Below are 60,948 nucleotides of genomic sequence, written 5' to 3'. Positions count from 1 at the left end.
TGTGGTTTTATAGCTGTTGCACCTCTTGCGATTTCCAGATCATATGCGGTTGCGTATGGGTTAATTTTTTATAGTAAATTACCTACCAGCTCAGACTGAGATCTAATGTAAATTTTGAAATTGCTAGTAACAAATGTTTAGCAGGTCAACTTTTCTCCTTGGTGACATCTTTACAACCTAATGCTTCAACACTGTTCTTTAACGAAGTGTAGGTTGCTGTGTAATTGGAAGTTTCTGTTGATGAAATGAAGGGAGGCATCTAGTTTAGTGCCACTTTCCTTAACCCAATGGTGCCAGTGCAGCTGACAAGAGTGGAAAAAGAGAGCATGAAATGTAGCAGACAGGCTTTAAATACCCCCAGGGAAGCAGATTCGGAGAAAAAGGAGCCAGATTGCAATCACTGCAGTACCTGTTAACTTCAAGAGCACCTTGACTACTCCTGGGCTCCACTGGTTTCCCCCCAAAGAGGAGTTTTGCCTCTCATCACAAAAGAAGAAAGGGGAAATACCACTTCGGACCTTGGAACAGTTACGTTGCATAAGAAGGATTGATTGGCATTTTTATTTATTGTGAAATGTTCAAGATATTGTCAAATAATTCCTAGTCACAAGAATAATTACAGCTGGCCTTGCAAAGCGCTGCATCTATTGGTGCTCTGGTTTAATTTTCATTGCAAGGCATCTTGTCCCGTACTGCAGGATACGGCTTCTCTAACGCCGACAAGAGCAGCAGCACTTGTGAGGCTTTGCTGGGGCCTGGGGCTGAGCTGCCGTTCTTGCAGTTGGAGGTATAAGCAGAGAAATAGTTCATCCTGTAAAGCTCCGCTCGGCTCTTACAGCAACCAAGCTTGCTCATCAGCAGAAAGAAATCCCTTCGGAATGCTTTGGTGAAAATCGCGTAGAGAAATGGATTTGCGCAGGAGTTGACAGGGTAAAATAAAACCAGCAAAATCTTGGAGTTTGTCACTGTGATGAGAGGTACTTTAAAGGCAGCGGATATGGCAAAAAAGGAGATGGGGGCCATGCAGGTAAAATCCGTGAAGATCAGTATTGCCATTCTCTTGGCGACCTTGGTATCTTTATTGGCAGCTACAAGCTCTGGGTTCTGAACAGCTATGTAAATCTTAATGTAGCAAGCACAAATGACAATGAAGGCGACAACGTTGAGCACTAAGATCAGCAATATGTAGGCTTGGGAAATACTCGTTTCGATATCCATGGGTAAACAAATGCTGACCTTCATGTAACTGCTGACCCCGAGGAGAGGCAGCGCTGCTATGAAGATGGAGAAGACCCAGCCGCCGAGCATGATTGGCACGGCGTGCCGCAGCCGCAGCTTCCGATCCAGCTGCATGGCGTAGGTGATGGTGTGCCACCTCTCGACAGTGATCACCGTCAGCGTGTACACCGAGAGCTCGCTGGCAAAGACGGTGAAAAAGCCGGCAGTGCTGCAGCCGCTGCCCGTCTGCCAGTCTATGGCGTGGTTGTAGTACTGGCCGCTCGTCTGGGCGTCGACAGAAGCAATGAGCAGCAGGTAAAGTCCCATGCAAAAATCGGCAAAGGAGAGGTTGCACATAAGGAAGCGAGGAACGGTGAGCTTGTAATGGCTCGTTATGAGAACGAGGAGTACGGTGAAATTGCCAGCAATGGCAAGGATGTTGATAAACCAGATCAGGACTCTGAGAAAGCTGTATCCCAGGATGTCTTCGCAAGGATTAAATGCATCTGGTTCTGGAGTGCACGTGAGTATTTTAGGCTGACAAAAGTCATACTCGAAGTCAAAGTCGGTCATTTCACTGTCATCGAAAATGGCTGAGTAGCTATAAGGAGAGGTTTCTTCATCTGTTGCGAATGGGTAAATGCTCTTTTCTGCTGACCACAGCGATGTGTTGTAAGAGTAATCTCTGTAACTATTTAAAAAAACCCCACAAATAGAAGTGAATTATTTGTTACAGGCTGCTCACACTCTTTTGTAAAATACAACAGATAACACTTGTTTTAAAACAGTTACTTCCTACATGTGTTTCTACAGGGTGTTAACATATAATGAAGCTTTGTAAGGATGCTTTTTGTTTGGGTAGCAGCCTTGGAGAGCAGCAGAGGTCATAATCACATCCACAGAAATGCTTTCTTATACAACTTATTTGCAAGTATTTAATCTTGATTGCTTTGGAAGCAAGCCATCTTTCTCATGCTGCTAGTACACTGTTCAAACTGCAGTAACACTCGAATTGATGGATTATAGGCTTGATGTAATATAGGTCTATCGGAAAGTTATAGAAGCCAAACCAAAATAACCTAAGGACTTCAACTGTGCAACCTTACCTCCCCAAGGAAATGAAATTATCAAAGTCCTGAGACTACATATGACTTGGGAAGCGATGAGGAATTTGATATTCACAGTACTATAAAATGAGGAGTAGAAGTGCACAGTTAACTAATGTCAATGGCTAGGATGATCTTTTTAGGCCCCTTCGAATCCCTAGCATTCTGTGATTCTGTGTGAATATATTAAGTTTAGACTGGACCCAATGCCTAATTATAAATATTTCTACATGTTTAAAACAGATCTCTCTAATCTCCAGGTCATCAGTAGTGTGAGGATAAGCCCGACAAAGAAGAAACATTTTAAAAACAAGCACTGTCCCTTCAGATTCCCTGCCATAACGGGTACCTATTTGCAGTACTATCCAGAAATATCCATTCCAGCTGTGTTTGGGCAAACACTCAATCTGCAGTGTGAGACTTGGAAAACATCTCTGTGGAGGACAACTCTTCAGAAAATGGGCAGCTGTGGGATCACTTAAATACATGCTTAAATTTCTGCATCTACTGAAGCATATACATTATACTATTTTTCTGGAGCAGGGTCTCAACTGGCAAATGAAGCTGAGCTGCTTTTCAACTATTCCTGTTGGGCAAATAACTTTGCAGTACTGTTATCCTAACTCTTCTCCCTGTACATGAAAATATGCCCAATGTCTTGCTGCTTCTTGCCTGAGTTAAACTGGTAGAGCAGGGAATATATTTAACTCTATTTACTAATAAAAAATATTTGTGGCTTGCTGTGAGGCCATGCAAACATGCTGCCATGTGCCAGCTGTTTTTTTTTCTTCTAATAAGAGCTCAGGACTGTCAGCCGATTTCTGCTATGCTTCCCAAACTTTGCAACTTACAGCCTTTCAGCCCATGAATCATGACCTTCATTTGCTTAACATAATGTCTGCTTGGAGAATTGCTGGGATGGAGACTTACCAAAGCAAAAAGCTTCAGGAGCCAACAGACTGGGCAGACTATTTAATGCACAGTAGGAGTGCAACAGATGCTAATCCAAAGCAGGCGATTACTCTGGCGTAGGCGCTGGTGATTTGCGTGATCATATTTCTCACATATTTCTTTACACAAGGCCGAATAAAGCTAGACCACAAGTGTAGGACACCTCATGAATCAACCACTAAGATAATGTCCAAGGAAGTCAGCATCCCAGTGAATCAATCACACGTGGCTGTTTTTAGCTGTTGGAATTTTGTGACCACAACCTTTTCTTTCCTAGACACTGCAATGCTCTAACCCCACCTCATGGCTGAAGAGAAGTCCCATGGTCTCCCATTTAGATTTAGAGGGACGGAGAGTTGCAGAGCCTCAAACTTCTCTTTTAAATACTGTCTTAGAGCCTGTGTCATCCAGCATGGCCAACACCAACAATTTTGATTTTAGCCTTTCTCATTGTCCTGCTGAACACCGTCAAACAGAACTGTGATGATATGGAAAGACAGATTTAGAAGAGGTAAACCAATTGCAGGGGGGTCATCAAATTTCTAACTCAGGGGCTCTATTTCTACCATGGAAAACTGCTGACATACAGACTTTTAATTATCCTTTCTATAGGCAAAAAAAAACCCCACAGTAGCAGCTCTTTGAATCACGCAAATAACTGCAATTATCTCAGGGCATGAAAAGCCTCCATGTAGGACATTAACTTTCTTAAATATTTAATCACGGCTTTGAAAGTCTTTCAAGAATTCAGAAGAGAAGCTGGAGCCAGTAAAGCTTATGAAATTGTTTTTTCCCCCTTTGCTTTTTAACATCAAAAATCACAAATCTTGGTTTAATGATCATAAAATTGCCACAGTGCAACTTGTAAGGGTGACTAGGTCGGCAGCAAAAGACTTGCTTTTTTGGAAAAAAACCCACATGAACAGCAGGAGGGCAAGGTCCATATTTGCTACTTCCAGCATCTGTAAGCAGAGAGGTACTTACAATATTTCATTTGTTGGTTTCCTCATGGTGCTTTCGCACACTTTGGAGAAGTTGTCAAAAATAGAAAGCAAGGAACTTTGTCTGAAAGAAGGATGAAAAGAAAGTTGAATTTCAGTCTGGATTTTGGCCAAGTTCTCATCTTCTCTGCAAGTGATCTTCACAGACACATAAGGTAAGCCAGAGGTGGCCTCACAGTAGTGTGAACATTCACGTAGAACTCTAGAAGTGGGGAGGAGAAGGCTTCAAATACTGTGGCAGTAGGCAGTACCTCATGGTGGGATAAAAGGATGGTCTTTCAGCTTGGTTATTGTTTATGATGTATTTTTGTATTGAAATAACTTTAGCTGGGACTAAAAGGTATGTTTTGCCTCGTGAAATATTGTATTGAAGTGGGCCAGGTTCTCTACCGGTATGAATGTTAGCAGTTATGCCTGCTTTTAGAGAAGTGCATGTTAACAATAGCTGGGAAGCTCGCCTGATACTCCCTTTTCAAAAACTGTTTGGGATCTGGAGGTAGACCTTACATGCTGGAAGAAAAGCAATTTGAAAAGTACAAATTGAAAGATGACCTATTTGGGAAAATCTCTGGTTCTGAGGCTTTGAAAGGATGAGCCAGGTACTCTGCCTGGGTGAATGGAAATGGCTTTGTGTGACCTCATTGCAACAGCAGAAAGAGCTGGCAAAACCACTGTGCTCTTTTGTGTACTCCTAAGAGAATCAGACACTTGGAAGCTTATAGAAAGTTTTATATATAATGAGAGAAATAAGGTTTTAAGATGTCAATCTAAGCCCCTATATGATCCTTATAAATAATGGGATGGCAACAGAAATAGGCAGTTTTTTTGTAATTTTTTTGAAGATGTGGTATAACCTGCTTCCCCTGCCCCCTTGCCATCCCTCTCCCATTCAGACCAGTGGAAGAAGGTCCTGGGGACTGAATCCCACATTCCACCTCTCTTACATGGCTCAGGGAATGAGCACACCACAATTGTACCCCAGAAATCTCAAGAGTATTTGGTCTGAGTACTATCATTTCCCTAATGTCTGTGATGCTGACTTAAGTGACCCTGCTTGCCCGGTGAGATACATGCAAGACCTTGTCCCTGTATCTCACTGAGCAGAGTGTGCCACCCATAGGTGCTAAGGAATGAGATATGGGGCAGTAAAGACTATGTGGGAAGACTGTATATAGGGTACAGGGCAACAGAATGGGCTAGGAGACAGAAACAGGCTGCAGCTGGGTGACCATGAGAATACACAACCACACAAAGACTTCCCTGTGTAACCTGGGAAGGTCTTGGGAGGTCTCAGTCTCTATGTCCCTCTGCTATCACCAGTAGATGACAAGGTGTCCTGGTTTTGTTAAAAAACAAGTTTCTCTTTTAGTGAATTTGCCTGTCAGCTAAAGCCTTCATATTAGCTGCATTTTCCTGGAGAACCAGATACATGTTTTGGTAAACATAGCAGTGGAATGCAAGGTTATTGATAATGAATGGATGCACCTCTCGCGAGAGGGACAACGAGAAACAGGTGACCAAGAAACTGACTAATTGTGTATAACATTCCATTCACATGAATACTTCATATAAAAGTTGGAGATCACGAGGATCTTGTCCCTTTTTCCCTTTTGCTTATGGCCGACATTAGGAGAGGACCTTGCTAGTCGTCCCTGTGAACTGAGGCCTAGTGACAGACTGAATCCAGCTCCGGTTGCCTGCAGAGTCCATTTCAGGACTTCGGGTGCCGGCTCTGCAGTTGCTGAGACTTTCAAGATTGGTTTTGTATATTTTGTATTATTTTCTCTATTCTTATTAGTAGCATTAGTAAAACATTGTTAATTTTTCCAACTCTCTTCTCTCTGTCCTTCTTTTCCTCCCGATAGCCTGTCCTTATTGGGAAGGGGGGAGAGGGAGGGGCTAAAGGGGGAAGTGGAGGTGGAGAGGAGGTTAACAATACATCTGCCATGGTTTTATTGTCACCCCACAATCTAAACCCTCGACACAAGGAAAACAGCCAGAGATCTGCCTCTTGTTCCTCTGCAGTAGCTGGTCACATAGAAGATACAGCCCGTGACTCGTACAGGTTTTTCCAGCAGCTGGGGCTGTGCAGATGGGTAACGTGCCAGCACTGCTCTGAATCCTGCTGTGCCCCAGTTAGTTGGGCAGCACAGTTTCCTGATTTGCATTTTTTTTTTTTTCCTACTAAAAAAACAGCCACCAATTATAAGAAAGCGACTAACTCAAGCATCCCTGTTTTTATAGAGTATGATAATGTTGCCAACTCAAGCACCTGAAATTAATATCAGAAAAGTAGTTGTCTTCATCAGAATGAATAAAACTTTTTGGTTTTTTTTTCTGGTCCCAGAGTTGCTTCGGCATTGAATGTGCTCAGAGATTTAATCTGGGACTGAATCAGAGTTTAGTAGCAATGGAAACCCTTGACTGTAGGATCTTCACTCTACTCTTGCTGAACCAGGAACCACTTAGTAAAATGATGTATGCCAAGAAAGCATAGCATCACCCCTAATTTTAATTTTAATTGAAATCTACTCCTGCCTTGGCAATGCAGTGCTGATGTGATGGCATACAAGTTGCACAGATCAGGCTTCCCACAAATGACTGCTCAGTGCATCTTTTCTGTAGCCTTCATTTGAGACAGATGGGAAGCAAGGTATCCTCATAGCCTCAACTAACCTCATTTGGAGTTACTTTGGCTGCCTAAAGCCAACTAAGGGTTGATTTCTTTGAAAAAAAAATGCTGAAAAATTAGTTCCAGTTGTCTGAGATTGACCTCCCCGAATTAGCAGATGCAAAGCTCTCTCTGGGCCATGGTTCCAATAGCGGGGAGACCAATACTGTCTATTGTTACCTGAAATGACAGGGACTAAACCAAATAACCTCTTTCTGCAGGATTCCTAATTTTAGTGAGTAATTGCAAGCCTGCCTTTTCTACTAGGCCATCATATCACCTGCAGTAGATAAGCTACATAGCTAAAGGCTATTGATGGACACTTATCTTCCAAGTAGGATTTTTAATTGAGATACCAAGAAAAATATAAGCTTTAAGCAAACTCAGAATAATGTTCCTGCTGGCAGATCTTGGCACAGGATGGGATCCATTTCTATTCTAAAATAAATGGAGGTAATTTTCCTGGCTTTAGCACAGATCTGTTGTTTTGTGTGAGGCCTCGCTATGTACCACAGCTTCCTTGTAACTGGAATAAGGATAATCAAACCTTGTGAGCTGAATAAAACTGAATTGCCATTTTGGAGCTTCTGAAGTATTGCAATACAATAATGTGCTATTCATACTTACTTCTCTGTCCTTAGATTTCGAAAAGCACAGCAGTGGCTGGGATACGTTAGAACAGCTTCCAGAAGATTGCTGAATTTATCCAGTGGTGGCAGTCTCTTTAACGAGTAAGATGATGTTGCATTTAAGACTTGAACGGCCTCGAGCCCATAACTAGGCAGGGACTCCAGCGCTGTGTAAGAAACATCCCTGTGAAATAAAGGAAGTATTATCTTTTCACATGTATAAAAATACCACTGAAGCGTTGATGGTAGGTAACCGCAACTCATTTTTTGACAAAGGCCTAAATCTGCAAAGCCATTTCAGCACCTGATACCCAGCTCAGAAACACAAGAGCAGTGGGGTAAGAGCATTCCCACGGCCCAGGAGCTCCAGTGAGGCAAGGAGCTCACTTTGTTCTGGGGAAACCAAACCCCATTGTTTCAGGGGATGTCCCTGACTTCTCTGTTTGAAAGTCACTAAGCACGGAGCAAGGGATGGCTCTTAAGGCCAGAGAAAGTGGGTGGACGTGACTCTCCAGCCAGCTAACAAGTAAGATGCCCTCATGGCTCTCTGTTTGGCTCTGAAGGGCTGTTCGAGGTGTTTTAATTGAATGGTTATTAATTAAAACACATAAAATAATCCATCATTCTTGCCAAGACAAACTTAAGCACTTTGGCTTTGAGTAACTTTAGAGGAATGTTTTTCAAGTTGGGTAAGGAAAGGCTATCGACATGACTAAGGATTTTCAGAGTCAGGCTGTTAAACAGGGGAAAAAAAGGCTACAATTGTGAAAGTGATATTAGTAATGCCATGTACTGTAAAGCAGTGGCACGTGCAGCTCATAGTGCTATTTATGGAACCACCTACTGGGTTTTATTGCACAGAGTTACAGCCAGTCCAGCCCTCCAGTAAGTACTTGATTAATAAAGCATGAGGATGATAATAATGTGTTTTATTCAGCACAGGCTAATAGTATGCAATCAGCTAGTTCAGCTTTATGACCAAATTCTAAAATAATATGTTGTAAAAACATACTCATCCTACCAAAGAGAAGTTAGTTTGCAATGTCAGAACGTAAGGCACAGGAATAGAATCAGGAGGATGTGACACAAAGTAAAGGCCAACATATCTAAGAGGCAGAGGTCAATGCCAACACTAAAACTGGTTGATACACATTTGTCATGGTGCAAACTGAGCCTTCCACCCTGTAATTTCATGACATCTCATTGACATATTTCCATTTTACAAGCAGAAGGTAAGAGATTATGTTTTCTTCCAGACTCAAAGCCTGTGTTTGCTGAGATGATGCAGCCCACGTAGCACATCCAGGTTCCCGTGGGACACCTAAAATCCCAGGTAACGGAGCGGTGGGTACTTACAGGACATCTGGCCCTGTGGCCCCTCTCAGGGCGTCGTCATGTATCCACCTGAGGTTCTTATTGTCCTTCAGGATTCTGTGGAATCGAACATTAAGTCTCTTTACATCCATATTTTAAAATAACCCTTTTTTGTTTTCTTCTTTCTGTCTATTTCAGTCCTTTCTCCCACCATAGTGGTTGTTGTTGCAATATCTGGCCTGGGAGCGCTTGAGTTTTTCATGAGACCTTTCCTTCTGCTGATGCCACCAGATCACTGTAATCTATGCTTAATTCTGATAATTTCCAGTTTCTTCTGACTTAAACCAGCAACCAATCTGGTTCCTTCACTCCAGCAGCATATATAAATGCAGCAAAAGTTGTGTCTAAACCAAGAGGCTAGTCCCAGAGCCTGCGAGAGTGATCTAGAAACTGTTGATGTTTCCAGATGTAAAATGTAGGTTTGGGCTATGGTTTCAAGATTTCCACTATTGCTGCTAAGTTTAAGAATGTATTAAATTTTGTTAAAAATTATGAGCTTTTTAAATAAAAAACCTGCAGCATTCTAAGGGATGGTGTTTGAGGAAAAGCAGTAAGCACTGCAGGATTAACAACTGAGTCGCAATGACACTGAAACATGCAGTTTTCTAATAGGTATCAGAAAATGCAAGACACAGTCCGTTAAGCTGAAGGAAGAGCCTCTGACTGTACTTGAACTACTATTTCCTGTTTAAAAAAATATGGAGGAGGTGAAATGTACTCACAATTGATTCAGCTTTGTCCCATTGAAGGCATGGCTGTGGATGTCTTCGAATCCATTTTTATATAATTTCCTGGGGATTAAAAAAAAAACACGCAAGGAAAAAAACATGTGGAAGATATGAGGTTTAAAATTTTAATGCTGCATTCATTTTAATGAAGAGAGGATCTTGCTTATAAAGAACATAAGTAACTATTGCATGATTTACGTTAACTCTAAAATGAAGATAAAATTGCAGCTTAAATTCCCTAAGCACCTTCCTGTTTAGCTGTTGAAGAGAACTTCTGCTTACGTACAGATCCTCCCTGCTCCAAGGAGCTCACCTGTGCCTGCCTTGGGCTGAGATCCAGAAACAAGACATTATTCCAAGCAGGCAGACAACAACCTGGAGGCAGAAGACCTGGACTTTGTGGTCTCAGCACATGCAATGGAAGGCTGCCAGGGCTAGAGAAGTGTCAGGTGGAAAGCAACTCTAAAACAAGAGGGTGCTGGTGGATTGCAGATCCAGCAGCCCAAGAGAGAGCTTTGCAGAGAGGCAGGCATGAGTTGTGCATCATCCAGGGGTCAGGGAGCTACCAGCTCCTCCAAAGCGGGGCTGCTAAGCTGGGTTTGTGCTGCAGAAACCTTGCTGTTCCCTGTGCTGCACCACGGATGCTTGGTGCCACGTTGAGTTCTTCATTCTCCACCCTGGGACCAGATGGCTGGGCTCTGCTGCACCTGAGGTCCAGCTCTCCTTTGTTAGGAGATCTAACCTATGAGTCCCATTTCCCTGAGGAAAATCCATTTCTGATATTAAGTTAATGTTTCCAACAGAATTTCAATATTATCATTTGTATATAGTACTTTTTCTTTAATATTAAGCCCTAATGGAAAATGTGGTGAAGTTTATAAATTACACAAAATCTCTGCTTCTTCACTTGTTTTTGGGAGAGCAGAATCTGGGGCTATGAAACGTGCTCCCAAGAAAAGCTGGAAGTATGGGCTCCAGAGCGCCTGGCTACAATTGATGCGAGAAGGTATCTATCTCAGCACGATGCTGAAATAAGTGCTTTCTTTAAAAAACCATGAGGATATGTAGGATCAATTTCCCCATCCACATGAAACACTTACTGTTTGAAAGACTGAATTAGCTATTTGTAGTGCACAGTATTACTACAGGTTGACTTTACACCTTCATAGATGGATTACTTGTGTTTCACCAGACTGTGCTGCAACAACCAGAATTATTTCAGCTAATTACAGTTAAACACATGGGGTGGAGTTAACATGTAGCTCTACAATTAGGAAGCTGCTGATAAGGTAATTATTTTCTTCTTGTGGTGAGCTCTCTATCAGAAAAGGATGGGAGAAAATTATCATTAGCTGTTTCCAGACTGATTTTGACTCCCATTTAATACACTTTAGGGTTACAGTAAAAATTTTAAGCACCTTTCTCAATCTCTTGCACGTTCATTTTCTTGCACCACTAACAGAATAATAATTTTGCTGAAGTTACTTAGAGAACTTGCTGGTAGGAAAGAGGTGTATAGGATGAAATTATACCCTAAACTAAGCAATTGCTCCTCTTTAACGTTTGGTGGAGTAGTCTTCAGTCACATTTATGCTCAGCTCCTCTAATGGTTGCAGAAGGTATTGGTCAACGCATTTAAAAAAAAGAAATCTCTATTGAAATTACTGTCATGCTGGCAAATCAGCCTGATGTAGTGCCCAATCCAGTCAACTACAGCACTTGCTTGTGTGCACAGCTCATTTGCAGGTGCAAGTATTGATGGAGTTTTGTGTGGGGGTTTTGGTACACTCTTGTCTCAAGGCAAGACTCTCCATCTGGATGTGTGCTGCCTTTTAATACCAGTCTGGTCTGCAAAGGTTGGCTTTACTGGCCTCCAAATGGGTATTTGTATCTATATACACAAAGTAGTTGGCCTGCTGCTGCCATCTGTTGCTCAGCTGGTCCTTCCTCAGGAAACCTCAATTCCAGTCCTGTCCTACGGTGAGGCTCAGTCTGTGATTCTTCTCCTATTTCAGCACTTTATGGAAGTCTTTGTGAAGGCAAGAGTCCTGTGGAATCCACACGTGGTTCTTGCTGTGCTGACAGATGACATCTCACTTTGGCTTTCTGCTGCTTTTTGCATCCCTCGAGTGGGGCATCTCATTTGGCATCAAACCAACCTGTCTCATAGGTGGCTGTGCCAATGAATCCACAGTTTGCTAAAAGGAAAGTCTTGGTGGGGAGAATCAACATAATCCGAGTCAAGTGAAATCAGGGTAAGAACAAACATTGGTACTTTGTACCTCATCTTCGGAGGGAACCTGATCCATAGTATCCACCTGCTTGGTCCCTGCAAACATTTTTTTCAGGAAACCGCATCACTCAGGGAAGGAGAGAGACCCTGGCCTCCAGCACAGCTTTTGGAATTTATGTCCTCTTGATAGTACTTTTAAAAATGGTGTTGCATGGAAGATGAGGATTTGGATTTTTTTCTCATATTTTCTTTCCTATGTAAATTTAGCTTTGGGATAATACCCTGCTCTTCAGCTTGAAGAACACCTCTCTACTTCCTAAGCGTTTCATTTAACTCATAATACAGACATGTATTGTATAGGGCTTAATTTCAAGGTTTTTATACAGTTGAGCTGCTCTCCTCAAGCTGAAGTGTTATCTTCACAGAAGGAACTGCAGCTAGGACTGTTTTACTTACAGTGTCAGCGATTCATTGTTCATCCCCTGGAAAGCATTTTGTGGTATAGTTGTCATACGCAAGTTATCACAGAGCTCCCTTTGGGATTAAAAAAAAAAAAGGCATTTTTGTCAGTGATCCAGGAACAAGATGGAAAGACTCCCAGCTGGGTTAGGTTGGGTCTCTACTTACAAAATAAAATGAGCTTCTAATGAGAAGATCTGTGTCAGGTCTGGAAATAGTCTTAATCCAGTGTTACAAATGCTCCTAGAGAAAAGCATAATTCTTATTTACAGGAAAAAGATTACCAGAGTGGATGCAACAAGAAGCCAACTTGGTAGGTGCAAGTTTAACAATGTATTAAAAGGTGACAAATTTTCAATTTTTGATTAGGCTCCAATTGTGTTTGTAAGACCTATAAAAATTAAGTTTGTAGCATCCTCAAGCAGTGCCCTGGAGAAGCAACCTATGTTACCTCTACATTAAGCACAAAGAAGAGATTTAGTTACCCCTTTTGCATGTTATCTTGTCTATCTGAAAGCTTTATTCTAGAAATAAGCACTTAGCAGAGCTAATTTGCAGACTTGACTACTGGTTTGTCCATTACTACCCAGGCCTGGGCTACTTTATTTTTTTGCCTATTTAAAGACTTTACTACTGGTTAACTGCCCATTAAAGGTACTGTAAATGATGTATGTACTTTTAGTGTACCGTAATGCATGAACAAAGAAAAAAAAGTCAAACAGAAAATAACTTTTTCTTACAGGTATTTTAGCCTTGGAAGGTTTCTGAAAGCTCCGTCCTCGATGTGCAACAGGTTTTTTGTGTTCAGGATTAATCTGTAATGAGGAAAAAGTATTTCAGTATTGTATTCGTTATACGTTTGGGAGGATCCTGAATTTTGCTAGCCATTGGCCTTGTCAGAAAACAGTCAAGTGCAGAACATGACAGAAGGCTCTCCAGCTGCACACAAACTTTCTACAAATACACTGCAAGTCCATTTTGAAGCACTGTTGGTAATTGGTAATAAAAGTGGCTTGTAATTGTTAGGTAGCTGACAGAAGGTGATGGCTCCTGAATTCTCTTTGTTCACTGAGCTGAGACAATTTGGATATCCTCGTCACTGGTGATAATTAGCATTTTGCCATCATCTGGTGGTTCCTTGGTATAGTTTTGTGCCCCTCACTACAGGAAAGACATTGAGGTGCTGGAGAGAGTTCAGAGAAGGGCAATGAAGCTGGTGAGGGGTCTGGAGCACAAGTCTGATGAGGAGCAGCTGAGGGAACTGGGGCTGTTTCAGCCTGGAGAAAAGGAGGCTGAGGGGAGACCTTATGGCTGTCTGCAACTACCTGAAAGGAGGTTGTAGCATGGAGAGTGTTGGGCTCTGGTCCCAAATAGCAAGTGATAGGACAAGACGAAATGGCCTCAAGTTGTGCCAGGGGAGGTTCAGATTGGATATTAGGAAAAAATCTCTTCACGGAAAGAGTGGTCAGGCACTGGAAGACGCTGCCCAGGGAAGTGGTGGAGTCACCATCCCTGGAGGTGTTTATTACAAAAGATCTGTGGATGAGGTTCTTAGGGTTTAGTGCCAGAATTAGGGTAATGGTTGGACTCTGATCTTAAGAGTCTCTTCCAACCAAAATGATTCTATATGTGTTCTGGGTTCACAGCGTGTCTAACACAGTGAGCTTCTGCTTTACTGCAGGAGCTCCGAGGCACAAGCCCACTACCATCACGGTGACGGTGCCTCCAACTGGTGGTCTTGGGGGTGGGGCTGAGCAAGGAGCCTGAGCTCTGCGCATCTGTGTGCATGCCTGGTCCCTGCCCTGCAATCGGATTCCTTTGCATCATCCTGTGTCTCCATCATATTAATGAGGCAGTTCCTCAGATGGTTTAAAATGTTAGACCACCACAGTCTTCATTAGATAGTGGCTAGTAGCACCAGATGCCTGCTTAGATCTGCATGAACTGGGAGATGGAGATAAGTATGTGAGAGGTGGGTGTTGGTCTCTCCTCCCAGGTAACAAGTGACAGGACTAAAGGAAACATCCTGAAGTTACACCAGGGGAGATTTAAATTGGATATTAGGAAAAATTTCTTCACTAAAAGAGTTATCAAGCACTGGAACAGACTGCCCAGGGAAGTGGTGGAGTCACCATCCCTGGAGGTATTTAAAAGATGTGTAGATATGGTGCTTAGGGACATGGTTTAGTGCTGGACTTGGCAGTGTGAGGCTTATGGTTGGACTCGATGGTCTTAAGGGTCTTTCCCAACCTAAATGATTCTGTGATATACTGTTTGCTAGCAGGTGTTCAAAAATGGGACAGACCCTCTCAATCAAGGAGCACTTTCTGTAGCTGTACTATTTGGTAAACCTATCTATTTGCATAAAAGCTCAATAGCCATAACCCAGCTACCTCTTTATGCAGCTTTTACAAAATTCAAAGCTTTTATCATGTGAATTTGCAACAAGAATTCAAATCCAAGAATGCCAATGAACCTGCCTGCCCTGATTATCCATTGAAAGTGGCCTTGAGTGCAGCTTTGGACGTGAAACCCTTGCAATGTGATGCTTGTAGAGCATTCACGGTTCACATAGATTTTCTTGCTAGTTTCCTGTAGCTCTTTAATGATCTTGCTCAGCTTTTTGGTTTTGGCAAATGACAAGCTATCCATAAACTGTAGGTAAATGCATTGGGTCAAATCTTTTATTCTGTCCCTAAACTCACCACTGATTCTACTGGAAGCAGGACCCAGTCTGAGGTGGACAAATCTGTATCTCTTGCTTATGTGAGCAAGTAACTGGCTTCAGTGGAGTACAAGGGGAAAAAAAAAAAAGATGGATTTGTCCTCGCTCAGTTGCACTATTTTTAAGCCACTCACTGATCATGCTGTGTGAAAAAGGCAGTAATGAGATATTGAATCAGATTTATGGTTTCCAATTTCACTAAATATTTCAGAGCATTCTCCCAGTCATTGCTTTAACTCACTCTCTCTCTCAGAGGCCTGTGCTATGCAGGTCAAATTCAAAATGGGTACATGTTCTGTTTGACTGATATTTTAGTGCTCAACAGAAGAGCTATGCATACTAAGCAGATGTATTTAAATACTGTAGGCCTTTAAAAACTGCATCTTCAAAAAGGAAGATTTTTCTCATCTGTTGTCATCTCAAATTACTTCCCCGCTTAGAAGGCTCGACAGTGCCGGCAAAAGTAGACACAGAGCTCCACTCCCATCGTGGAGCTCACTGAAAGCAATGGGATTTCTATGCATGGATGTCTTTGCAAGATTTAGATCTCCAAGGCTAGACCTTACAGAGTGCTCACTATTTTATATGAGACTTTGGAGAGAAATGTTTCTCATTCTAGATCTAATCCAAAGCCAAGCAAAATAACAGAGGAAGATCTGGACCAAGAATGCTTCTCTGGAGACTCTTTACTCTTTGATGATCCTAAATCATGACATAGACACCTTTCTTTAACTGATGCTTACATTTCAGACAAAGTGGGAAGGCTGTCAAATGCACTTGCTTCTATTCTCTCTAGGGAGTCGCTCTGAGAGATTTCACTGTAATGAAAAGGCAGACACAAAGCAATACATTAATGGAAAAGATACCAGAAATCAGCTTTCCACTTCATATTTACTTCTTTTATACACAGTTGTTCACCCGCCCCCCACACCCCCCCCGCCCCAATTCTTGTTTGGCATCAGTGTCTGTTCATGTCTCCTCTCAGGCACAGAACCATAGAATAGTTTGGGCTGGAAGGGACCTTCAAAGCTCATCCAGTCCAACCCCCCTGCAATGAGCAGGGACATCTTCAACTAGATCAGGTTGCTCAGAGCCCCGTCCAGCCTGGCCTGGAATGTCTCCAGGGATGGGGCATCTACCACCTCTCTGGGCAACCTGGACCAGTGTTTCACCACCCTCATTGTAAAACATTTCTTCCTCATGTCTAGCCTGAATCACCCCTCTTTTAGTTTAAAACCATCACCCCTTGTCCTATCGCAACAGGCCCTGCTAAAAAGTCTTTATTATAGGCACCTTTTAGGTACTGAAAGGCTGCGATAAGGTCTCATGAGAGCTGGTGCCAGCAGGGTTTGAGAAGGACCAGCCTTTTGCTGTCTCGGCAAAGAAGTATGCCAGCCCTTTGGAATAAGTATCTCTAACAGCCAATCTCCATTTGCTCACGAAATTGTAGGTAGGGTAGTGGCTCGGGGCCAGAACTAATGTAAAGAGTGAGCCTAAGCCTGTGAGCCTTTTGCTTTTATCATCGGTGTTGCTTAGTGAATTTATTTGCATGGGTAAGGATGTAGATCATGTTCATGGTGCTTCATACACTATTATTAAGTCACGATGATGGTCATCTAATCCACTAATGTAGAAATACATAAATATGCATTCAGTGCACTTTATGAATAATTTTTGGATGTAAATGCCTTTTTTATTCCATACATGCAAATGGAGAGGAAGTGGCTCTTTTTCACCACTACACCAACCAACACGACCGTTTTTGTAGGCACTGTCAGATTTTGATGTACTGATGCTCTTATTCAACACATGTATTAAGAATAATGAATGCTGAGTATAGAGAAAAAGAAAATATACTTATTCGATGACTGTGAAATGCTTGCTAGATTAAGACTTATGGGGCTACACAAAACTGACTGCTGAAAGTAAATATTCATGCATATATAGGGTAAAAGTCTTCCAAACAATGTTTTCTCTTGACAGAATTGACTGGAAGGGCACACAAACTCAACCTAAGATTATACACTGTCAAGAAAAAAAAATGTTTTTTCCAAACAACTGGAATGCATCTACAGAATCAGAGCCAGTCTTATCATAGTCGTGAGAGTTATCTTATTGCAATTGTAATTACAAGAAAATAAGGATATAAAACCCCTTAGACCAGAATGAATTGTTTTTTTATTTGTAGTGGCAAAGGTGGATGCGCACTAGAAATCATATATTAAATACATATGAATTTCTTACAGAAGTATTCATTATTTTTTCCATAATCAGAATTCAGTGAGATTGTTATTTTTGGTATTGCACGAAAGAAAAATGGATGAAGAACAAGTGGTCTGCTGAGTGCCTGATCCTTAAAGACTCATCGGCTGGGAAGGATCAGTGTCTGGTCGCAGAACTTGAAGGCTCTTTCAGGTCTGGGGTCTGAAACATCGTCCTCCGTGTTGCTCACTGGCTCCCCATTTATATGTGTTCGAATGAGTTATGGCAGTGAGAATAATTTATCATCTGATTTGCAGATGGTGCTGAGTTGCCAAATGGATGATTTAGAGATTTATAAATTAAAAATATGCAGTTTTCAAAGTAATACTAAATCTCAATAAGATTATGAAGTGTTCTGTAGATTTACTTCAGACAAATAGATCAATTTCTATGCTGTTAATTTGAAGAGATACATTAAAGGATGCAGGCAAATAAATTAAATTCTCTTTATGGAAGAGAAAATGTCAATGAACAAAACATTCTCTGTGAAGAATAGTATATGCATACAGTTTGGGAAAGTTTAGCCTTAAGTCATACAGGTAGGAGAAACTTTGTAGATTTCAGTTGGTCTCCCATCTGAAAATGATATATTCTCATTAATCATTAAGATGCAAGTGATTGCAATAATACAGTGCCATTGGACTGTACTGTAATACTTCACTGTAGTGGAATACATGCAGCAGGGTTTAGCTTATTTTCTACTTGCTAGAGTTACAGGAACATATAATTTGAACAAAATTGTTTAACCAATTTTCACTAAAAGCTAAACTAATCCAGCTGGGTCTATTCAGGCATTGGCATTACCCTCATCCTTCAAGTCTTTGTCTTCAAAACTGAACCACAAAAGCGTTTTCTACTTTCTCTGTTTCCTTGAAAATAAATTATGTAACATCTAATATATATTTTAATATCTGATGCACTATGTGCTCTTCACAGGTGAAGAGAAGTACAAAAAGTGCACCTTGAAAAGAAAGTGGCGTAGTTTGTGCTGTTTCTTTGGTTCTGGAGGAGGTTATCCCCCTATTCTGCATTGCACTGGTGTGTCATCAACTTTGTGCTTTAGAGATGTACTGATTTGACTGAAAATGAGTTAATTTTCTTCATGCAGTTAGAAACCCTTTTCTTTCATGGCTAGCAGGCTCATTATTTGGACTTAGTTTGAGAACAAGAGATAACACGCCAGCACAAAGTTAATGTTTTAATCGCTCTGGTCTGAGAGCCAAGGATGTTCTGAGTGCTCTGCCCACAGGTGTGAGGCAGCGAGGAAGGGGGCAGAGATGGGGCAGAGCTTGACTGACCACCACACTGATCAATAAGAGAATTCCATCCCATTAGCATCATGCTTCATATTTAAGGAGAGTAGGCATCTTCTGTCTCGCTCTCTCTCAGGCACTTCTCTTTCTTGCTCTCGGGCATTTTTTTTTTTCTCTCATGCATTCTTTCTTAGCTCTTTTTTATCAGAGCCAGGGGAGTTTGGTTTGGGACGTTTAGTTCTGCCTTTTGCCATTTTGCAGAGGCCTCTGGGCTTTTCTGCCTTTTTCCTCTTTTTTCTCTGTTCGGGACCAGGGCGCTGCTTCCTGGGACTGGCTGCTCAGTTGTGGACAGTTTGTGAGGAATTGCCTTGAGTATCTTTTATTTCTATTTTATATGTATATATACACACATATATACACACACATATATATACATATATATATATATAAAACTAGTAGTGTATTGGTATTCTGTTATTTTATTAAACTGTGTTTATCTCAATCCAAATTTCTCCCTTCCCTTTCAATTCTCTCCCCTATTGGGGGGAAGGGGGCGAGTGAGCAGATGTTGCGGTTGTATTGCTAGCTCAGGTTAAACCACGACAAGAAACCACTCAATGCAGACAGAATAAAAAAATAGCAAATAACGGAGACTCAAATGTGCCATCTTTCAGTTAGAACAACGGAAAAAAAGGCAAGAGTGGTCGGACGAGCCTTACAGTGTGAGTTCTTGACATAAAATACGTACAAAATGAAGGGAGGGGAAGCAACACAGACCCAGTGTGCAAAATTACAGCCCTTCTAAACCGAAAGATCCAAGAAAGGGTTCAGTCCTACTGATCCCCTGCCAAGCTTATATTTCAGTGCAAAACACCAAAGAAGTATCTTATTTGCGTACTACATAAATGTATTATCACAGAATGCCACAGCTATCATGGCAAAGATAAAGTGTTATGATAGAAATCAATCTCCTCTGCCAATCAAAAGCACCTGTCATCAGCTATTAAGCTGTATCCAGTTCTCTCCAACACATTTCTTATGTGATCTGTTAAGCAACTCCAGAAAGTCATATCTTTTCAGAAAATCTTTTACATACGGTTTATAAGAAAATAAATGCTATGTTATCTTTCCCCAGTGTCTTTTTCACCAATACTATGTTTTAGCAACACATTTTCACATTATTGTAAAAAGATTTTATTTGGGATGGAGGTTTATGATAGAATTTCTAGTGAGAAATTAAGGAAAAGCCTATGAAAAATTTTGTCAACTTACATGATGAAGGCATCTCTGAGTCCTTCAAATGCATGTGATGGGATTACTTTTACAGGCAGGTGAGTAAATAATCTGAAAAAAGAAGAGAGGGAGGAAGGGATTGTGAGGCACAGGGTTTCCTTGTTTACAGATTGTACCATTATGGTGGGCAGAAAAACAAAAAAGCATAAAGCCATTTTATTTCACCCGCAGTTCTTTGTACCTCTGGAGTCTGATCCACTTACCATTCATCTCAGTTAAATGGAATTCAAAGGATATTGGGTCACTTCCTCAACAGCATAAATTTAAGACTAATCACCATCAAATCAATAATAATCGTAACCTATTAAATAAAATAATAACCTCATGGAAGTGGTCTGCTACATTTACAGTCAAGGGAAGATAAAGGCTTATTTAAAGTTAATTCTGCAGAAAAAGTGGCTTTCATGTAAAGCTTTTTCTCTATAAAACAGTATCTTTGCATTCTCTGGATCGTGTTCTCCTCCCAGCAGTATCCCTGTAACATTGCAGGGTTGCACCCTGAATTCATTGGCAATGCACTGGCTGTGTACAAGTGTAGAAGAGTCAGGCCTGGTGTGGTGAATTTTTTGGGTTTTTTTTTCAATAAATTGCATCAGTGTGGCTAGTTGATTAGAAGCAAGTTTATATTTTCCTTTTTAATTTTTTAGTTACTTTGAATGAGAAGTTAATAACGATGTGGAAGACAGAGCTGCATTTTACCATTCTGCTCCACATCTGCATCAGAATACTTTTACCAGCCAATTTATCTAGCCATGACCACACTCTCCCTGATAAAGGCCATAGGAAAATATTTAACATATTTCAAGACGTTATCTCTGTGCAAACAGATAATTGCTCCATTTTGTTTTATAATTACAAATATCTAGTCAGAGACATTTGTTTCCCATCCTTAAACCCCCCTCAAGGTTTTTTTACTGAAATGTGTCCGTGCTATTCATATAACCTGCTTTTTTAAAATTCGTCGTCATAATTCTTTATCCAAAGACAATTAAAAATGTTTTTCAACTTTTATATATATATATAAAATATATATACTTTTATATAAAAATGTATACTTTATATATATATGCAAATATGTCATGCCCACACAATATAATGGCAGGCTGTCACACATACATATGTCTTGGGGTTACAATTCTAGAGGTACCAAGGAGCCTGGGAGTCAATTCCTAGCTATGTTCCAAATAGTCTGTATGATTTGGGGCAAAGCATTTAGTTTCCTTGCACCTTGACTCCCTGTCAGCAAACTGGGAATAGCAGTTCTTCCCTACCTAAGAGGGACATTTTTGATGCTGCTGTGATTGGGTCATACCTGTCTCGAGATGGATGCTGGCTCGTCGTATTGCGTGTGAGGTTTGGTTAAATCAGAAATGAAATTGAATCATGTGTTTTGAAAAAAATGTATTTGCCCCTGAAGGGACAGAAGGGTAGAGATAATTCTGTAGTAGGGTTCAATACTCTGAGCCAAAAAGAAAACAACTTCAAGAAGTAATAAAAAGTAGAAGCTGAGAAATTCCTGCTCTATAACCCTGGCAGCAGGAACCTCCTCATAACTGCACCATCGGCTGGGTCTGCTTCCAGAATAAACCATGCCTTTTGTGAAACTGTTTGCAAAAAGTATTATTATTTAAAAAAAAAAAAAAAAAGAATGTTTCTGAAAGTGCAAAAAAGTAAAGCCAGGTCTTGGCTTTTAATGACATCAGAATCTTCCACCCAAGAACCTCCTATCTCCTACCCCCCTGTGATGTGCCGGTGAGCAGTGTGGTAGTTGTAAATTCCCGTAATTCATGGCTCAGACTGACCTGCTGAAAGCCCTTGGCAACAGTGCTCTGAGCTGAGACACCTCAGCTGGGCGATTAAATTTAAGTGGGATGACCCAGCACTTTTAACACGTACTGTAGTTAAACTGCACGACAGCAGTTAATCCATTCTGTATTTCAACTTCATTGGTTTTTGTTTTTTAATTCTCATGAGTTCACCTTGATAGCTGGAACTGTGAACTCATCTGCATTGACATTACCTCGTCCCATTAAGCATCTCACCAAACAGCAAGAACAAAGGAAAAAGGCAATGCATAATCAGCCTTCCCTCTTAATCCTCAAAATACTGGTGTAGCATTCATAGACACTTCCACATTGACAGAAACATTTGAATTCACCAAAGAGGTAAATGTTCCCATCCCTGTTCCTGCCCACTTTATCTTTGTGGTTTGTACCTGAAACCTTGCCTGTTTTAAAGGGAAACGTGTTCATTCAGATGTCTCTATACTTACAACATTTTGAAGAAGATCCTTTAGCTTGCTGAGCACAATCCAGCCTCTGTATATAAGCATTTAGGTTAATAGAGTTTTGAACTGCTTGTTGCAGGATTAATTTTTTCCAAAGCACCGAGTAAAGCGAGGTCTTATCTCATGTGTTGAAGTCTGTGCTATTGAACATGACTGATGTCTTTGATAGCACACAATGAAACTCAAGCAGGTACTGGCAGGAATTAAATATTGATTTCTTTCTGAGAGCACTCAGATTGTGACCAGTTATTCATCTCTTAGAGTTGAGGAAGCTCTTGTCAAAAAAAAGAAAGAACAAACTGGGTTTTACAAAGCTACAAAGTCTTTATACATCTAACCTGCCCATGCTACTAGCCAGATTTCTGTAGCTCACGAAAGGACAGATGCATCCATCTTTAATACACATTACCAACACCGTTTTGAAAGAGTGTTGTTAGTTAAAGCCTGAACTTTTGCACTTTTAATAAAAACTGTAATGTTTCTTTCATAGTTAATACATCACAACTTGTATTCTTGTACCCCCTCCTGCCATTCAGCAGCTGACAATACTGCAGCTCCAGGTAACTGCAGAGCTTTTCATCCTTGGAGAAGGGATGGACAGAAAGGAGTGGGGAGCCAGCCAGGCTTGTTGGCATTCACCAGCCCTTAGTGTTTCTGTAAATCACCCTAGGTTTTCAACGTACATAATTCTAGGCAGTAAGGTTTGAAATGGCTAGGCTAAATATCTGTAAGGCTATCCAAGAACATTAGGAGAGGCAGGACCAGTGCATAGATTGATCAAATCCTATCCTTGCTTGGTAGCTGAAATAATGTCCTCTCTTCAGCTAGCATTTGTTCCCTGTATTTTTGTTTTGAAATCATACAGTGGATTTTTGACAGGGATGATTGTCTTCCTTTTATTAGGAATACTGGGGCCTGTAGGGACCACAAGAGCAAACCACCTTCCGCTTCCTCTGCTGTGAATATATGGATGGAGCAATAAGAGCTCTTTAGAAAATGTTCATGGGCAGTCTGTCTCAAGGATGCAGTGGCATAAAACCACTACCATATTTTTATTTTTTTTTTTTTAATTCTGGCATATAGCAGAGGCAACTTGACACAATTTGACAACAGTTTATATCTGCTAAAAGATAAGCTTCTGCTCCTGCACTACCACACAGACTCCAGCTTCAAGAGAAGCTTTTGAGAGATCTGGAGACCAGAAGACCGCAGGACCACTGGCAGACCTGTTCATGAGGAATCAAAACACAAGCCCACTCACACTACTGGAGAAAATCTCTGTATCACAGAACCGGCCTTTTTCAAAATGTGATTAGTTCAACTGATAAATAATAATAATAAACTAAAAAAAAACAGCAATAGGTATGTCCTTATAGCAATAGGTATGAATGTGTTACTGTAGCTGGGTTGCCTGTTATATATTAGTATCTCTATTTTATAGGATTACTCATATTTCTAATGCCCTGAAGGTGAATTCTTGCTGGGAGTGGAAAACATCTTATTCTGTGGTGTCCTTGGCCTTAAATCAGAAGGACTGGGAATATTGATTCAAACTAAGACTGAAAGCACAGCATTTTCCTATAGTTTTTACCAGCTTCTGGGGGCAGCGTAAAGAGTTGGCATTGAGTTCTAAAGCCCTGTATATCAGGCATTATCTTCCTGAAATGTGAACTATGGTGCTGGATATGTCACATGAACAGCCAAGGAGTACTTTCTGCTAGGTGGGGATGGGTGAATATCCCAAAGATGCAAATATGCCCGCGGTGGTAGAAATGTCTACTTGTTCAGTCTTTTGCCACAAAGCTTTGGACCTGGTGCCTGAAATTAATCGTGAGCCACTCACACTACTGCAGAAACCCTTCCCCACCCCCTCCCCGAAATTATTAGTGCGCTTGCAAGCACTACACTGCCATTCCCCTGGTGCACACAAGTACTGATGTGACTATGAAGGCACAAAAGAAACTTTGTCTTGCTTTGTCTCTCTTATAAGGAGCTGTGCAGGGGAAGAAGACGGCTAAAAAGATATTGGTAAAGTATGGAAGGACAGGAAGTCAGTAAAATGACAAAGCTGGAAAAACAGCATGAGGTAGACAGTAAGAGGGGGGGAGAAAAAGAGGTGAAAGCAAATAAACTTGAAAAAGAACTAAAATACAGTAAGAATACACATACACCTGTAGGCTTGGAGACTACATTCATTAGTATAGCTTTGTAATTGTCTGATGAATGTAAGTTTTCCATTAAAAACAAAGAAACACCACAAAACCCCAAAGTACAAAGAAACTGAAATTTAATAGTATAGTTCCAGATTCACTATAAATCAGGTTGGATGTGGCCTGGAAGCAGGAGCTGGACATATCTGTGTAAATGCAGACTGAAAAACAGAGAGATTTTTTTGACAACTGAGTGTAAATATTTTCTCTGCAGTATTGTGCAGAATCTTGGTTGAATTATTTTCTGACTGTAAAGTTGGTTTCTACAGCCAGCCTAATAGCTGGACTTTGTACCTAACTGTATAGTTTAAATGTTATATTAAAGGTTGAAAGGGAAAAAAATCTTCCCTTATTTTTGCCCGTAATCTAGTCTTGTTGATTTGAGTGAAACGTAACTGGCAGCAGCCATAAGCCCATTATCTGTCTTAACCTCATCACTGAAGTTGGGATGTGATTTCTGCTTAGAGTGACAGATTGAAAAAGGAAAAATAAAAGTGTAAACCAAAAAAGAAAGAAAATAATCACGTAAGTTTAGAAACATGCTTGTTGCAATAACTCTGGAGAGTCCCTCCAGCATCCACAGGCTCTGCTTTCTCTGACACTAAGGTAAAATGGAAATGGGGAGGAAATAAACCTCAGGATAGAGATGTTTCTAAAAACTGACTTTGGAGGAAGGATTCACATGGCTCTAGACTACTACAAACTAGTATTTCTTGCTTCTATCAATTCTTGAGCTAGGGAGAAAGGAAAGAGGAGACCAGGGATAGTATCATCTCTGGGGAATTTCAAGAGCATATTAAATTTACAAACAAAGTTGCTGAAAATTAAAAACACTGGCTTTGTTAACAAAAGGGGCACAATAAGAAAACCTCAGCTCAATTCTTCCACAGATAACCAAAGGATCCTAGAAACAACAACTGTGCTATCTGTTGGTCGTCTAATCCCATATTTTGACGCCATGATTGTTTAGATCAGTGTTGTGATAGAGCCCTTAAACAACACAACAACACTTGAATACCTACATATATCAACTATATCTACTAGATCATGAGTTTGGAATATGGTGTGGAAGTGGGGTAAAGGAATAAGCCTGTGATTCCCTGTTATTACAATTTAATCCTAATTCCAGAAGAGCATTAGGCAGAAGGATATGATGAACCACCCCACAGAGATCTGAACAGCTGTGAAAACTCACAGCAGCTTTTTTACTGCCAGAGAGGGAAAAAAGATAAGCCACTAACTTGTCACTGAGTTGGACCCTGAAAAGAGGCAACGAGCACTGCTAGGAGGATTCTGATGCTTTAATATGGGGGGCTTTAAATTGCATAAGCTTTGGGAGAAGATGCTGGGAAAAGTCAGATTTGTGAAAGTAAAAACAAACAAACTCCAGAACTGACAGAGGTTTTATGAACAAATATCGACCTTTTAATCAGGTTTCTTTAAAGTTACCTAGGCCACTACAAGGCACTGTTTTTAGAATAGGAAAGGCAGCTTTTGCGTCCTGTCACGGCAGGAGAATGAAGTTCAGATAACCGAACCACTTCCGTCACCGAGGCTGGTGGCGTACAGCAGGAGCTTTTGAGAGTGCAACACCTTGCCCATTGAGAAAACGTCCCGAAAGGACGGGCATCGTCTTCCTGAGGAGAAAACCGCTGCCTCCGAGCTCCCGCCGGACTCCCCACGGTCAGGCAGCGGCACGTCAGGCTGCGAAACCCGCGTACAACTTCAGCCCCGACTACACCACATCTTCTCCCCTCAGCGGGATGGGCGACTCCCCAAAACTGCCGCCGCGCCGGCAGAGCGCACGGCCGGGGCGCCGGGAAAGGCAGCGCTGCTCCGCGGTGCGCGTACTGCCCCCGACCCGCGGAGCGGACGCGGAGCAGCAGGTCCCCGGCACCCCGCCCGCTCCCCCGGGCACGTAAGAGCATGTCCCCCCCCGCCCCAACTCTGGCCAATGCGCCCCGCGGTACTTACGCGCGGGCGGGCGCGGGGAGCGCCCCGTGCGGGGGCGGCGGGCAGCGCAGGGCGCCCTGGCTGCAGGCGCAGCGGTGCGGGCAGTGTCCGCCCGCCGCGGGCAGCAGCGGCGGCAGCAGCAGGAGGGCCAGCAGCGCGGGGACCATGGCCGGCGCGGAGCAGCTCGCCGCTCGCCCCTCGCCTCTGCCCGCCCGCAGCCCGCGGAGCACGGCCGGCGCCCCCAGCTCCTCCCGCCCCCGCCCCGGGGCGGGCTTGCAGCCCTCCTTGGCGGGGGAGCCGCGCCCGCACCCCGGCCCCCTGGGCTTTCCGGAGGAACCGCCTCCCCGAGCGTGCCGGTACTGATAAAGTTGCCTGCAAAGCCCACAGGTGGCAAGTGGAAACTTTGCGTCGATTTTCATGGGCTCTGCAAACAGCTCAGTCCCCACGCTTCCCTCTCCAGGAGGGTCAGGAGCACAAGTGATGGCTCTCCATTCCTAGAAGTGTTACTTGGCCAGTGGGATCAGTGCAAAGCACGTACCCAACTCTGCATCAGACTGCATTGTGTGCAGGCCAACAAGAGGATGAGACCATGGAGGTGTGGGCCCTAGAAACTCCCATTTGTCTGGCTATTAACTGCGTTGAGAGCTTGTATCTGGGGGAAAACAGGTTGCAGTTCTCTTAACATGGTAAATGCTTATTGTGCTGATACAGCAGCCTTGTTAGTGGATGGGAATGGTTGGGATACAAATGTCCCTGTCAAACACTCTCTTATGGCTCCACACACAGTTGCTGTATTGCTGATGAAGGATTATAATTTGTCTGCTGGGTGATCAAAGAGAGGCATTTAAGGGTGCATGACTTATTACTTTATGATCAATTATACCCTTTGCGTGAAAGAAGTAATCATGTTTTCAGGACTACTTATCTTCACAAAAGTCCATTCATATTGTAAGGGGCTGTTTTCCACGTAACTATCATTATCGCTATTGTTATTAGTATTTATTACTGCAGCTATAGCTTCTAGAAAATATACTTAGAAATCAGGACCCTGTTTATGACGCGTGATGGAGTAAACCAGCAAAAAAGATAATCGCTCCCCAGAGTATGATTTGCAAAATAAGTGAAAGAGTATGTCATCAAAAGCTACCTCTCTCTTCAAATGTATCCAGGAAAAAGTCCAGGAGTAAAGGAGGGGATGGCCAAGCACAACATGGGTTTTGCCTGAGACGATTCTTCCAATTGTAGCTTTAAAATAATGGAATTAAATAATAAAGCATTTTACCGGTTTCAGTGTTTAGGACTAAAATACGAGACAGGAGTGAGGTGTGTGAGATGTGTGGAGTCCAGGTGCATCCCTGTGTTCTCAGTGAGGGGTTGGAGACAGAGGTAGCAAGCACTAAGCAACTCCCATGCTCTGACATCAACAGCATGACCTGTGTCCATCCGGATCGGGAATGAGAACCAAATCTTGCACAGGAGGATAGGGTGGCAAAGCCCTGCTTTGTTGTCCCTCTCAAGAGCACTACCATCCATTCAGCCTCCTTCTTTCAGCATCCTACCCTCCACTTTAACTGATAGTGATGTTAGCTTTTATTCTGACCTTGCAATGGTGATGAGGTGCACTCCATCACTTTATTCTGCTATGCTTGGCATACTCTTTTTCTCCACCACTACAGCAGGGTTATTCTGATGGATGTTCTACCTAATTCCAGCTAGCATGTGCCTTTATATTGATCTGCCCTCCTCCTCCCCACCTTCCCATCACCTTTGTAGCCAAGGAAATTGGTGGGGTTATAAAAGAGAGGGACTGACTGAATCCTGCCAGCTGACAAACGTAGGATAACATTCAGTCCTTGCGAGGACCTGCTCGTGTGAAGTGCAGTTTCCTTGAGGTCTGTCCGTATGCTACTGCTGACCCTTTCACAACACCCAGCTTCCAGCACTGTGTCTGGGGTCCTGCAGCTTTGTTTCCTACAGGAGGAGCAATCAGTGAGGAAAAATCTGGGTATATTCTTGTGTTATTTGCACGTGCTCATATACATTGATTTGGGAAGGAGATGGCCAGAAGGCAAGCAAGAAAGTCCCTTCTTGGACTCTACCTGCCAAGTGAAGGTTCCTGAGGAGCAGTTCAGTTCCTGAATCAGCTGCATGCAGACTTTATGTCAGGAAGCAAACTACCTGCTGCCATATGGCTTGTCTGTCCACAAAGCTGCCTATACTGCCAAAGTCAGGCAAAAGAGTGCATCTTGTAAAAAACCACTTGTTTGACAACCCATCTTGGAAGAGCACTGCTGAGTGACACCTGCTGTCACTCTTTGCCTGGCAGGTGCTGTGACTTGCCCTCATTATCTGCAGCATGTGGTGGTTTGTAGGATTTTGCTGATGCTCACGTGTCTTCAGGGATATTATTAACAAGGGTGCTAGAGCAGCATGTGGTGTTTGAGGTTATTACTCTTTTCAGTGCTGTGTCTCCCAGGGGCACTGCAGTGGTGGCACTTCCATGCCTGTGTCACACACAAGTGGTGGGTCATGCCTGGGGGTATGTGGGTCGCTGCTGCAGTTGTCGTACAGGAGCTGGCGGGCCTGAAGCTGGTTTGGGTACAAGCTGCAGTTACATCTTTGGCAGGAATGTCAATATACTACAGGCTGTAGGGGCAATTCTCTTTCCTTGCCTTCCGTATTTTGTCCTCAAAGTAAAGTGCCAATAGCTGTGAGGGCTAGATTTGTGCTGACCACAGGACATATCAGATCTCTGAGCCTTCTCTTCCCCCTTTCAGCAAGTTTGTCAGAGGACAGGAGGGCATCGCACTTAGCCATGTAATTATAAAGCAGTTTGTTATTTATGCATCTTTATGCCCATGTGTGTACAGAGCACAGATCTGGTGATCAACTGCAAAACCCATTTAATAATCTGTGACAATCATACAGCCTTAATTGCATTCAGCCCACTGATCTGCATTCAGCCCACTGATTCACCTAACAAGTCACAGGGAATCTTGTACACGTTGTAGGGAAAAGCAAATTTACACCCCCTCCCAAGTGTAGCTATCCCTGAAACTCCTTCCTCAGAAAGTATCTTTAAGAAATGTTAGCTATATATATACAAAGGTTTTGATCGCGTACTATTTTTAATATACCTAAATTAGAATTGCAAGCAAAAAGCTTTATTTCTGATGGAAACACATGGTCATTAGGAAGTCTTGAACATCTGGGCTTGATTTAATATCTATCCAAAATGAAACAGTAATTATGCTTAAGTATAGCATAGATGCATATGGTGTTAACCTAAATTTACATATGCAGGAATAACAGCTGTTCATATATGGATGAGCCTCACACGGTTCTGTAACTACATGTACAAGTAGTTTTACACCTAGGTTCATACATGGCTACGTAGTAATGAGTGCCACTACATGTATTTTACAATTCATGGAACCATCTTTATTCTGGTAGTACTTAAGCGGGAGTTTAACTTTGATGTGTTGAAGTTTAACTGAAGTTGCAGGGAATTAAAGATATGCCTGATGCTATTCTTCTGCTCAAGCTCTAGCATACGCAGGGATTGCTTTACACATGTTGGAGTGCTTTCCTGAATCCTTGCCTCAAGGCTGCTTTGCAGAAGTGTATGTGAGCCCTTCTGCAGGCAGAAGCTGCAGGAGCGATAACAGCCGTGAGGGCTGCAGCTGTAGGTTGTAGGTTTGTTCTGCACGGGCAAACAATGTAAACAGGAAAACCCAGAAGTCCTTCCTCCATCAGATCCCCCACTGCTCTGAAATGTGGGGTTGATGGAGCAAGGACTGAGCGATTTGGCTCTCAGGAGCTGGTACAAGGTTTCTCACCTTGACATTTAACAGCAGGGCTGGAACCTGCTGGCCTGCTCTGCTCTGGAGCAGCCCCTAACTTGCACTCACGGCAGACCCCGTTTAGGCCAGTTGTTCTAGTTTACTATCTTTCCCTTTCTTTCTCCATTTGTTAACCTTAACATGCCTTTTTACAGTTCCTCGGAGAAGTATTGTCAATGGAATACTCATGTGGAGAAAAAATTGCTTTTCAGACACAGAACACAGCTAATTACAGCGTTACAATTAGCTGAATGCCCTTAACAGGGTCCAAGGGGGGAAATCATAGTGCAGCATCTGCTATACCATATGCTTTTCTAGTTTTCAGAAGATAACAGTGGGCATATATGCTGCCATGGATTGCGCTTTCTGCTTGAAGAGCAGAGCAGCCTGCAGATGCTCCAGTATTTCTTCCACCCAAACTCTGTTAGAAATATCTGATGCTGCATACATCTGTCATGATGAATTATGCTTTCTTGGCTTCAGACTCCTCCATGCAGACAGACTTATAATGATCCAATGGTAGTTCATATCCTATCGTTCCTTCATCCTAAGGGCAGGTGCTGTACCAGGAACAGTGTGGAGACAACAGGCAGTGTGACATTGCATCAGTTTGTGCTCAGCTCTGAGGTGCTCCTCATTGTTCACTGAATTACCATATAAAAAGGATGAACTGCTGCTTTCTGCATGGGTTTTTCATTGTGGTGTTGGAAAGCTGAAGTTGTCTTCTGTGTATTGTTTAGTGAACTAAACCTAACATGGCTCACTATTTTTTAGCTGATAGATTAACTTTGCCTTGTCCAAAACATCCCAGAATAGTTGTAGTCCTGCTAATAGACTGTTCAATGTGTTGAACTATGTTAATTACAGTTGAATTAGAGCTGACAGTGACTGAGCCAGCTTAGTAAAATACTGCTTCAAATTTAACACAAACCTTCTACTTATTTCTATTATTTTATTTTTTTAATCACATTTTTAACATTTCACTGTCTTCTGCTTTAACCAAGCCCAGAACTCCAAAAAGAAATGCATTTGTAAAGACATTATTAAAAAGTATGTCACCATAGTCGCAAAGCAGCAAGTAGTAACTAGCTTTGGATCACATCCATTCTCCTAAGTACTGATTAATAGGAGTTTGTTTGTAGAAAATGGGCCTCTGTTATCTAGCCAATTACTTAATTATCCAGTCTCTCTTCCCAGTTTGTTTGGCAATCTTGTGCTGTGATTTGTGGCAGCTTCTAACAACAGCAAAAATATTATTAAATTTTTGGAAGGGCTTGGGCCGGGGCACATAAACCTGTGATTTACCTCCAGTAAAGCCTGAAGGATGCTGAGAGATAAAGAAGCCCATGGCTCCTCCAGAAGTAGTTGGGAACATAGTCTAGCTCTGGCTGTGTGTTTGTATGACTGTAACTCTGTCCAGTGTTTTACTGTGAACGCTTTCACCATGGTGCTAGAGCTGTTGCTTTTTCATTAATACCATATCATATGGTTAGTACATGCGTATTTATGAATTAGAGGACCATGACTACCTTGTGAGTGTTCTGCGTCCTTAGGTGGAGGCTGAGAGTGTGATGGGACAATAACCCTGGGGTCTGAGCAGTGGGACCAGAGCTGCCAGAGAAAGTAAAAGTAAATCAGGGAGTCTAGGAAGTTGGGATTTTTCTCACTTGGGCCATAGTATTAGTTCTTGACTGGTGTATCAGTCAAGTTTTACTTATTTCTAACTGTACGTCAGCATACACTTGCAGCTGTTAAATGAGGCAGGTGTTGCTCCTTGTTTGCAAGAACATCTGAGTGCCTGAAAGAGGCACTGAGCTGAAAAGGCAGCCCGTGAATTTGTATATGCACGCGTTATACAGCTAAAACCTAACAGCTGGGTACGGTTTGAAGCAGGATGAATTGTAAGCTTTAATAGACAGCAAAAATGGTGGTCTTTCATCCAGTAATCCATATGTCAGTCGGATCATAAATCCAATAATTATGTACAGTGTAGTTTTCCAGTCCCTCTTCTGAAGACTTTCTTTCACATTGTAATTTTTCTTTTGCCTGTTGTCTCAAAATTTCAAAAAAGGGTGGTACAGCCGTTTGCAATCAGGTCTGAGCCTGGTTCCTCTGCCACTTTTAGCATGTATTATGCACTGATTTAGAAACTATTTTAAAATACATTAAAACCGTAATGAGAAATGAAGGAAGCCCTGAGCTTCCGAGTGTGTGTTTGATGCTTACCTCGTTGAATTCCGGAAGAAAGGATTATTAAAGACATAAAAGTTGTCTCTTCATCAGGAGCTTAAAAACACTCCAAGGGAAACAAAAACTGTTGTGCTTATCTGCTGTAATTTAAGACCCAAATTCTGCTCTTGTTTATAATGGCATAAATTTGAATTTGATTGAACTCTGGGTTAACAGTACTGCAAATGAGATGAAAATGTGACTTCAGAAGTTCTTAAGGTAAGAAGCAGTTTTGAACCCGACCTTGTTCATTTTATCTGTGTGTATGCTCTTACTGACTCTGTGCTTTGGTACATCACCCTGGAAAAATATTTATGGTACATTTGATCTCTTTTTAATGATCTTAGTCAGAATGAGTATTTTTGATTTAATGCTAAATGTGGCCAGCTTGGTGAAATTCCACTGGGGTTTCTACACTTTGCCATTCCCATGATATTTAAATACTGCATGAAAAAATAAAGGCATGCTGCCTAGATCCCGAGATTTAGTTAAAGAATTTCATGGAGTTTGAGGTTCAAAAAGGCTGCAATTATAATACAGTGAGTTTCACTTGCTACCTAACACCGGCCAGCTTATGTGATTCTGACAATGCACAGATGGATAGGAGTCAAAAAAGACTGCAGTAATTTCAATAATTCAATATTGGTTTAATAGTTAATAGAAGTTCATTATATAAAAGGAAAGTTCACAATCTGTTGATAAAAAATCAGAACTTCCCATACTATATTGATTTTAAAATATTAATTTTTTCTGGTAAACATGATGAAGTGGTTTGGAAAGTAGTTAATACATTTTTTCTGGGAGTTCTTGAATTAGACAATATATGTAGACTTATAAGGGAAAGTAATTCCAAATCTTAGTGTTCCTTTCAAAAAGGAATAGTGTTAACCATCCTCAGCTTATTCACTTTCTTACCTCTGCCACTGACAACCAGTAGGGTTACATTATTTCAAGGTCAGTATTTCCAAGGGTGCTTCTCTCCAAGGGTGCAGGACGTAGTGTAATTGGCCATCAGACAGAAAATGCTTTAATACTGATAAAGTGTGTAGGAATGTTTTCTGCTTGTCCTTATATGACTTACAAAGTATACAGCTATTTTTTTTTCCCCAAACTCAATGTCAAATTAATGGAGTTTGTCAGCTGTTTAGGTAATGAGTTAGAGCAGACATTATGTTTTTGGAGGAGATGTATGTGTGTAGCATTGCGAGGCCAAAATCCAGAAAGACGAATGTTTTCAACCATCTTGACAACCAGACTATCTCCCTGAATGTACAGTGCCTAGTAGCCTTAAAGAAAGATTATTTTGTAAAACCTTTTAATGATTACTGGCAGAAATACAAGATCAGTGAAAGACATTTTGATTTACACCAACATGAAGTGAGATAGGAATTGAGTTCTAAATGACAGGCACTTTCAGTTTATTTGCGATCCACATAGTGAAGCATGCAGTGCTTTACTAGTGTGGTTAAGGATGTAGAGTAATGCTTGGGAACAGGCCCAGGTGGTGACTAACCCCAATTCTTCCATATCTTACCTGGGTTTAGCTGTGACGTGTTTTTTGCAAAAGCCAATAGTATCAGCTGAGGTTGAAGAGCTGGAGCTGGTACCAAACTTCTCTGCTGATCTTCTACCTACCCGACCACTGCAGCAGTATCTGTCTCCATAGTTTGGTCTGTAACCTTCTTGTAAAGCTCGCAGAAGGAATTAAACACATCCAAAAAAGCAATCCCAAATTATGCAAGCAGTATAAAGAGCCATCCAGCACAAGCCAGGGAGCTCTGGGCAGAGGCATGAGTGTGAAGCTCAGCTTACATCAGTGTGTGTCATCTGGGAGGAAGAAACCCTTGCAAACTTGTTCTAGTCTTCTAAAGTGTTTCCTCAGGGGAAAGAAATGCTGCTGCATATGGGGAAGGGAACCTGTATTTGTCCCTTTTCCTGCTCTAAGGGGATTTTTGGATTTGTGCCTCCCATGTTCCAGGTGAGTGACGCAGCTCTTAGTTGAGGCTTGAGCACCTGTAAGCTGCTGCCTTGCAGAAAGGAAGGTGAGTGATCATTTTTCTTCTGTGGTTTAGGCTGCTATAACTTTTGCCTGATCTTATTTTTCTCTGTAATTTCTGATTAGTTGGGCAGTCTTTACTGATGCAGTGTTATTGCTGTTCCCTGTATTCTGCCGGTTATCTCTTGAACAATTCTCTGCAAGTTTTTTTGTGTGGCTGAAAGGGGAATTCCAGGTGTTTATTGATTTAAGGATGAAAAGTCTTTCGTGTAAACCTCTGCACTCCCTTCTCCAACTGACTTCACTGTTTCCTTTAGTTTCTCTGTATGCATACTTGGAAGTCAGGACTACTGGTATGGACCTTCTTTCCTTCCTCTGGGTTAGCACCAAATGAGAGTTTGATCACTTGCTCCAGGGCTATGTTCTGTGAATGACCCTCACATAATTGCCTCCTCTAATTAGCAGAGAGATAGTGTGCTGGGTAGGTGCTGTGTGCACATCCAAAGGGTTTCGATTCTCAACCCCAAGGAAGCAACGGCAATATTTTCCTAGTATAGGCTTGCCATAACCACAGAGTAATATGGTAACAGCTCTTTACTGGCATTGGTGCTATCACCCAAATATTTGTGTTTGCCAGATATGTACGTGTTAGGAAGCTTGGGGAAGTGCTGGATGTTGGTGTTTGAAGGGGCGGTGGCGGGAGCCAGGCTGGCAGGGGTGGGTGCCACTAGAGGGTGCTTGGGAGTGGGAATCACCACCCCCTTCCCAGGCACAGCAGATGCCTCATGGTCCCAAGACGCTTGACTCCTTATTTTCTCTGCAGGCTACACTCTTATTTGTTCTTCTGCTAAGTTTAGCCTACTGTGGGTGAAAGGAAGTTCTTTGCTCAGGCTTATCAGGGCCAGAGTCTTGTTTGAATACCAGCCAAAAGAGTATAAAAGTGAGTCCTTGGGTAATGGTTTGCATCACCAAAGCCCAGTGAAGTGCAGAAGGGCCACAGATTATGTTTTGGTGTGGTATTTCTGATTATTTATTTGTTTGGATTGGGACTCATTGTCTACTTTTATATATAAATTTGGGATGTCCCACTGCCTTTCTTGATCTGCCTTCTTCCATGTACAACCTCTCAGGTATGCTTTCTCTGATGTGCCCCAGATCGTGTCCCTTGGCCTCTTTTGAGTTGTAGGAAGTTACTGTTCCCCCCCAGAGATGATCCTTGCATTTATGCCAGCAAAGTTTGCCTTGGCATGCTTCAGCTCAGTCCAGTCCCATTGCTTCTCCCCTGGCCCTGACAGCCCAAGATACCCAGAAGAGTGGGTCTCTCCCACAAGTACACTTGCTGCCTAGCCAACTGCAAGCAGGCACTGCTATCCCACATCCCTGGAATCCATAGGTGTTTTTTTTTTTTTTCCCCTCACTATTTCCAGCCCCTGCACAGCCTCCTTTCTTACTGCCTTCAGCACTAGTTTCCTCTGGCCATGCTCCGCTACCTTCACATGAAGCCCAGGAAGCCAATGTCAGCACCAGCTGTAGGTCTGATACAGTCCTGCCATGCCTCTTGCACGGATAAAACATGTGTGGGTGTGAAGTGGAGCTGGAAAGAGCTCAGGCTTAGCCAGCCAGCAGCTGCTGTGTGCCCAGATCACACAGCAAGTGCCCTTCGGCTCAACTCTTCTGTCTCCACCTTGTTCCTTTTGGCTCAGAGTGTCAGACTGTACACATGGCTGCCAGTGAGGAGAGCGTTTTTTGAGATAAAAAATGAAGCAGAAGATTATGGGTGAGAGAAATAACAGAAAGACATTCTATAGAGCTTCCCCTACTTGCCTTTTTCTCCTCACTTCCTCAGGTGTTAATGCCCCTTCCCAAAGGCAAGCTGGCCAGAGGATCCTGATCTTTCTTTGCTGTGATGAGGGCACTTCTTTGTGTGGCTGCTGAATATGCAGCCAGGTGATATCAGTGTGGGATGCTGGTTGCTTTAAGCCTACACTTTGGCTGCTTTGGGTTAAAATAAGCAGGAATGTGGTATGCTCTCTGTGAGTTCGTATGTGATTGCTGCAGCCCCACAGATGAAATTCATCCAACACACCTCGTTTGTGAAAAATGTAGAGGTCAAGATAGTCCCTTTTTGCGCCTTTCCTCATTATTTTTGAGTTGCATAATGTTTAGATTAGTAACTGAGAAACTGAAAAAAATACAATGAATAACCTCTTAAAAAAACAAGATTTGTTGCTTTGATCTTTAACAAATAAACAAATAATTGATTGACCAAACTGTAAAAGAAGGAGAAAGAATTCCGTACCCTTTATGCATCCATGAGCCCTTTTGTAAAGGCTTGTATTCTGCTAAAAGGAGTAAGGGGCTCAGAATGAAAATAAATGTGAATATTTTAATTTGTGATTAATAAAAACCTAAAGGAGAGGAGTGATTTCAATTCTAAACTATTTAAATGTATGAGTATTTGCTAAGAGAGGAGTACTGTAACAACAAGACGTGATTGCCTTTTTTATTCATGCCTGATGTCTGGGACATCTTTCAGTTATTGAAATTGTATGGACGTGAGCAATCTCATGAAAGAAGTTGAGTGCACTCGTAGGACTGAAGTTAGTTGTATGTATTAATCCCACTGAATTTAAGGGCGTGAATGGTCTAAGTACAGCTACTTGTGTGTCTGTGGATCCATAGAGTAACAGCTCTTGTCTTGCAAAGAACTGCTAAAGAGGGAAATACTTGCTGAAGCTGCTACATGAGATGGCTGTATCTCTCATCTTCCATCTGCCCAGATGAAGCAGTCAAATCCAACTTTTGTAACCCAGTCCATTTGTCTAAGTTCAGTTACTCCAAGTTCACGTGGCCATGGCAGGGTGGAACTTGTCCCAGGCTGTAGTCATACGTTGCTGTTTAGATGTGGTTTTACTTCCATATAAAAACTATATGCAATTTAGATGTGAAAAAGAAACCTCTTTGAATTATGGATGGTCACGGAAACTTCCTTTTGACCAATCACTTTTTCAGAGAGTACTGGTTTAATCAACAGGTTTAGTGCCTATTCACATCTAACCAGATTGTCCTCATGCCAAAGACATGCTAAAGTCGAGGCAGATGGCTTGTGAGAAATGGCTTGCAGGAATGGAAAAGAACAGCAGGAAGTTTCCACGGGTTTGGAAAGGCCCAGTGGTGATCCAGAAACTGTGTTCCAGAAGAAAAGCACAAGCTGCTTTGGGAGAGGAAGAGAAATCGGAGGCTCTGCTGTCCACCCTGCTTAATGCTTTGGGATGCCATGGTAGAGCTACATCTCAGCTCAGGGGACCCAAATGTATTATTATTTAACTTGTTCCACATACCAAAGGTACAAAGGGAAGACCTGTCTGTCATTTCTCAAATTCAGGTAATGTAGACCTAACCTGATCCATTTCCCAAAGAACCCTTTCATGGGAGAGCATCATTAGTGTAGATGACAAGTCACTGCAGATGTCAGTATGGTCAAATCTGTGGGCTGACTGGAGAATGTAACTCCTCATACGTCCAGTCATGGTCTGACTGATAAATGTTGAGATGCACCTGAAGAAATGCCAAGCGTAGTTTGTTCTCACTGAAATCAACGGCATTTGATAAGCCAAGATAAGGGTTTATCTGAAAACGAAGGATTTTTGAAGTCCCGTGACAGTTATAGCACATCAAATGAAAATCAGGTCTAAATTCAATACCTGAGTGTTGCTCTTCTTGCGGTAAGAAAAACTCAACACAGTGATCTTGTGAGACAACATTTATGGTGTATCTAAATTTAAATACACCTAAATCCATTCTACATTCTGCTAAGGGGGAAGTTGTGATTTCTTGTGTCTCCTTGACTTGATTATTTTTCTTTTGCCTTCAGATCTTGTCATAATACCAAAGTTGCAAATGAAGGCACAAGTTTAACAGTTTTATCTTTTTAGACTTTTTTTTTTTTGAGACCCCACAGTGTAACATGCCTTAATTAATGGAAAGCAATAATGGATTGCATAAAGTCCCAATGAATTTTGTCTTAGCAAATTAAATCTGATTTAATGTGTTAAACCAAAGAAATATTTGCATAGTTAATGAAACTGATTAACTTAGAATTAATTTGCTATGTTTAGTCACATGGTTTAAAACTAAAGTGATGATAGTAATGTGTTGATTATTATTAGTACTCAAGATAATCAGGCTTGCTGTATGATTAAATGTAAATATGTAGTAAAAAAATGGTTCAGTTTAATAAACAATTTCAAATAGAAAAATGCCCCATGATGATAAAGTGAAATTGGGGAGTGTTAATTGTACACGTAGACACTAAGAAGTGTGGGGAAAGCACAAGTTCCCTCTTATGTGTTGAAAGTAGGTGAGAAGCTGCTTCTTTTTTTACTGCCCTTTGATTTGCTAATTATTTCTTTGTGATCTGCGTTACACTTGTGCCTGGGAACAGTCAGTATGGCCCATGGAGCAGACGTACGAGTGCTGAACAAACAGATCCCGGTGAGCTCGTGGAGGTGTGGATGGGAACTAATGGGTGGAAGCATTGGGCAGAGGAGATGGTTTGTGGGTCAATGCCTGTCTGCATGGATAGCAGGGACCTTGTAGTGAAGTTTTGGGATGGGGTCGTAAGGAGGACCATGTGCTGACTTTCTGAGATGTGTAGGAAACAGCCCCTTTAAGATAAGGTCTCTATTGGCGAAAGCATGGAAGTGCATGCTTAAAAATGAAGTGGTCATAGAATCATAGAATGTCCCAAGCTGGAAAGGACCCACAAGGATCAACAAGTCCAACTCCTGTCCCTGCATATGACAACCCCACAGTTCACACCATGTGTCTGAGGGAGTTGTCCAGTCTCTTCTTGAACACTGTCAGGCTTGGGGCCGTGACACCTCCCTGGGGAGCCTGTTCCAGTGGTCCAGCACCCTCTGGGGGAAGAACCAGTTGTGGTACTAAGAGGTTGTACCTTTGACTTGTAAGGGTGCAGAGCTTGTCAGTCAGTAACCTAAAAGAAATTGTAGATAACTAACCTCCGTGTAGGAAGCAAAGGGCATGGAAAGCAAAGACAAGCTGTGTTTGATAGAATGGAGAGGCATCTAATAAAGAACATGTTCATACTGCTTTTTCTGGAGGCTTAATCAGTCTCTAGAGTAACTCGAGGCCAGCTAAGGGATCTGTGTTATACCATTTTCTCTAGTTTTGATAGGGTTTCTTTGAAGTTCGGAGTTGCTGCAGCTTTGTGATGGTGTTCTAGGCTCAGCCAGTGCATCCCACTGGTGGTGCTGGGGATGGTGGGGCACAAGTACTTGTCCCAGGCCAGTCCAGCACCTCCCAGGCCACAGGTACCCTCCTGCCCTGGTGCCAAGGCTGGCCCATATCTGTGGGCATGGGGTAAGGGGGACAAAGCCAGAAAAGGAATCTGGCCCTTAGGTTTCTGGGTGTCTGAGATTAACCTCAGCTTGTCAATCTGACATTTATCTCCAAATAAATAGGTTTCATGGCATGTAAAAAGGGTAAAGTTCTGGCTGTAAATCTAATTGTAGGTTCTTACTGTACAGTGTTGTTTATTTCTTAAAATTGCCTATTTAAACACCTTTTTTGTGCTTTGAATTTTCATAATATGACAGTCAGTTCAGAGTTGACTAGGCAATTTCTTCACTTGGTTACACTAATGTAAATACCAATTAAATGAATGTGCATATTTGTTTTCATACAACTGTGAGCAGAATTTGACCCAGGGAATCATCAGTTAACTCTACATTGGCACACTCTTATGTTTTGTCTATGAATTAGAAAAATAAGTATAAAAGAAATCAAGTTTTTATCCATCAAGAAGAAGCCTGGGATTGTGTTGTCTGAAGCCTTATAAGTAGAAATTGCTTTTCTGTGTGAGTTTTCACAGACTTTCTCAGGATGGAAGGTCTACAGAACTTATAAGCAAGAAAGACAATGTTGGGGGAAGGCAGATGCCCTCTTCTTGGTCTGATAAAGATGCTGGTTTTGGCCAGCTGACCGTTGTGGCCAGCATGCTGCAGTTTACAACTCACACTGGTCAGACAATGTAAAAGATCATGTGAACTTCCCTCATCCTTCACATACTAAGTCTGTAGTAAGCTTTAGCTATGTAACCAGAGAAACCAATGATTTTTTTTTTCTTCAGATGGTGGAGGCCTGCAACACAAGGGTAACAACAAGCATGTGGTAGTCATTTGCACGCTCCATGTGTTTTTCTGCTGCTAAACTGCTTGCTTCGCGTACCGCTACATCTCCTTATTTGCTTCTTTAATGCTTTAGTGGCTGGGTCTCATCCTTCCATGACTCTTGCCTTCCTACTGCCTGAAGATATGTGTGTGGTATGGAGGTTTGTTCTTTTTTTTTCTTTTCTCTCCTCCCTTCATATCACTAGATTTTGGACTCGGATCATTTTGACCTAATTTTCTCCTTTAACTCCTTATCATGAACTTTCGCAATGCCTTTGGGTTATAATCCTATCTCTGTTATGGTTGGTGAAGTCTCTTGATAGCCACAAGAAAAAGGCTAAATTTAACTAAACTCTGAGCAACCATTCTTGAACAACACTGCAATGCGCTGCCAACCCTTCCAATACCTTGGGAGCCCTTGCCTATAGGATAGCATCCCTGTTTCCCCATAATTCACTGAGTTGCATGTAGGTAAACAGCGTAGACATGGGTTTTCTAGAGTCAACAGTAATGTTATGCAGAGCTGTCATCTCTGTAACTTAGCAAGTGCTCTGGTCCCTTCTGTATCATATAGATATGCTTCTTGCTCCGTATATCATCCTTTGGAGGTGGCAGCACTATCTTCCCAGATAATGTAAATGCATTCATGGAATGTTTCAGGAACTGATGTTTCTGTTTGCTGAGGTTTTTATGTAAGTGAAGAGTGACTTGTAGTTGAATAAGGAGAAGGAGGCGCATCCTGGTGCAAAGGCAGATGACCCAGATTGTGTGGGCATGTTGCGTGGCTCTGCCAGACGCTTCGGTGTGGTCATCTTTGAATCTGTCATCTGAATTCTTCCTCTTTGTCAAATGATGGTAATACCTCTTCTTTTGTGCCATCTGTTTCAGGATTATTATTTTTTTTTTTTTTAAGTAGCTACAGCTATGATGCCCTTGTCTCTGCTTGGATATGCTAAGTGCTGTTGCAATAAAATAGCATGGCTTTCAAACATCATGTCACAAGTCTCACCCGCTTCTCTGTGTCCAGAGGCTTTGCTGAGGGCTGGGGTGGAAAGGGTGCCATTAGACACTGGTGCATGCTGGAGGGGTATCATGTGGGGTAACCCCGCTTCGTGAAAGGATATCGTACTCATAATATTGTTCAAATACTATCCTGATATAGAACCCACATGTGCACACGTTTATCACCCAAGAGATATTCAGGTTTACTTGCTCTAGTAAAAATCAAGAGGATCCATAATGAAATGAGTTTAATTCAGGGCAGAATCAGGCCCACTGTCAGGTTCAAGATATTGTCATACTCAGGATAACTCTATATACTGACAATGTATATAGAGGAAGAACCTCCTCTACTGCCTGCATTACTGCATAAAAGATCTAACCTTATACTGTGTTTAATGCAAGAGAGCAATGTTTATAACATGAGAGTTTCCTGCTTGTAATGTAATTGTATTCTTGGTCAGCATCTCTTGATGTTTTACAGCCAAATTGTAAGTACATTTGAGTGACTTATTACAACACAGCCTGGACATTAAGCGGTGGTAAACAGGTTCTCTGGGAAGATTTAAACTGGGAGGAGAGTCACTGTAAAGCCTAACAAATTCATTGCGCATCACAGATGGAACAGATCTTTTTAGAAAGATGTCCATGACTACAAGCAGCAGGGAAAGAAAATCTTAAATTATCAAGATGTAATGGAATCGTGTTGCAGGGTGCCATGCAAATGTCTCAGGGGGAAAAAGAAAAGATTCTTTAAAAGAGTAGATGAAAACTGGGCTTGGTGACCAGCTATTTTAAAAAGCTTCCCACACTACCTGTCCCCAGCTGGCCAGTCTAGGAAGCTGGTATGGTTATTTTTGGGTGGACAGTGAATAGGGCCTAACTGTAATGATGTTTTGTGTTGCCAAAACCTGACATGGATCTGCAGACTGAAGAGCCTGTCTTCTGATAGTCCCAAGCAGTTAAAAATCACGTGAAGCTTTCCTTCAAATCACCCCACCATGAACAGGAGTAAATGCTGGGATTTCTTTATTTGTTTTCTGTTTAGCTTTTTGGGTTTGCTTCCTCCTTGCTCTTCGAACTCCTCTCTGTGACAGTGAGGACTAGAGGCTTATTTTGTAAACAATGAGTTGAAAAACACAACAGCTATTGAAAGACTTGCTATCTAGTCAATCTAGATCACAGCACTAAACTGAAAAGGAACAAAAGAAACAGGCACTGGCAATGAGCAAGGACTAGGAAATTTAGTGAAAATGGTAGTTTTCAGAGTTCTGATATGCCAACAAAGTATAGAAAAGCAGGGCAGAGCCAGCAGACAGGCTTAGAGCTGGAAGGGAGGAGCATCTGTGAAATGATTGTCAAATCCACAAGTTTTCCAAAGAAATTTTTGGAAGTCTGCAGAGAGTTACAGTCAGCAAAACTTTGCCAGTCAATGCTGGCTCCTGATCTTATTTGTATTCCTCAATGAGGAGTCCCTTTGCTTAATGAGGAGCTCTTCTTACAGACTGGCTAAATTGCAGCAGTGAACTTGCTGTTGGTGCAGGTTTATTGTGGCAGCCCCAGTAACTCATGGGAGTCAATCAAGTTGATGTCTAAACGCAGTGCAGTGTCTGTATCAGAGCTGTTGGCTTTGTTCTCTGGTTTTGTTGCAAGCCACATTTTGAGGGACAGGGAAACAGAACAATACACTTAACCTATATATATATATATATATATATATTTCTTTTTTTTTTTAAGAAATAACTTTGTCTTTAATCCTGAATACTTTGTGTTTTCACTATTTTGCCTATTAAGCACTGAAGAAACCCCAGTAGCTTTGCTCTTGCAGGGAATTGCAATAGCCTGCCTAGGTGCATTATGTTGAAAAGAGAAACTCTTCTTCACAGGTAGAATTGAACTGTTACCTTCCAGCTTTGATTTTGCTCCGGGCATATAGGCACTGAAGTGCCACCTGCTATCAGTTTTCCCTCATTCTTTACACCAGCCCACATCAAGTCCTTCTTTTGCAAAGGCTTGTCTCTAACTTAGTAACCATTTATGCAGGGAGGAAATGAGAGGCTGAAATCTTTTATTGCTTCATGACCCTATCACTTGCCTAAAAAGAAACAAAAATGGTTTGGTGTCATTCTTTCATCCTTCTTCTTGGCAATACCCAGACAATAGATGAGCATGTTTTGTTGAATTCTGGACAGATTTTTACCCACTGTGAAAATGTATATAATGCTCAAAGAGATAATGTAAACAACTCTACTGACAGCTGTGTTAAATGGTGCCTGAATTCTGACTGTCAGCTGGTGGGATATTGACTTTGTGTAAATAAACAGAAGGCTTTTTCCAAAACCTGCATGTCAGCTGCCTATAGGGCTCAGTTCCCTCTGTTGCAGGCATTGTTACGTGGACATCCATTGCACATGCTGTGTAGGAATTCAGACTAAATATTCCTATCTCATTTGTTTTCCTTGTTTATATGAAGGTATATAACTGATTTTATGTTTCAAGTGAGTTGTTTTACTCAGATGCTATAAGCAGGACTTGCCCTCATCCATCTGTGCACCAGAACAGATCAGAGGCGGCCTTTACATTAGCTGGTAGCATACCTGTGCTCAGAAAACAAGAGAAAAATAGCAGGGCAACAGCTTTGAAGCAGAAATGTTAGAAGCTATAGTTTTACTCTCTGGTTTGCTTTTGGCTGTTTGGCACATCTGCAGCTTTCTTGCAAGTGAAGTGTATTATAGTCAAAATGGGGACAGGCAGAGGTCTGCCATAAAACTTGACTCCTTATGCCTGAGTCATAAAAGACCTCCTAAGAAGTGTAGCTGTAGTTCACAGTAAATTTGTTTTGTGTTGCCAAAGGCAAAGAGATCTTTGATGTGACTGACAGTTCAGATCTGTGTTTCCATATGTGCAAAAAAAGGCCTTTAGCACATAATATGTAACAGTAAATAATAATTTAAAATTGCAGTCTATAGAAATTTGTATTTTTCAGTTAAAATCAATTGGATTTTCATTTTCAATGTTTATAAAAAAGTAGATAAGTAGATCTATGCCTTTACTAAACATCCATATCCTGATCATGATCCTCTGCTAATAGCTGCCACCTGAAACCCACGGCATGTCCAAAGAGTGTGTGGTTTTGCAGTCTGCGGCAGATGAATGCATTGGCTTGGCTCTGCTTGCTTCCAAGGCAATGTGCTGCAGGGACAGATGAGAAAGTTCTGGTTTTACTGCTGCAGGCAAATATGATTTGCAAAGGGCACAAAAAATTAACTGGCAAAGTAAGCTGAGACACTATTTCCTTACTGAAATGAGGAATGTAAAATGCCATGCTTATGTTTGTATGCTTTCTAGTTGTGGAGGTTTTGTTTGCTAAAATTTTAGAAAGATAAGACAGTAGTTGAGAGCTGATGTCACTGCATCTTTTTTCTACAATGTTGTTGGTTTACTTAATGCAATGGAAGTTATGTTATCATCCCCTTGTCATTTGTTTTAGTAGTCCAGATCTCCAGCATTGTGGAGGCTAGATGGTTTTCAGTGAGGACAGGTGGTTGATGATGGCAGTAACTCGTCAGCTGGGACTGTTAATTGCTGATAAATGTATTCCTCGCCTGCCAGGTGAGCAGGGTGCTTGCTGGATGTGTTGGCTGCCTGTGCCAGCTTCATGGTGCCCCAGCTTCTGCATGAGGACCACAGTCCTCACTGCTCCTCCCTCCTTTTAGTAGGGGTGTTTTCTTCCTGGATGGTAGTTTTGGTAAAAACACGGAGAGCATCTATTTCCAAGTTGCTTTCTGCCATACTTTCATAATTTCCATTCAAAAGCCTTTTCTTCCAGGGTAGCATACATGGAACTGTGCTTCGCAGAAATAGTCTCACATATACAGGACTCGCACATTTTGTCTTTTTTGGGCAGCTGAAGCATGCCGGGACAAGGCTTACTTACCACTTGCTGTAAAGAAAACATGTGGAATTCGATGTTGCAGGAGCTGTCTGAAGACAAATTTAAGAAAAAGAATAAATCCTGAATATTCGGTGCCTGTGATGTTCATTTCCACATGCTGAATTTGCATCAGGAGCGTAACAGTTCATATTTCAACCTGTGATGTGCTTTGGCAGCAAGGCTAGGTGAGTGGAATACACGGCCGATGGTTTATGCTTATTTAATGCTAGTGTCCCTTCGAGGATATCCAGAGCACAGTTCTTACTCAATAACAAAGTGAGTAGCAAGAGAACCTGGTCCCTTATAAGTGGTATTCACTTTTCTTTTGAGCGTTTTTAGCATTTCTACTGCTATGGTGAGGGTAGTGGATGAAGGAGTTCAGCAAACTCTATTTCTCATTGATGCCTTTTCAAAGTAATCATAGCATTTCAGTTTGTTTTACTGTTCTATTTTTTTTTTTTCCTGAAAAGACAATAAACTAGAGAGCATATTGACTGGAAGAAAATAGCTGCTAATCTTCTGAAACTAATGTTTAATCAGTGATGGAAAGAAAGAAAGTAACTAAAAAGCTTCATCTAGCTAATTAAATAAAGCTGCTTATTGTACTGGAAACAGTTAATGAACCTTAAGTAATGTAATTATTTTCAGAATATTAAAGCAGGAAAAAAATGATTACTTATTTAGGACTAAATAATTACAATGTATTCTTCACTGTAAAAGGTTATAGATGCCAAAGACTAAATAACCACTATGCTTCTGATTCTCCATAAGGGCTATTTTGCATGAGTTATTACGTTTGATATCTAGCTTGTACTGCATTTTCTTCTTTAAGATAATCTCCAATGATCTCTAAGGGAATTTGCTTCCCTTGGTGCCTCTTATTAGTCTCATTTTTAGGGACTTGCAGTATTTGATTGCCCTTAAAATCAGCCATGATTGTATTAACTGTGCAGAAGGGATGGAATGCAGTGATTCTGATCACAGCAGTAACAGCTCTGAGCTGAACCTTGGGCTCTGTTCTCTTGCTGAAACGCTGCTGGGGCAAAGGAGTTTGGCCTCATGGGCTGAAATCCTGCCTTTCTGCTGGAATTCAGCTTGCCTCTGAAACGTTTCCCATCTCTTCTATTTTGAGATTACGGACAAAAAGGGAATTTGTCTGAGAACAGCAGGCTGTAGCCTAATTATCCCTGCAAGTTCTGGAAGCTTCCGTTTTGGGAGTAGAGTTAAGGCTTAATGCCTGGGCATTTTGAAAAATCCTACCCAACTCCGTCCTAAAAATCACTGTGGTGGTTTTTTTTCTTAGCATCTGAAAGCTGGCACACGAGGTGGTTAAAACAAAACAAAATACCAAAGCACCCAAGCCCCTGAGCTGGGAGGGAAGCTCGTGCAGAGCTGCTGTCCCAGCCAGCTCCATTTGAATGACTTGTATTTGTGAGGCACATCCCGGAGGAAGGGGCAGCGCAGAACAGTCTGTCCCAGGAGGCATCCCCAAAGGAAAGCATTGCCTGCTCTTGTTCCATTTCTAACGCGGGCACTGTTGCACCCATTGCCATCCTGCTTGCTGATTTCAGAGCCACCCCTGCGCCCTGCTTAGAGGCAGGTAGAGCTCAGTCCCTGCCTGATGGGTTTTGCTCTCTTGTAAAGGCTCTTTGGTGAGGTGGGAAGGCTCCCTGCTCCTCCAGCTCTCCACTGTTCATCTCTGCAGGGCTCGGGATCAGTTTGTTGGGGGGAATACCCCAAAAGGCTGTGTCTGTTGGAAGGGAAAGGAACTGAATTTCCACCTGCCTCCCTGAGCCTAACTCAGCTCCCTTTCCCTTCCAAGGACATCAGCTGAAAACTGCAAAGAGAAAAACACATCATCTTGTTTTCAATCCTTCCACTTATCTGAGTTAGATGCAGCCCCCCATACCACACACGCTCTCCCTGAATAGTCCTTTAACTTTGCCAAGAGCAACTATCCTAAATGTGAATCCGACTCGTATGATCATTGAAATAAACATTTCAACCAATTAAAATTATATTTTACACTTGAGAGAGACATGCTGAGGACACAGAAAAACAATAGATTTAATTAGGCTTTTAAAATGTGACACATCTATTATATGTTCCATTACTGCTTTAAAGAAGTCTCTGTTTCTGTATAATAAATCCTGCTATAGTACTACCGTTTAATTAAATGGGTGTCAGCACTGGGAACAATTAAAATAAGTTTATGCACTTTCAGGGAAACCCTATAGCAAGACGTGCAAAATAGCATACAATAAAATGAAAAATTAAACCCTTAGTGGGTTTGAGCTGCTGCATGTAAGAAATTTGATAAAAAGCATCTCAAGAAATTAGAAAATTTTGCAGTGTAGCAAGTAGTCAGTTCTGCCTCAAAGATACCAGCCCACGTCCCCTGGATTTTACCATCGGCAAAAGACCCTAGATGGATGGATGCATTAATACTAATAAGTGAAATTAATCCCTGAGGAAAAAAAAAGCCTTCTTTAGAGCTGCAAATAGGAGTGAATCTCGCCTGGCAGAAAGTATGCATAAATAGGGGAAAAAAAAAATCTGTCTGTTTTGAACAGTCTCTGAGCAGTCTTAATCAAGAGTCTCCCTGCTTGTGGGATTTAGTGTCAGATACCTGAAGTCCAATTTGATTTTAGGTTGTAGTTTGCACAATAACATGTGTAAGCAAACAGTGACTCTTTCTTAACTAGAACACGATATATACATTTTATTGCATGTTAAAACCCATTTCAACATTGCATTCAACCCAGAGTTTTTACTGTGTTTCCCTCCCTCTGCCTCGGTATAAACAAGCAGCCTTGAAATGAACATCAAAACTAAATGGCATTGAATATAATGAAACAACATTGAGTCTAATGAAGCAGAATTGCTATGTAAACAGGGATGCTTTTATCTCATTGGAATTTTTATGTCCTTGCATGTCTCTCAGCTACATTTTTGTAACTTGATTCTTAGGAAATGTCTGATATCTACAATTGTTAACAGAGACCAAGACAGTGCTGTAACGTGTGCTTAACAGGGTAGTGTGGAGGTAATATTGAGTTTGCTGTTTTAGAGGGAAAATGTTTTTCGTCTTCACCTTATTACATGGGGTTGGTAACCTCAAAATGCCAATAGGTGTCCTAAGAAGATGGGGTTACACACAGCCAAGAGTTGCGTGAAAGTGCCGCTCGGCAGCTCCCTGCCAGCATGCGAGCACTTTCATTATATCTTTTAATGTCTTTGTCCAGATGTGAGCAGCAATAACACAAGCAATAACAGCAAACCTCATAATACTTTCTTTTGGGCTGAGAACCATGCCAAAAGAAGAGTTTTGACTTTCCTGCTGTAATGTGAGCTGTACTGGGTCACCAGCTGACCTTCCCCTGCCAGGGAAGGGTGAAGCACCCAGCCACTGCCGTGCATCTGCGCTTCCTCACCTCTGGCTATTGCAGGAGCTCTGAGAATGTTTGTGGTTCTTCTGCTGCAAAGAAAAATAACTAGTAAAGACCTTCCTCAAATATTCTTATTGTCACCTTCTTTTGACTCTGTACTTGTGAATCATACATTTAAATATATTTGGCTTACACCTGAACGTCTTTGTCCACTTTCTCACTGATATGAGCTTCATGTCCTTTCGAACAAGAGCTCAAAATTTAGCCTTTCAAGTTGATGTGCTGCAGCTCCTCGTCTGGGATTGACTAAATGCTTCTATTTGGCGGTGTTGAATGTGGAAGTATTTCTGATAGTGCACTGGTATACAAAGACCTTTCAAATACTTCACAGCCCACTTGAACTTAAAAACAGATGATGGTAAGGTAAATAAATGTGTTGGTTTTTTTTTTCTTTCTTTTTTTTTTTTTTTGTCTGAAATGTAGTGACTGGAAGAAACTAAGGGTAACCACTGTGATATCTATCTCTGTAAACTGTCTCATTTTACTAACACCTTCTTCATCTAAAATACCATCAGCACTGCCAAAACTTGCAATTGTGGTGCTGTTCTTAAACCTCTTGCTCCTGAAATCTTGGTGTATTTTTTTTTTAACTGAGAATTTCTGTTTCACTAAAAATCCTTTCTAGACCTTCAACTCATTGCAGTTCTCTATGAGTTGTCTTTTAATGGATAAGGTGCACAGAAAAGCTATAGCATGAGACTTTCCATATCTATGCATTTATAAAGGTTGACAACTCAGACTTGGGTCTTAAAATGCATTCCTCCGCAGCCAAGTATTGCGTCAGCTCTACTTAAGAAATATGCATCAATTAGCTGGGCTTTCTATTCTTTTCCCACGGGTTGTTGAGTCTGTAATCAGAAATTGAGAGGAATGGCTAGCTGGCCCAACTTCCACGTTTTGAAAAACCTCAAAGTAATGTAGCACATATAACTGAAATCACATAAAGTTTGGCTATGAGGAATGAAGCTTCTGACACCTCATTTTCATTACGAAGATGGTAACAAGAATGGAAAATGTCACAAGAATAATTCATTTATGTTCGGTCTTTTGTACTATAATTATCTAGTCCTTCTCCCTTTGGGCTCCCTTTTTCCTACGTAACTTTTGGGAAAAGGTGGGTTTGGCTTTTAATGGTCTAATAAATACAAGTAATACCTTGTGATTTGTTTAATATTTTGAACTGAAAGGTCAAGGGTAGGAAGATTAAAAAGTCGTTGGGGGAAATGCTCTCAGTAAAAGCCATCTCTTGCTGGAAGTAACACAGTTCCTTAAGTAAGCATAAAATCAGTTTAAGAAGGCTCCGAGCCCAAATTAAAGCAGGAAGGAGAATAATGTTAGTGCATAGATACCACAAGGTATAGAAGGGTAAGTGAAATGAAAAACCAGGCAGGGAAATCATGCTCAGGATTTCCCATAGGGTCTCTGCAGCACAGATTATGATTTATTTTTTTTTTTAGCACATTTGGAAAATCTATCTGAAAGTCAGTGGGACCAAAGTAATGTTTGAAGTGCTTTTGAGACTAATCTTTCCAGTTTGGCTTTTGCTAATTAAATTGGATCTTTTTATGACCTTTGCAGGTAAATGACTGCCTATGCAATCATATGCCACTTTTTGTCTGTGGACCCTGAGACAGGGAATTTCACTCAGCCCTGTTTTGAACAAATACTCAGTATGTGAAGCTTGCTGCAAAGTTACCCCTCTGTGAGGGCAATGTAGTAATGTATTTAACAGCATATATAGTTGCATGTGATGATTTGTGTATGTGCTGGAGTTTTGTCTTCTCATCTGCTTGCCAAAAATCTTGTTCCTTCTGCGTATGTTACAACATACCAAAATGTGCTGAAGTTTGCATGGCCAACCAAAAAGATGTGCTGCTAAGATCATCTGTCCCAACTTCAAATGAAAATGTATTATGAGATTAATTTCTTCCTCCTCCACCCACGTCTGGGGATTCCTGTGCACACACTATATTTTCTCATCTGCACTATGACCCTTTAACCCTTTCCCTCTCAATGCCTGCACCACATGCAAGGAAATTATGGTATCACCATCACTGGCTAGATTTCTGCTTGTGAAGCCCCAGATGAGACTGAATCATGCAGTATTTTATGAAAAGCTGCCTGCTGCCAAACAACAGTCTTAAATTCCAGCATCTGCCCACATACCACCTCCTCTCCCAGATCTGAGGACCCCCATTCCCTTCCCTTTTGTATGGGAGGGAGATGCAGGAGAAAGTCAAGGGCTTTTTGTCCCAACTTTGCTCTGGAGGCACTCAGTTAGGGAGGGCTCTGCCTTGCACTACTTCATTCCTTGGCAGTGCTGCAGTATGGGTGAGGGAGAAAAGCAACTCAGATGATTCAAGGCTGCTTGCAGGAGTGGCTGAAATCATGTTATTTGTGCACTGTGAGAACTGGTGACCTGAGACAGATGGGTCCTTTTCTTCTCCCAGGGAGAGTCTGGAGAGTTTGCATGTTTTCCTGGGGTCTCAGACAAGTGTGTTGCTTGCTTTCCTCTGACATAGGTTCTTGCATCATACAAAATGTGTCTGCAAAGATCTTGAAATATGCTGTAAATTTTGCATATTTGTTCTGAGTGACAATATAGGAGCTATTCCTCTAAAAGGTCTTTATTAAAGCAAACAGGCTGTGCAGACACATGATGGGGGTTTATAGTTGTGCATTTGGTGAGCAGAGGGCAGACTTTTTATCATTTTGGTGAAAGGATATGGGTGTCAGGAGTACTGTCAGGAACAGTTTTTTCACAGAATCACAGAATGTTAGGGACTGGAAGGGACCTCGAAAGATCATCCAGTCCAATCCCCCTGCCAGAGCAGGAACACCCAGATGAGGTTACACAGGAAGGTGTCCAGGCGGGTTTTGAATGTCTCCAGAAAGGAGACTCCACAACCCCCCTGGGCAGCCTGTTCCAGTGTTCTGTCACCCTCACGAAGATGAATAAGTTTCTTCTCATATTTAAGTGGAACCTCCCATGTTCCAGTTTGCATCCATTGCCCCTTGTCCTATCATTGGTTGTCACCGAGAAGAGCCTGGCTCTGTCCTCATGACACTCACCCTTTACATATTTATAAACATTAATAAGGTCACCCCTCAGTCTCCTCTTCTCCAAGCTAAAGAGACCCAGCTCCCTCAGCCTTTCCTCGTAAGGGAGATGCTCCACCCATCATCTTAGTTGCCCTACACTGGACTCTCTCCAGCAGTTCCCTGTCCTTCTGGAACTGAGGGGCCCAGAACTGGACACAATATTCCAGATGTGGTCTCACCAGGGCAGAGTAGAGGGGAAGGAGAACCTCTCTCGACCTACTGACCACCCCGCTTCTAACACACCCCAGGATGCCATTGGCCTTCCTGGCCACAAGGGCACAGTGCTGGCTCATGGTCATCCTGCTGTCCACCAGGACCCCCAGGTCCCTTTCCCCTACGCTGTTCTCCAACAGGTCATTCCCCAACTTATACTGGAACCTGAGATGCAAGACTCTACAGTTTCCCTTGTTATATTTCATTAAATTTCTCCCCGCCCAACTCTCCAGCCTGTCCAGGTCTCTGGATGGCAGCACAGCCTTCTGGTGTGTCAGCCACTCCTCCCAGTTTGGTGTCATCAGCAAACTTGCTGACAGTGCACTCTAGTCCCTCATCCAAGTCATGGATGAATATATTGAATAGTACTGGTTCCAGTACTGACCCTTGAGGGACTCCACTAGATACTGGCCTCCAACTAGACTTTTTATGAAATAAATGCCTTGTATCTCTGGTGAACCTGGAAGCACAACACAGCTGTACAGGGCTGGGAGCTCAGGAACAGAGCTGTCCTCACTGCTGCCGCAGGTCAGGTGTAGACACTGAGCCCCATCAGCTGGTCCTATGGGGGGCTGAAGGGCACTGATGGCTACAAAGGACTGTTTGGTATTGAAGATGTAACTAATAACAAGTGTGATATTTTTTCTCGATATTAAAGGTGAAAATGTACCTGTAATTATCGTTGTCTAAGTTAAAAATGTTACTGCAAGAGTGCTAGGTCGCTCTGACCTTCTGCAGTGGAAAGAGAAAATGCTATTTAGTACTTCTTTTATAGTTTGTTCACAGCATCTCTTTTTTTTTTTCCCTGGGATGTTCTGAGCAGTTAAACCAGCCCTCCCACAGAGTAGGATCATGCTCTTCTTATTGAGTTGCGGAAAACACTTACCATATACGATGGCAAATCACACAATCAATCTTCACGCTAATCATTTTCTGCTGGAAGCTATTTACTACAAAAACTTCTGAAATTTTCATACTAACTAGAGAGCTGAGTGTCACAGCCAAAAGAGTGATTCACTTATGTTAAAAAAAATAAAAATAAAAATAAAATAAAGCCAAAATTGAGTACTTTGAAAATGGTTTGAGTATTTCAGATTAGACGTGTAAAGGCTGAACAAAGAGGCACTTGGAGATTGTCTTCTTCAGTGGGGCTTCTCCTTTAATTGCCCCAGATCTAATTCTAGCTGAAGTCACTCGCCTCAGCCTTTATTTGCTCCTGTGCTGCCATTTAAATTATGGGCCTCTGACGATTTACATTAATTCTGTTGCAGTGGTTTCATTGCAGTTATCTCTGATTTACACCAGCACTCGTGGTTGTGCCTGGGGTGTGCAGCTCCCTTTGTGCTGGAAGCACAGCCTCCAAAGGTTTCAATATCACGCTGCCCATATGCTTTGTAGTAAATTTTGCCCCTCTTGCATTGCACAACTACAGAGCTACCAGCTGGTTACATGATTTAGAAATTATAAAGTTCTGCTGAGTCCTAGAAACATGCCATTTCAGGCTGTATTTTGTATGAAATACATGATTTCATTTTCTTCTATCTTGCTAAATTCAGGTCTAACAGGCAAATGCCTAGATTCCTGCTTCTTATTGCGGCACATACTATTCTTGAGAGTATTTGTCTTTCTGATGAAGAAAGAGATTTGGCTACAAAATATCTGGTGCCTCTCTCTGCTGTTTCATTGCTTCCCCAAAACATGCAGTTTGCACACGGGGGGAAAAAAAAAAACATCTTTGCTGGGATCCAGCATGGTTAAATATGCTACAGATTTGCAGAGCAAATTAATACAAAAAAGAAAAATCACTGCCACCTGCAATTTACCTGTGCACATATAACCTACGGCGTGACAGCAAAGGGACTGATGGAGTGGGGATGCATCAGTGCCTAACTTGCAGAAAACCTGTATGCAAAACGTCTTGGGCCCAAATGAGGTTTTGTGCTGTATTTTGCAGCACCGAGGAGGAACATTTCTGGATGTGAAAGGGCCTTAGACTTCTCATTGTGCTCTGGGGCTGTTCTGACTATGCTTATGCGACAGTTAGAGGAAGTATATAGAGAGTTTGGCTTTGAGGGAGTTTGAAGAAAATAATAGTGACTGGATTTTTTTTTTTTTTAATAGAAGAAATAGAAGGTATGTGGTGCTATTGAATGTCTGGAGTTTGTGGTAGGTCTCTCCAGCAAGGAAATAGGCAGATACAACACAACTGATCAGAGGTCAGGTTGTTCTGGAAAGGAAACATAGAAATTTGCTTTTAAATATATATCTGGTATAGAGTTGCAGCATACCTCACCCTTTACTGCACCATGTATTTAATTTGCTTTCCAAAACCAAACAGCTTAAGGTTTGAGTCACCCTTCATTAAGTTGAACAAAATGAAAATGCCAACACTTTTGGAACATGTTGGCGTGGGCCCTAAATTGGAAAACAAACACAGCACTGAGCTGCCCTTCTCAGTGCAAACAGAGAGAAAGCAACTATTTAGTCAAGTGGTGAATTTGAGGACTGGGTCTTTTGCATCACTCTGTTGCAGGGCGAAAAAGCACTGGACAAGAGAAAACTTTAGTTTCTGTTGAGTGAGATCTGCTTCTCAACTCCTTTCTGACATTACCATTGTCACTTGTTTCTTACTTATCTTGTTCAGTACTCAAAAGGCGATCCACAAGAGGAGGTCTGATAACTTAAAGCAGGATTATCTGGGACATCGGTGAGTGCAATGCAGCCCCCGATGAGGGGCATAGGTTTCACCCTCTCTTACCCTGAGTACAGCCTGTCTGATGGGAGAGGGTTTGTTGTAAAGTATTAGGGAGCGCAGCCAGGAGCAGCGGGCTGCAATGGCAGGTGCTGCAATGGCAGGTGCTGCTCCTGCAGTCTCACTGTTACCCATTATTGGATTTCCTCCTCCTCACCCCCTCCACAGATCACTGCAGGAAAGCGTGCAGGTGGTACAAGGCCTGGCCATCAAAAGGCATCTGGGAGGGTAAGGCTACAGGAAAATGATATTAAATTGTGAATTTGAAGGCATCTGCTCAGGGAAGTGCCAGAGGCTACGTGTGAGCCCAGAACTGCATGGGGAAGGAGTGATGTGTCGGCAGGACCATGCAGCACTGGGGTTTGCAAACGGCATGAAGTACATCACCTAATCCTTTCTGCAAAACACTCTTGATACAGTTTCAGCAGGGTTCTGTAATGGGTTTAAGACCTGCTGTGGTAGACTCTGAAAGTAGTTCTTAATTCTCTCCTGTGCAAATAACAGTGCGGGACGTGTCTCAGTTGCGGCATGGTCACACTCAGTGCACCCTCCTGAATGCAGCCCACAGTGACCAGAGCACCTATAAGAAGGACGTGACCATGCTTTCTTTGGGTGGTAGTACTAGGCAGGAGCTCCTGTATCTTTCAGGGGGATGCTAACTGGATAAATCAGGCCACTTCTCAGCTGAGGTGGGCAAGCAGCCTGTGTGTTGTCTGTTTCTTGTGGCCATCAGAAGTGGAGAAGCTGTAACAAAGGCAGTCAGGAGAAGCAAAATATGAGCACAAATGGGCCTTGTTAGCTCAGTATTGCAACCAGTGGGAAAGCTGCTGTCTTCTGATAGAAGCATTCAAGATGCCAGACCATACAGTCACCCATGAGCAGTGGGATTGACTTCATTGCCATAAGAGCAGTGTCCCATCACATTTCCAGGCAGGTGGAAGGTGGCCTGCAGGCAGGTGTTGTCGGGGCTGTTCACTGCATGGTGTTTTCCAAAACTTGTAGCACTGTTGTGAGCTGGCTGCAGATGCTCATCTGTGTGTCTTCCCTTGCTTGTGATACTCAGCACCAAAGAGGATGGTGGCACAGGGATGTGCCCCATTGGTGCACATGTTACCTGATCCCTGTGTCGACATTTTAGCCCCTCAAAGGGTGACAAAAGCATAGAGGTAAATAGACAAGTTGTCCATTTAAACTAAGTACTGGATCCTGCCTTTATTTCTGCAACTTAAAGAGGAACAGTGATGGAAAGTCACTGCAGGCTGATGGAGTCATGGACATAAGAGTAGATCTCTTCTCTGATTAATGACTGCTATCACACAAATAAAGGGCATTTAATGTTTAAATACCCATTTCACAATGATCAGAGTTCTCAGACTGTACAATAGGTCCGATAGATGTGCACCTCAGGTGTGCTGGAGGCTCACATTTATTACACACACTGCGCACTCATTGATCAGCAGTGTGACATGGTCATGCTGTATTGCTTAATTACATTATCTTCCCCCACCCAGGGTTTATGTAAATTGTGCAAAGCCATAATACTCCAAGAGCCCTGTTTGCATGGAAACCAATGGGAGTTTTACCATTGTATTGGGATGAGAGCAGGACTTCGCTGTAAAAGTAAAATAAGGCAGAGGTAGCTAACAGGGACTTTCAAGTAAGAAGAGGGGCAGCAAAGGACACGTGAATTATGAAAGATCAAACTCAAAGGGGATCTGAAGAGATTACAGAATAAACTGGAAAATGTTAAAGGAGGCATGAGAACAGCAAAGATAGAAGGTACAATGAAAATTGGACACGACATAAAAATAAATGAGAGACTTCAAGTGGATAAAGAAGTGAATGAGACAACAGGGATTCTGCAAAATGGAAAGGGTAATTTTGTAACAGAAGCGGCAGATATTGTTGAATAAATAAGTGAATTATGTGTCTGTTTTCACAGAGAAGAATGGGAGAAATTCAATATATGAGAAACAAGAACATTCTTGGGGCAGGGTGAGGACCATCCATTTGGAGCAAGGTGGGGACAATAGGAGTAAGCCCACCACCAAGGCACGAGTGCTGGATGCTGTGGCTCCCTTTCTGGTTCTCCTGGGGATTTGCTCTGTGATACAGAACTGGTCTGCTTATCTCTCTGTGCTTTAGCCAGGCTGGTCATCTCCTGGGAAAAGGTTTGTTCTTTTTGTCCAGCGGTTTGGTGGGAGGCAGGACCTGCCTGAGGACCTGTTCTACTTCTGCAGGACTACACCAGGACAGTTCACCACCAAGAAACTACCAGATAACTGTCATTCCTGTACTGAAAGCATAACTGAAAGGGCAGGAAATTTAGTTAAAAAAAAAAAAAAAAATTGGCAGCCACATCTTTTGCTTTTATCTTGTAGAATAATTTGCCACAATAGATATTTGACAGCGTTTGAGTTAGACCAGCCCTAGATGTCTGTTAGCTGCCCATCACAGGAATCTGTTTGATTGTATAACAGCAAAAGAAAGGTCTGCCGACAATTGTTTTAATGAGCTAAATTCACACTTGGTCAGTTTATGAACACAGCGTCAGGCAGGATTTGTAAATGTATTGGTGATTTGGCTTTCTCTTGTTATGAATACAGATGTATCAGATCTGAATAGGTAAAACAACTTAATTCAAAGAGGCTGTAATGCCAAACAGCATGGTGTGCTCTTTTGTATCAGTCAAGGACCTGAATGTGGTCCTTCTCAGCACCAGTTAGTGCCAGGAAGAAATGTGAAAATGTGAGGCATCTTTAAAGCATTTAGCTAAAAACGAAGTGATGTAATAGCTGCAGCATTCAGATATATTTTTATCTAGATTAAATAATTAAAAAATCTCTAAAGCTGATAGGTGAGAAGTTTGACTTACAAGCCAAGCCCATCTTGCAGCAGCTGAACATGAAGCGGTTCTGTCTTGAGTTGGGGAAGTGGGGCAGGCTGAGCGTGATGTGCCTGAGATGCTGCAGCTCCCATTAGATGGAGTGGGATTGAACGCCTGGGGGAGGACTTGGCTGTCTACAGGGATGCTCCAGGACAGAAATATCAACCCTAGAGATGGCAAAACACTCAATGCAAGATAGAAGGATGAAAGAAACCAGTACTGCCACATCACTATAGGCTGGATTTGAGTACACAAGTACAAACACCTTTTACTGCCATGTTAAAAGCTTCGTGCCTTCCTAAGGGAGGCAATTCTAAATGCCAGTGCTGATTTTAGCCTAATTTTTGCATTTTAATCTTGTGTAGTTACTAATGGCGCTGTCTGCAGTCCAACTATGGGTAGAAATGAACCCAAGAAAAAAGACAGCTGCCTCTTGCAGTTTGTTATTTGCTTTGCATTTAATTCAGCTGCTGCCATCCCAGTGCTTAAAACACCCCCGCAACAGACAAACAAACAAACAACGAAACAAACCAACCAACCAACCAAAACCCCCCAAACCAAAACCACTACAAAAAACCCGCAAAGAAACAAACAAAAAAAGCAAACAAAACCCCCCAAAACCAAACCCACAACAAACAGTAAAAGAGCTAGGGAAATTCAACTTAAAATCTGTGTTGTGATTATAAAGTGCTTGTCAATCCAGAATAAAGTTTTATGTTGCTTACTAAGATGTAGTTCAGATGTACAGAGAGGGATAGTTATGTGTGTTTGTAACCTGGGACTTTAATTCAATCAGGCATGTTAAGATCCGTCCACCTCTCCATTTGAAATGTGTCTTCTGAATAGAGGTGGACCCAGGTCCCGCACAAAGCTCTGGACCCATTGCCCACTTCTGCAGCTGATGGGGACGGCAGCTCCGGCTGCAGAGCCACGCCAGGCTGCTGCGATTGGGATGAAATGCTCATCTGGTCCTGGTAGTGCTCCTCTGGTTCAACCCACTGAGAAAGCAAGCTTCAGCCCCACCACGTGCACAGGTGGCCTTGCAGGTACCTGCACCCCACTGCTGCCCGGGTGACCGGGGGAACCCACCAGGATCTCAGCCACCAGATCTTTGTGGGCAGTGCTGCAGCTTCGTGTCTTAATGTGAAAGTCAAAGATAAGCAGCAACCAGAAGGTCCTCCAGGCCCTGTGGGTGCTCGGAGAGCAAGCGACTGACCAGGGGAGACCAATACTGGTGTCACAGAAACATGGATGTATATCCCTTGTATGCTGATAAGGCCATTACCATTTTTCTCCACTGATTTGTTCATTCACTGTAGATGAAGAAGTATTAGACCAAAGCATGTCATTTATCTGTTTAAAAAAGCTATTTTGACAAAGACATGCTTACAGTGCTAGGATTACTTTTTTTTTTTTTTCAATAATAAATCTTTCATAAAATTAAGGCATTGACATTACATCTCTGTTACGGTAATTTACTCCCCACAGTAATTTTGACTTAGTTTGTTCTACATGGAGTGATATTTTAATCATCCTTTCAGTGCTTATTGATGAGGTTTTGCCGCAAAAGATGAGAAGATTAGTTTAAAATTATCCCTTGTGAATTTAAAACAATAACAAGGAAGTGAACACAGTCTAAAACAAATTAAGAAATGTAATAGACTTAATAAAAGGCTGATATTTTATTTGATGTACAAAATGACTGCAAGGCTCGCTGTGATGGGGCTGTACATATTCTTATCAAACTATGGTGGTTTTATTTTATTTATTTATTTTATTTATTTATTTAATTTTTTTTAATTTGGAACAGATACAAATCTTCCCCTCTCTAAAGGTAAATGATGAATGAGATAAATGGTTTATATTTTGTCCAATAATAAACTGCATTACCTTGACTCAAGCACCATATAAAAACTGTGCTTTGTTCCTGTACCTATCACCTAGGAATAATTTGCATTTCCTTGCCCACCAGGAGGCCCCTGGTTTCAAAGCTTTCCTCTCATCAACTCTTGGCTCTTCCTCAGTGTGTGAGAGGGTAGCTGTCTTCAAAGATTAATTAACTGTCAGGTCAGAGGGAGTGGAGTATCCTCCTTGGACACTTGGATTCCTGCAATCCTGCAAGGATACAAAAGGACATCCTTGAAGGCTGAAATTACAGCTTCAAACGACCAACTATCTGTTCTTTTGACTAAACATGACACAGTCTTCACAGTTTCTAGCATTTATGTTAAGTGGTAATCAGTCAGACTGAAAAAAAATCATGGTACCATAGTCCTTGGATAGCTGAACTGTCTCAGAGGTTTGAGACCTTAGCCAGCTTCCACTCAGAGAGAAACCTGATACTCATATGCTAAAACAAACAAACAAACAAACAAAAAATGACAGGGTATTTTTGCTAGTCATTCCCAGGCACGGGTGAAAATGTAGTTTTTAGGAAAATATTTCAGTTAAAAAGCTTTTTCCAAGGTGGGAACTGAACAGTTGCCTGCAACTGGTCCTTCAAGAGCACTGGTGACAGAAGATACTTAGGTTTTACGAGTCTTCTCTGAGCAGCAGAAGAGAGCCAGGCATGGTGGGCAGATCCCTTCTTGAGTTGTGTCTCTAAATCCCTGAGAGGGGATGGGTGTTTTGTGTGTGTTCTATCCTTTTTGTCTTAAACTGTGGCTGCATGTTGCAGTTGCTTGCTAAACAGCAGCTGAATGAAGTTCTCATGTATGCATGCACTTATACATATATAAATGTATGTAAAGTTGGCATAAACTGTTCTGGGTCTGCTGGTTTTACTCCTGCTTTGCCAAGTTACCAAAGCTGGTACTTTGGCCCACTGCACAATTTGCGAGGTTTGCTAAATTCTTCAGATCTGCTTGGGATTCAAGGCGTAAATGTAAAATGTGATTAGTTACAGTGAAGCAACTTTTTATCTGCCTGATACACCTTTCTTTCAATTTAGTTGATAAATGTGCAGTGTGAGCCTGGTCACAGGCATTTCACTTGTGATCCG

At 41.9% G+C, this 60,948-nt stretch overlaps 1 protein-coding gene across 1 annotated transcript; it reads right to left on the bottom strand.

Annotated features, from left to right (window-relative positions):
* Positions 1–295: 295 nt before the first annotated feature.
* LHCGR (luteinizing hormone/choriogonadotropin receptor) lies at positions 296–26,520 on the bottom strand (the record flags this gene model as incomplete). The annotated part of the gene is made up of 11 exons (XM_082047894.1): positions 296–1,909; positions 4,260–4,340; positions 7,575–7,760; positions 8,933–9,007; positions 9,673–9,741; positions 12,368–12,445; positions 12,539–12,613; positions 13,111–13,185; positions 15,839–15,913; positions 19,883–19,954; positions 26,375–26,520. The coding sequence occupies 11 exons, from the start codon at positions 26,518–26,520 to the stop codon at positions 661–663; spliced, it is 2,181 nt and encodes a 726-aa protein (XP_081904020.1). The 3' UTR covers positions 296–660.
* Between the last annotated feature and the right edge of the window lie 34,428 nt (positions 26,521–60,948).

Source organism: Streptopelia decaocto, assembly GCF_964273445.1.
Source record: "Streptopelia decaocto genome assembly, chromosome: 3".
NCBI lineage: Eukaryota > Metazoa > Chordata > Aves > Columbiformes > Columbidae > Streptopelia > Streptopelia decaocto.
Note: the sequence above shows the minus strand (reverse complement) of the source record. Positions and strands in the feature narration are given on the sequence as shown.